The sequence below is a fragment of the Dendrobates tinctorius genome, unplaced genomic scaffold, assembly GCF_039654945.1.
Source record: "Dendrobates tinctorius isolate UK_male_01 unplaced genomic scaffold, ASM3965494v1 ptg000233l, whole genome shotgun sequence".
NCBI lineage: Eukaryota > Metazoa > Chordata > Amphibia > Anura > Dendrobatidae > Dendrobates > Dendrobates tinctorius.
In genome coordinates, this window is record NW_027361900.1 from 4060271 (window position 1) to 4121218 (window position 60948).

Here is a 60948-nt window from a genome sequence, read left to right on the forward strand (position 1 = left end):
CATTGCGTAAAGCCCCTGACTGCCCCTTTCGGAACTTTTTGCTGACCAATGATTGTGGAAACCCCTGACGGTTTTTGCGAATGGTCCCACAAGCCCCTATGCTATGTTCAGCCAGACTTTTAAATAAGGGTATGCTGATGTAGTAGTTGTCAATATACAGATTGTAGCCTTTTTGTAAAAATTGAGTTTTTACCCTTCGCCACGACAGCACCCACTGGAGATATCGGATCCGCCCCATTTGGAACAGGAAACCCTACAGGAAAGATAAAAGGGGCGGTCCGCCTTTCCTCCTCAGTTTTGGTTTCCTGTTCCAAAAGGAGCCTCACGATCCTTCAGGAAAGCATACCTGGGCTATGCATGCCGCCTGTGCGGACTCCACAGGAACGGCAGGGGCTGCGGTTCGGAGGCAGCGTCGGGGGAGACTCCGTTAGACGGCTCCCCCCTCATCTGATGCATGGAGGGTGATGACCGGGTCCGGGGAGGGCCGCCCGGTCTCACCTAGGAGCGCGCCGGGTGGCACCACGACGCGCAGGCTGCCGCTGCTAGGAGTGGTAAGTGCGCCAGTGGCGCGAAGAAAGAGAAGAAAAAAAATTTTTTGAAAGCACAGCAGCGGTGGCGGTGGCGTGGAGAGCGCGGGCCGCAGGCAGAAGCGGAGGCACGGTAGCCGGCCGGCGCAGAGGCACTGACCGCCGGAAGTAATGATTGAGCTTCCGGGGCAGGATGGCTGAGAGTGCGACGGCGCATGCACGGTGATCCCGGGGAGGAGGAGTGACTTCTGGGGGCAGACACAAGGAAGAAAGGAAAAAAAAAAGAGGCAATCTATTTAAACAGCGCCGCAGCTGTGCGGTGGTGAGCCATGTCGTCCCCAACAGAAGTGCATGCTCCAGCAGGAGACTCTGTGGGGGGCAGCTCCTCCAGGGACCGCAACACCAGGACAGACACCGCCTGCAGGAGTGAGGCAGGAGAGTCAAGGCCTAGGACGGGATCTCAGCCATCCGATCTGGTAATATAAGGCTTCACTGGGTGAGTGTGCAATGTATATACTCTGCCTATTAAGCTGACCTCTCCCCCCCCCCCTCCTTTCGCCATGTCTCCCCTCTCCAGGCGAAGAAAAAAGAAAAATCTAAGCATAAGGAATACGCGTTATGCGCTTAACCTCTCCCTGACTCCTACCCCAAAAAGCTCTGTAAGCGGTGCACCAGGGAGACTAGGCAGGGGTCCACAGTGTCATCAAAGGACATTCGAGTCATAATCAGGGAGGAAATACAGGCTATCACCTGCGCCAGTACTCCCTCAGAGTCTGGGAGCAAAAAACAGGTGACCCTCAGCTCAGAGTCAGAGGAAGAACAGGGGTTAATCTCCGACTCCTCACTCACATCCTCGTCATCATCAGACATGGAGGGACGGTCATGTTTTCCTCTGGATAGTGTGGATAACCTGGTCAAATCTGTGAGGAATACTATGGGGTGTGAGGAAGCAAGGGGTGCCCAAACTGCACAAGAAATAATGTTTGCGGGGTTGACGGAAAAGAAAAGGAGAGCGTTCCCAGTAATACTGGCAGTTAAGGCCCTAATAAAAAGAGAGTGGGAAAAACACGATCAAAGAAGTTTTCTCCCATCGGCCTCAAAGAGGAAATATCCATTTAGCAATGGCGAGCTATTAAAATGGACCAAAGTGCCAAAGGTTGATGCCGTTGTAGCCTCTACCTCGAAACAATCTACTATTCCGGTAGAGGACGCAGGCTTGTTGGCAGACCCGCTAGACCGTAAGGCAGAGTCATCTTTGAAAAGATCTTGGGAGTCTACCACGGGGATTTTTAAGCCAGCAGTAGCCAGAACGTGCACCGCTAGATCTATGCTCGTATGGTTGGATCAAGTGGATCAACAAATCGAGCAGAAGGTGTCAAGAGAAAAACTACGGGCCGCTATTCCATTGATCAGAGGGGCAGCAGCCTTTATGGCCGATGCTTCGGCAGACACTCTGCGGCTGGCAGCGAGATCGGCGGCTCTGGTGAACAACGCCAGGCGGGCTCTGTGGATGAAGAGCTGGAAGGGGGACGTGCAATCAAAATCTAAGATTTGTGCAACCCCGTGTGAGGGTGAGTTTCTCTTTGGGAAAGCCCTAGATGACATACTCGCCAAAGCGAAGGAGAGGAAGAAGGCCTTCCCTGATTCTTCTGTCCCTTTCTATAGGAGAACCTTTAAAAGACGACCGTTTGGAAGAAGGAGGCAAACGGATAGATCAAATAGATGGCCCGTAAAGGAAGAAAAACAAAAGGGTAACATGTTCAGGGGTTCAACGTTCCGGAAGGAAAATAAATATTAAAAAATCAGACCCACCAGTAGGGGGTAGATTAAAATTTTTTTATTCAAAATGGGAACAAATAATTTCGAGCCCATGGATCCTAAGTATAATTAAAGAGGGAATGAAAATAGAATTCCTTCAAATCCCTTATGATTTCTTTATCATAACCCGCCTTAACTCTATAGTTCAACAAAAGGCCCTCGAAGAAGAAATTCGGAGCCTACTATCCAAGGGCGTTTTAGTAGAGGTCCCAGAGGGACAGGAAGGTAGAGGATTTTACTCTCCTTTATTTTTAATTTCCAAACCAGATGGTACGTTTAGGACAATTATTAATTTAAGGAAGCTTAATACGTTTATAAAAAATTATAAGTTTAAGATGGAATCAATCAGATCCACCATAAAGCTTCTCTTTCCAAACTGTGTAATGGCGGGGATTGACTTAAAAGATGCTTACTATCATCTTCATATCCATGATAGATACCAAAAATACCTAAGAGTCGCAGTGGTGTTCGAAGGCAAGATCCGTCATTTTCAGTATACAGCCATGCCTTTCGGCCTCTCTACAGCGCCAAGAATCTTCACCAAGGTGATGGCAGAGGTGATGGCCTATCTTCATCAAAAAGACACTCTAGTCGTACCTTACCTAGACGACTTCCTAATAATCGGGAACTCTGTCACCCAATGTACCAAACGTGTGGCTGACGCGATCTCATCTTTGCAGGATCTAGGCTGGATCATCAATGTACAGAAGTCTAGACTCGTTCCGCATTCCCTCCAGATGTTTTTAGGGTTCCAGTTAGACTCCACAACCCAGAGATGTCTACTTCCTCAGGTAAAGATTGCACTCACAAAAGAGAAAGCGGAGGCAGCAATAGGTAGACCACGCATGTCTCTGAGAGGGGCAATGTCGCTATTGGGGTCCCTAAATTCTTGTGCCCCGGCAGTCCGGTGGGCCCATTATCATGTCCGCATCAGATCCTCCAAGAGGACAGGCGACATGGTGGTCACCTCGAGAGCAAGATAACCTTAACACAAGAGGTCTTGACTTCTCTAGAGTGGTGACTAGATGATGACCATCTATCCTCAGGAGTCCCATGGGTTATAGTACCATCTTGTATCCTAACCACCGATGCTAGCCCCCATGGCTGGGGAGCCCATATGGGGAATAGCTTTTGTCAAGGAAGGTGGAATAGAGAGGAATGGGAATACTCGTCTAATTTAAAAGAGCTGACAGCGGTATATTATGCTCTATACCATTTTCTTCCACAGCTCCAACAGAAACATGTCAGGATCTTGTTGGACAACACCACTACAGTGGCCTACATAAACAGACAGGGAGGTACTCGATCAGAGACTCTGATGTCTTCTGCGGGAAGAATCTTAAACTTAGCCGAAAGCTATTTTTTGTCCCTCTCGGCTCTTCATATCAGGGGAGAGAACAACCGAGAAGCAGACTTCTTAAGCCGACACACACTTCGGCAAGGGGAGTGGTGCCTCAATCGCCGAGTCTTCAAGGACATAGTAGCCTTATGGGGGCAACCTCAGGTGGACCTCTTTGCCACGAAAGAGAACAGACAGATAAAGATGTTTGCTTCCCTGTCCCCGTCAGATCACCCAGACATACTGGATGCCCTCCAGACCTCATGGAAGTTCAAACTGGCATACGCCTTCCCTCCGTTGATTCTCCTGCCACTGATTCGGAAGATCAGAGAGGACAAGGCGAGAGTAATCTTGATAGCACCATTCTGGCCCAAGAGACCGTGGTTCTCGTGGCTACGAATTATGTCAGTGACAGATCCTTGGGTCCTTCCTTCGATTCCCAATCTACTCTCCCAAGGCCCTTTTTTCCACCCCCAAGTGGACAGCTTACCCTTGACAGCGTGGAATTTGAAAGGCAGCTACTAAGATCAAGAGGCTATTCTGAAACACTAATTGCTACGCTCCTACAGAGCAGGAAGCAGTCCACGACCCAGATTTATACAAGAATATGGAAGAAATTCCTACAGTTTCATACAGCACCTCATACAACAGAAGTCCCGATAGTTCCTATCCTAGAATTTCTACAGAGAGGGAAGGACTTGGGCCTGGCAGTAAACACACTGAAAGTTCAGGTGTCCGTGTTAGGGGCACTGTACGGCCATAATATAGCAGGAAATAAGTGGATATCACGATTCATTACAGCTTGCGAACGGATAACTCCAGTTCACATACCTGCAATCCCCGCATGGGACTTAAATCTGGTCTTAGATGCCCTGACGGAAGAACCCTTTGAGCCAATAGACACGATATCCCTCAAATACTTGTCACTCAAGACAGTCCTCTCAGTAGCACTGACATCTGCTAGAAGAGTGGGTGATATCCAGGCCCTGTCCATAGATTCATCCTTTTTTCAGTTATACCAGGATAGATTAATATTAAAGCCAGACCCCTCATACCTGCCTAAGGTATCAACAAAATACCATAGATCTCAAGAGATACTTCTTCCAACCTTCTTTGAAGATCCCTCCACTCTAGAGGAGCGGAAATTCCACACTTTGGACGTCAGAAGAACTGTCCTAAAATATATTGCGAGGTCCAGGAGTTGGAGGCAGTGTAGGGCTCTGTTCGTATCTTTTCAGGGCTGTAAAAAAGGGTATGGAGTCACGAAGAGCACCATTTCCCGATGGATCAGGGATGCCATTCGCTTAGCCTACTCCGCAAAAAATGAAGATCCTCTGGAAGGCATCAGAGCTCATTCCACTAGAGCAATGGCGACCTCCTGGGCCGAGAGGGGAGACGTTCCAATTGAAACCATATGTAAGGCGACAATTTGGTCATCTCCTTCTACCTTCTATAATCACTATAGACTTGACCTTTCATCAACTTCTGACCTAAGCTTTGGCAGGACTGTCCTTGGCACGGTGGTCCCACCCAGGTGATGGTCTCTGGAATCTCTCCAGTGGGTGCTGTCATGGCGAAGGGTAAAAAGCCGGATTACTTACCGGTAATGCTCTTTTAATGAGTCCACGACAGCACCCGCTCACTTCCCCCCTGTTAAAGATATCGATAATAAAGTATATCTGCTAAAGATGAATAAAAGACATTGCCTAATCCTTGGCGGTCCTCCTGGTACTCTGAAATGCAAAACTGAGGAGGAAAGGCGGACCGCCCCTTTTATCTTTCCTGTAGGGTTTCCTGTTCCAAATGGTGCGGATCTGATACCTCCAGTGGGTGCTGTCATGGACTCATTAAAAGAGCATTACCGGTAAGTAATCCGGCTTATCAGCTCCCAAACGATTTTTCCCGATGTCCCCAGATAAGTAGGGCATCCTAGTGGGTTTAGTTGGCTATCTTTCCCCTCATAAATGCGAAAAACTAATGTGTATCCGGTTGAAGTCTCGCACATCTTATAGAGCTTTATTCCGAACCTTGCCCTCTTAGTAATAAATTACTTGAGGTGCAGTCCTCCTTTGAATTTTACAAGGGAAATGTTATCTGCTGGGGTGTAAAGCTTTAAGAACTTTTCTGTCAAGTCTTCGATGATGGGTGTGATTTTGAATAGTCTGTCATGTTCAGGGACATTTCTGGGCAAGCATTGACTATTGTTGTTAAAATGCCAAAATCTCATGAGCATTTCATAACGGGTCCTAGGAAGAACAGCAGAAAACATAGGGGTGGCTTGAACAGGGCGGTTGGACCAATAGGACAGAATGCTCGTATTTTTAACAAGCCCCATAGCGAATGTAAATCCTAAAAATGTTTTCCATTCTAGGACATTAGTTGGTGTCCATAAATTTGACCTAGCATAATAGGATCGTGGATTCTGGCTGATGAATTGGGATGATGATTATTATTATTTATTTATATAGCACCATTGGTTCCATGGTGCTGTACATGAAAAGGTGTTACATACAAATTACAGATATCACTTACAGTAAACAAACTTACAATGACAGACTGATACAGAGGCAAGAGGACCCGGCCCTTTTGTGCTTACATACTACGGGATGGTGGGGAAGGAGACAGTAGGTTGGTGGGTTGCAGCAGTTCTGGTGTTGGTTGAGGCGATATCTCCGGTAGTGGTGAGGAGGTAGCGGGGTCATTGCAGGCTGTAAGCTTTATTGAAGAGGGGGTTTTCAGGTTCCGTCTGAAGAATCCGAATGTGGTTGATAGTCGGATATGTTGGGGCAAAGAATTCCAGAGGATGGGGGATATTCAGGAGAAGTCTTGGAGGCGGTTGGGTGAGGAGGAGCGACATAAATATATAAATTTGTAGACTAATATGCTCTAGCAAGCTATCTGTCACAAACAAATTAAAAAAAGAATTGGTCCAAAATTTTCCAACTCCACATTTATACCAGGAATGACCTTAAAATTAGGGATGAATGGATTAGCCAAATCTGAAGCCTCCTATCTAGGAAATGCTACATCAAGAGGCAAAGCCCCTTGGACTTTGGTGTGCGCCAATTCACGAGCACTAGGGACAGCGCTAGTACTGGGCATTGTTCACTGAGTTGGAGACATTTCTCCAGAAGCGCTATTTGTCCTTCTTGTTGTACTGGTCCGTGTGTGTGAGGATGGACCAGAATCACTGCTCATTTCTGAGCTATCACTGTCGCTGCTACTACAGTAAAGCCCTCGAAATCCAAATCGCCATCTGACACTGCACTTTCTTCGCTGTCCGAACATAAAAGTGCATAAGCCTCCTCTGCACTATAATACTGATGGGCCATTTTATTCATTTTTATTTTTATTTTCCGGAAATAGAAAACTCTGACGTGACCAAATTATTGGGGAGACAATTGAGAAAAGCCTAATTCTTTAGCCTAACCCTAACTTTAGAATAAACCCTAACTTTAGCCTTACATTAACCCTAACTTTAGCCTAACAGTAACCCTAACCCTAATTTTAGCCTAACAGTAACCCAACTTTAGCCTAACAGTAACCATTACTTTAGCCCCTAACCGTAACTAGCATTATATGTAACCTGCCCTATTTGTTTTTCTATTGACAGATGATGGACCTGATTGAGGACTTGTTTTTTGTGAGATGAGAATTGGTATTATTTTCACCTACATAACATTGATTGGTTTCTTTATATTTTACATTTGGGAGGCAGAATGAACAAATAGTTGAACACCACACACTACTGGCTCATCCAACAAGGTTTTCTATTAGACTGTGAACTGTCATTGTCTTGGTAAATAATTAAAGTTCTTTACATAGCTTGCCATTTTTATCGTCAGTTTAAGTAGAAATGTTCAAAAATATAAAACTCAAGGTTATTTTATTAAAAAAATTGTTTTTTATCTTAGCAGAGGACTGCACCAGGAGATCAGAGGGACAGCTGACATCTTCAATTTTTAATTCTGATGATCTTGAGATCCTACAAGATACAACGGAAGTGATTGCTATTACTCCAGATATATCATCATCCATTCACAGCAAAGATCTGTCATCCGATCCTATGAAACAGGTCCCATCTTCTGATTCTTTACTTACTACTAAGGAAAATCAAAGTCACAAAAGAGGCATTAAAAAACAAACTGCTCCTAAAGCAAAGAAGTCATTTTCATGTTCAGAATGTGAGAAATGTTTTAACCGGAAATCAGATTTGGTTAATCACCATGCAACTCACACAGGGGAGAAGCTTTTTTCCTGTTCAGAATGTGGGAAATGTTTTAACCAGAAAGGGAATCTTGATAAACACCAGAGAATCCACACAGGAGAGAAGCCTTTTTCCTGTTCAGAATGTGGAAAATGTTTTAACCGGAAAGAGCATCTTACTAGTCACCAGAGAACTCACACAGGAGAGAAGCCTTTTTCCTGTTCAGAATGTGGCAAATGTTTTAACCGGAAAGAGCATCTTATTAGTCACCAGAGAACTCACACTGCAGAGAGGCCATATTCATGTTCAGATTGTGGGAAATGTTTTAAATTGAAAATAAGTCTTAATATCCATAAAAAAACCCACACAGGGGAGAAGCCTTTTCCCTGTTCAGAATGTGGGAAATGTTTTAACCGGAAATCACAATTGGTTTATCACTATAGAACTCACACAGGGGAGAAGCCTTTTCCCTGTTCAGAATGTGGGAAATGTTTTATCCGGAAATCAGATTTGGTTATTCACCATAGAACTCACACAGGGGAGAAGCCTTTTTCATGTTCAGAATGTGGGAAATGTTTTAAAAGGAAAATAAGTCTTGATAGCCATCAAATAACCCACACAGGGGAGAAGCCTTTTTCCTGTTCAGAATGTGGGAAATGTTTTAACAATAAATCAGCTTGTGTTAAGCACCAGGGAATCCACACAGGAGTAAAACCTTTTTCATGTTCAGAATGTGGGAAATGTTTTAACAATAAATCAAATTGTGTTAATCACCAGAGAATCCACACAGGAGTAAAACCTTTTTCATGTTCAGAATGTGGGAAATGTTATAACAATAAATCAGATTGTGTTAAGCACCAGAGAACTCACACAGCAGAGAAGCCATATTCATGTTCGGAATGTGGGAAATGTTTTAAATGGAAAATAAGTCTTGATAGCCATCAAAGAACTCACACAGGGGAGAAGCCTTTTTCCTGTTCAGAATGTGGGAAATGTTTTAACAATAAATCAGATTATGTTACGCACCAGAGAACTCACACAGCAGAGAAGACTTTTTCCTGTTAATGTGGGAAATATTTTAACCAGAAAGCGCTTCTTGATCGTCATCAGAGCAGTCACACAGAGGAGAAACCTTTTTCATGTTCAGAATGTGGGAAATGTTTTAACAATAAATCAGATTGTGTTAAGCACCAGAGAACTCACACAGCAGAGAAGCCATATTCATGTTCAGAATGTGGGAAATGTTTTAAATGGAAAATAAGTCTTGACAGCCATCAAAGAACTCACACAGGGGAGAAGCCTTTTTCCTGTTCAGAATGTGGGAAATGTTTTAACAATAAATCAAATTGTGTTAAGCACTAGAGAACTCACACAGGAGAGAAGCCTTTTTCCTGTTAATGTGGGAAATATTTTAAACAGAAAGCGCTTCTTGTTAGACATCAGAGCAGTCACACAGAGGGGGCCATAACTTTTATGGAGCAGCATATGGGGCATATTATTCTATGGAGCATCTTATGGGACCTTTATTAACCTTTGTGCAGCATTATATGGGGCGTATTTTGTATGGAGCATCTTAAGAGGCCATCATGAACTGTATGGAGCATTATACGGGGCTCCTGATTCAATATGGATATTCAAAAACATTTAACCTACTGATGTCTCAATTAATTTTACTTTTATTGGTATATATTTTTATTTTTGAAATTTACCAGTAGCTGCTGCATTTTCCACCCTAGGCTTATACGCAAGTCAATAAGTTTTCCCAGTTTTTTGTGGCAAAGTTAGGGGGGTCGACTTATACTCGGGTCGGCTTATACCCAAGTATACAGTATATGGTAATTAGCCGTGCAGACAAATTGTTCTAGACTAAACTCAGTTTTCAGATGGCCCTGTATATACTACTCAGGGAAAACTTACCTGCTCCAAAGATCATTAGCAGCTTCTAACTAATGGCCATGCTGCGGTCTGTCAAGGAATGAGTGCAATATCGTTATAAAGACTAGAGATATGTGCAGTCATAATGTCTGGGAGATCTGTGCCATTATTTAGTATGAATATGGAAATTATCTCTGAAAGGTAAGTGTTCCCTGAGCGGTATATACGGGATTATCACATACTATCTATTCCTGACACTGGAGGGGCTTATAAACTTGCAAAGTATATAGTTTGAAGTCTGGGGTCGGCCAATATGGGGCTAGTTTTCTGACTGTTTCGGATAACATGATACATGATTTTAGGGTTTTCTTCATCTAGTCCCACTTGAATATACTTCAGTATTAAATAATCTCCTGATGGATGAATGAATGAATGAATGAATCCAATGAATATTCATTTCTCTTGAGTAGCGGCACAAGTGACCGCCGGCAGCAGCAGGAAGCCGGTGGCTGACACTGCGCGCTACTGAAGAGGAAGGAATACTCGCTGCTCTCTGTGCGCACAGTCCTGGTGAGTACTCCGGCAGCTGTGCTCTGCTTGTGATCAACGCATGACATCCCTGCCAAGCACTGCTTACAAGCATAAAGCAGTTGCTGAAACCGGAGCAGGACGCAGCGAGGGAGCGCCGGGTAGGTAAGTGTAATTTTTTTTATGTTTTCTGATTTGGGCCAGAATACGGATGGGGCCCTGCATACCAGGATAGGTATGAGGGGGCCAAGTGTATCAGGATGGGGGTGAGGATACCATAGATACCAGGATAGGGGTTATTAAGTACAGAGTTGACCACATTTTTTGCTTTAATTTTGTTCCTAATTTCCTGCTCTAAAACCTAGGTGTGTCTTATAGTCCATACGGAATATTTTTTTTTCCTCAGTGAACTCATTCCTCATGTTTGGCCTCATTAAAATAAAAACACTCATACTCCGCTGGCGTGCCGGCTCCACTTCAGCGGTGTTGAGACTCACTGTCCCGGGGCTTATGTGAGGTTCTCACATCACACGAGCCCTGCACCCAATCAGCGGCAGCTTCACTGTTCCTTCGGACGTATTGAACATGAAGCCAGGGCTGCGGCTGCTCTCTGATGGCCAGATGATGCTTGATTTGTCCGAAGGTGGGGACAGTGACGTCAGCGCTGATTGGGCACAGGGCTCACATGACGTAACAACCTCAAAAGAGCCAAGAACACAAGTGCCAACACCGCTGAAACGGTGCCAGCATGGGAGGTTTGTATAAGTGTTTTAATTCTAACAGGACCAAACATGAGGAATGAGAAGGGGTTGTCCAACTAGTTGTCAACCTTTTTATCAAAAATCCCACACAGGGAAAAGTCATTATTATACCGAGAGTGTGAGAAATGAATTACAGGAAAATCGTATTTCATTGACCTTCAAAAATAAATCAGACGAGGAGAACCTATATATATTATTCACAAATTGTACAAAAACATGATGCACGCGGCGTGCGTTCAAGAATGGAATATTATATATGGGAGTTTTATAGGATAAATTCAAGGTGAGAATATTATATGGGAGTTTTATAGGATAAATTCAAGGTGAGAATATTATATGGGAGTTTTATAGGATAAATTCAAGGTGAGAATATTATATGGGAGTTTTATAGGATAAATTCAAGGTGAGAATATTATATGGGAGTTTTATAGGATAAATTCAAGGTGAGAATATTATATGGGAGTTTTATAGGATAAATTCAAGGTGAGAATATTATATGGGAGATTTATAGAATAAATTCAAGGTGAGAATATTATATGGGAGTTTTATAGAATAAATTCAAGGTGAGAATATTATATGGGAGTTTTATAGAATAAATTCAAGGTGAGAATATTATATGGGAGTTTTATAGGATAAATTCAAGGTGAGAATATTATATGGGAGTTTTATAGAATAAATTCAAGGTGAGAATATTATATGGAAGTTTTATAGAATAAATTCAAGGTGAGAATATTATATGGGAGTTTTATAGAATAAATTCAAGGTGAGAATATTATATGGGAGTTTTATAGAATAAATTCAAGGTGAGAATATTATATGGGAGATTTATAGAATAAATTCAAGGTGAGAATATTATATGGGAGTTTTATAGGATAAATTCAAGGTGAGAATATTATATGGGAGTTTTATAGAATAAATTCAAGGTGAGAATATTATATGGGAGTTTTATAGAATAAATTCAAGGTGAGAATATTATATGGGAGATTTATAGAATAAATTCAAGGTGAGAATATTATATGGGAGTTTTATAGAATAAATTCAAGGTGAGAATATTATATGGGAGTTTTATAGAATAAATTCAAGGTGAGAATATTATATGGGAGATTTATAGAATAAATTCAAGGTGAGAATATTATATGGGAGTTTTATAGAATAAATTCAAGGTGAGAATATTATATGGGAGTTTTATAAGATAAATTCAAGGAGAGAATATTATATGGGAGTTTTATAGGATAAATTCAAGGTGAGAATATTATATGGGAGTTTTATAGGATAAATTCAAGGTGAGAATATTATATGGAAGTTTTATAGAATAAATTCAAGGTGAGAATATTATATGGGAGTTTTATAGAATAAATTCAAGGTGAGAATATTATATGGGAGTTTTATAGAATAAATTCAAGGTGAGAATATTATATGGGAGTTTTATAAGATAAATTCAAGGAGAGAATATTATATGGGAGTTTTATAGGATAAATTCAAGGTGAGAATATTATATGGGAGTTTTATAGGATAAATTCAAGGTGAGAATATTATATGGGAGTTTTATAGAATAAATTCAAGGTGAGAATATTATATGGGAGTTTTATAGAATAAATTCAAGGTGAGAATATTATATGGGAGTTTTATAGAATAAATTCAAGGTGAGAATATTATATGGGAGATTTATAGAATAAATTCAAGGAGAGAATATTATATGGGAGTTTTATAGAATAAATTCAAGGTGAGAATATTATATGGGAGTTTTATAGAATAAATTCAAGGTGAGAATATTATATGGGAGTTTTATAGGATAAACCAAATACCAACAGAAAATAAACGACCCAAAACAAACATTTATCAGTAAAAATAACTCCTCTTTATTAGGTAAAGTATAAAAGAATTGCGCCATTTTCCGATACCCGTCATATCTACATTTTTCATGATCTTGGGTTGGGATAAGGATTATTTTTTGTGTGCCGAGCTGACGTTTTTAATGATACCATTTTGAAGCAGATACAATCTTTTGATCACCCATTATTGCATTTTAATGCAATGTTGCGGCGATCATAAAGACGTAATTCTGGCGTTTTGGATTTTTCTCGTTACGCCGTTTAGCGATCGGGTTAATTCTTTTTTTATATTGATAGATCAAGCGATTCTGAATGCGGTGATACCAAATACAAGTATGTGTATGTTTTTTCTTTGTATTGTTTTGTTTTGAATGGGGCGAAAGGGGGGTGATTCGAACTTTTATATATTTTTAATATATTTTTAAAAACATTTTTTTACTTTTGTCATTGTGAAGACATACAGCATTGTATCTTAATTAGCCAGACGACTATTTTTAGCAAATGAAGAATAATAGAATGTTATCTGTATGTTGGCTTTCAAATTTAAGTGTTGATTTCTGGTTGGTCAAGAAAACAGAGTTTTGTTTGTGTAAGCCGGTATTATTGAGTTTTGTTGTGCCCTTATCCTTGATCACTAGTGATGATTGCTGATATGCTAATTATACATTGTGTTATGGAGCCAGTTTCTTGACTTATAAAGCAAAGAGGGAAAAACTATGCAAATATTTTAAATAATCAAGTAATGCTATAATAATCTCATCTCCATTCTTACCCTTTATGTAAATACTGAATGAGGGACACTTCTTAAGTCTAAAAATAGGTTACATGCCTCTGTATAAAGAGTAAAGAGACAGAGAGAAACAGCCAAAGAGATTCTGTCAAGACATCCATGCATCCCAAAAAGACAAGAGACAGGACAGCAGCCATTTAACATCATGGCTCCATTATGAGGGACACGGACCTGTGATTCTACAGGAAACAACCTAGGGGTTTTCAGCCTTGGTTGGAAGAACACAGATCTGCTCCATTGACCATCGCTGAAACATGGATACGTTTGGAGACAGGTTGTGGACCTCAGATCAACTGCCCTTGTACCTTATGTGGACTCAATAACCTGTCATCTTCCTACACTTGTCATTACCTCCTCTTTGTGTGTGTGCCACAGGTGGGGTAGTGACCCTGGAAGATCTGAAGTCACAGCAGCTATTATCCCGACAGGTCAGTGGAAGGGTGAGAGTCTGTAATGTGCCCCATCTTGGGTATTTTGCTGGGACTGTTCTATGTGTTATTTGCCTGTTTTGTGGTACAATAAAGCATTGTCACACTTTTACCCTCCCCTTGTGTTGTCTGAGTAGCGTTTTGCCCACGTTAAAAGGATAGCAGGAATTCGTCAGGACGATCCCTGTGCCATGCGGTTTTGGCTAGTGGTCCAGACCGCCTGCTGACCCCCCCATGTCTCCACAGGCATGCTTCAATAGTGTCCATGGGAGACTAGAAGCTGTCATAACCCAATCGGCTCTGCTACATAGAGGCGATGACCAGATCTCCTGTATGTAGCAGAGTTGCTCACTTGCTATGAGCACCGACCAATGGGCAGCACTCATAGGATCTGGCAGTGACAAAACCATAGAGGTCTGTTGGAGACCTCTGGCTGTCATGCCAACCCAATGGTGACCCGCGATCATGTGACAGGGTCACCGATGGGTGGAATTTCCGGTCCATCATGTGCCGGAAAAAATGTGGGCTCAGTGCCGGGGCCCACATCAAAGGGAGGGAGTCCGACATCAGCGTACATTTACACCCGATGTCAGAAAGGGGTTAAATGGGATTGTTTTTACAGAGACAGAAGTGGTAATCAATCATGTATGCATACAGATAATTACAGAAATACACAGCTTCTAATGGTAAATAGTATAGAGTTACCACAAGAAAATATAATTTGTGTAAACCAGGTGTAGATAAAAAAATTCAGGCAAATGTCAGATGTAGCGCCATCTAGTGGCCATGTGCAGAAGTGCCATCATAGAGTAACATGTATCCTAAGAGAGTGTCACTATCAAGGTGGGGATGAGATAAGTGCTCCGTATTTATTGAGTGTAAGATAAATCCATACATAGATATATGTAACCGGATTGTAGATCTATCACTGGATATCAGTGTATAAGGGGAATAGATCCTGTGCACTTATAGATGAATAGCTTATATAATGAGAGGACACAGAGCAAAGGGTATAAATAGTGAGAGAATAAAGAGCTGACAGCGCATTACATCCCTGGGATACAGAGAGGAGATATAAAGTGCAGCCAGTGCTATATGGGATATCCCAGGAATACAGCACAGCCCATATAGTGTAAAGGAGGAACCATCCTAACAAGAGATGGAGATTACAGATCCTACAGGCGACATGCCGGGAGTGTACAGAGAAAGATGGCAGATTCACCACTATTCCCTTTTACGGGCGTTTCGCCACGTTAGCTTCCTCAGAGGGTACGGAGAAGTGTTTCCAACACACCAAGGTCCTGCACTAATCCAGGCAAGGGGAGTAACTCTGGGGTAAAGTGGGGGTGTTCCTAAAGGAATTGGGGCTGTTCCCCGGTCACATCTATGGACCACATGATTGAGTCGGCCAATGTCAGCCGATCACATTGGTGGTTATTGTTTATACCGGCCCTTTCCTGTCCAGGGTCATGTTATTGGCGTGACACCTAATAGTGGTGGGGACATACCCCTGATGGCTTATTGGTGTAAACCGAACGACCTGGGGCAAATGCCAATCAGAGGTCACAGGGAGCGAGTATACCCCACGTGGGTACATGCATCTGTGACACCCCCGGGTGGTGTGTCACGTGCGGGATCCAGGAAACAACGTCACATGCCATCCCGGGTAACTCCGCCTCTGGGCACCTCTGATTGGATGGTGTCACCGAGGGGAGTGACTGGAATGACGCTGGATGGACTCGTTGCCATGGAGACCGGATGGGCCCACACCACGTGAGCATTCAGCATCCCCAGTGAAGCAGAAGGATCAGGATGAAAACCTGTTGGTAAGACCAAGATGAATAATGCTGCATAGAGCCATCTGGTAGCGATCAATCAGGTGAAGTGATAGTGAGGGGGTCCGGAAACAAAACAATGCAGGTGAAAAGAGCCAAATGTGACCCCACCAAGTGACCAGTGAGAGTGCAACTGTGCAACGGGTAAGAAAAGAGAATAAAAAGTGATATGGTAAAGATATAAAGAGAGAAGCAGCTTAATAACAGTGATGATAATAAAATCTATGGGAAGTGTTTGTGGTGAAGTGTATACACTCCTAGAAATGTTTCCTCTACAATATAGAGATATAAATGATCAGTATTAGGACGTGTAACAAAGAGGAATCTGTTATTTTATGGAGAAAATGTAACGAGCGATAAATGACGGGAATAATGCCGACAAAAGGTGATTGGATCCTCCACCGTATCGTGTTGGGGACAAAGTCTAGCTCTCCTCCAAATTCATCCGGTTGAAACTGCCCTCCTACAAGTTGGGACCACGCTACATCAGTCCGTTTGAAATTCTTGGACGTATCAACGAAGTCGCCTACAAATTGAGGTTGCCTGCTTCGCTCCGGGTCCCGAACACCTTTCACGTCTCCCTCCTGAAACCTGTGGCACTGAATCGTTTCCATTCCTTGCCTGATCCTGGTCCTCAGCCGGTGGGTGCCGATGATGTCTTTGAAGTGCAGGACATTCTCGCTATGAAGAGGGTTAGAGGTAGGACATTCTTTCTTGTTGATTGGAAGGGCTTTGGTCCTGAGGAGAGATCCTGGGAGCCTCGGGAGAATATCAATGCTCCCCGTATCCGCAAGAGATTTCTTGCTAATCTCCGGGAGGGCGGCTTAGGGGAGGGGGTACTGTTACACCGCTCCATCATACCCGGCCTCCGCTCCCATGCCGCAGCCGGCCTCCAATCCCATGCCGCAGCCTCTCTCCTCCCGACGGCCACGGCGGTCACTTCTGACGGGCGCGCGGCCGACACCATCTCTGTATGCAATGCGCATGCGCCATAGGCCACGGCCGCGCCTCCCTTCTGCTTCTTGTGCTCCTGCTGTGCCCTGACCCGGATGCACCTTCGGACCAATGGCAGACCAGACGGGGCCATATAAGGCTGCTTCCTCCTGAGGGAGGCGCCTGATCGTTGTGTTACCTTGCACACTGGGCCCTGCTTCCTCCTGTGCTCTCTGCATCCTCTCAGTTCCGTCCCCGATGTTTCCTGCAGCAGCCTCGCAGCTCTGTCTCTCGTGTTCCCTGCATTATACTCCAGTCCTGCTCCTGTGTTCCAGTTCCATCCTACTCCAGTCCTGCTCCAGCGTTCCTGTTCCATCCCACTCCAGTCCTGTTCCAGCGTTCCTGTTCCTTCCTACTCCAGTCCTGCTCCTGTGTTCCAGTTCCATCCTACTCCAGTCCTGTTCCTGTGTTCCTGTTCCATCCTACTCCAGTCCTGTTCCTGTGTTCCAGTCCCATCCTACTCCAGTCCTGCACCAGCGTTCCTGTAACATCCTACTCCAGTCCTGCCTCCGGTGTTCCTGCTCCATCCAACTATCCATAATCCTACAGTCCTACTTCAGTCCTGTCTCCTGTGTTCCGCTCCAGATATCTCTCCATATTCCAGCCTTATAGCCTACGCTTCAGTCCCGCACTCCTACTCCAGTCCATTCTGAGCCGCCCCTCTCGGTACCGGCTACCGTGGCACTTGAACCCCTGGGCCTGCTCCTAACGGTCCCTGTATAGGGGTCGGTTCAACCTGGCAGCTCGCCTGGGACCCCTCGGTGCCACGGTCCAGAGGGTCCACTCCTGGAGATTCCGGCTCCTGACCATCCACGCTAACATATGTACTGAATATCACTTAGTCATTGTGCGACCAAATATATGTGTGTTAGTAGATCTGAATCACTAACAAGTTTGGTATGTATGTACCTGGTCTTTTGTTAATTTGTGCATTCTAAAATGTTCCATTTCTGTTGTTCTTCAGCTTCCTGTCCACTGGCCTGTCTTATGCCGCCCTCCACCATGACTTTCTCATTGGAAGATCTACCATTTCTGGCATAGTCAGGTCGACATGTAGTCAAATATGGTCAAGACTACATCAACTCGTCATGCCCTAGCCCAGGATGGAAGACTGGTTGAGGATATCAAGGGACTTTGAGGAGGAATGCCAGTTTCCTAATTTTATTGGGGCCCTTGATGGCAAACATATCCGGGTGCGTAAGCCGCCGAACTCTGGCTCCCAATTCTTCAATTATAAACAATACTTTTCTGTTGTATTGTTGGCTCTGGCTGACCCTCAATACAAGTTTATAATTGTCGACATTGGGGCCTATGGAAAGACGGGAGACTCTAGAGTCTTCAATACTTCCATTATGGGTCGGCGGCTACGCACCAACCAGTTGGATCTACCACCAGTATGCCAGCTACCAGGCTCCACTCAAGAATCAGTCCCTTTTGTCCTTGTGGCAGATGAGGCGTTTCAGTTAAGGCGCAATGTCATGAGGCCATATCCCCGGCGCAACCTGGACCACGGCGCAGAATTTTTAACTTGCGCCTATCACGTGCTTGGTGACTGGTGGAGTGTTCCTTTGGGATTCTTTGTGCCAAATGGCGGGTACTCCAGTCTGCCATTCAGCTGAGTGAACAAAATGTTAATGAAGTAGTTAAAGCCTGTGTCATTCTTCATAACTTCACCAGGATACATGATTGTTCCTCCTCTGCTGGGGTTGTGCGTGGGTCGGACAATGTGCGTAGGGCGAGACCACATATCACCCCTCAACGTAGACCGCTCTCTGGGCTCAAAGTGTGTGAAATTTTCACAAATTACTTTATGTCACCTGAGGGGGAATCTTCTTGGCAAGAGCATGCTGTATCTATGTTATAATTTTTTGGTTTATGTCTGTCTAAATATATATATTTAAACCCCTTATGATTCTATGACTGTTTAATTGCATTGGTAAGCGTATGTTAGTATGCTGACACCTTTTTTTAGAATTGAGACAGAGACGTAAAATGTAGTAGACAAATGTTTACTTTTGCCTTTTTTTTTAATTTTTTTAAAGGAAAACATTATTGCCATATGATAAATGTGGCAATGGGCCAAATTGGCCTTTGTGCAGATGTGAAAATTGGGTACAAATAACATTTTCTGACATATAAAACAACCACAAAACCATTAGGCAATACCAAAATGGCAACATTATAAATTTTGGTAGGTTGGGGGAGGAGAAAGCGGAAGACCAGCCTGTGTTTGCTGCTGGCTACTTTGCCCAACTTGGCCATCGCCCTGTGTGGGGGCATACTGTTGCCCATGATGTGGGTAGTGTACTGCCTCCTCGGATTGTGGTTGGTACTGGCCAGAGTGATACTGGAGAGGGGCCTCTTGTTGGGGCTGGTAGGCCCATGTCTCATACCCACCAAAATAGCCATGTCATACCCAACCAGGTTGGGACCAGCCTCCAACACCAGGTGGGAACAAGTGGCCATATTGGTGAGGTTGGCTAGAGCCAGACATATGTGACTGCTGTTGGAAAGGTTGGGTAGGGGGAGGAAGGGGGTGAGGTGTAGGCGCACGTATTTGAGGATCATCAGAGCCTGCTTGAACAAGCATGTGCGTGGAGTGTCAAAGGCGCATCAGATTTCTGGGTGAAAGCTGCCACCTCTCCAGATATTCAAATAACTCATATGGGGTGTGTGCTTGCATCAAGCAGGATCTGAAAACATCCTCAAATACATAGCCTCACCTCACGAAAAAAGGCACGAAGATAAAGGGCCAGGCTGCATGAGTATGCCTCCTCGCCATCATCATTATTGACTCTAGCCAGATAGTTCAGTACCCCTGTGTCAACATTGGTACGGGTATCTTGGGCAGGGATATGGTGCCTTCTTCCTCGCCGGGATGGTCCAGCAGGCTGTGGGGAGCCCCGGATCTGGGCAGTTGGGCTGCTGCTGATGTTGCCCTGCTCCTCCTGTATGGCTGATGGTGCAGCAGCAGACGGTCCTGCTTGTGGATGTGGTCCTGGTGGTGGGGTTTGTGGTGCAGGCACTGGGTTTTCCTGAGAGGAATCTTCACCCATGCTTCTTGGAGGGGGAGAAGATGGGCCAACCACCTCATCCCCTACAGACCGAGGATCTATGATGGGCTTGGTATCTGAGCCAGCTCCTCTCTCCGTAAGGTTGGACTGAGTTCTGTTATGAAATAGAACAGAGCCAAAAATAAATCAATTTTTTTGGCCCTGTAAAGTATCTGTGTAATGTGGTGTGAGGTATCTACTTACGGTCTCAGATCCAGAATAGGGGCGAGGAAGGAGAGGCGGTCATAATAGATGTATTTCCTCTTTATGTGGCCCGCATCACCACTCCTGTACCGCTGCTGACGTTCCCGGCTGTATTGGTCGCGGATACTGCGCCAGCGTCTCATCACATCTTCCACTGCAATGTGACGGGAAATATTCTCAATTTCACATATTTGCTAGGTCAAATTTGCTACCAGTAGCCTAGGCATGTGGCCTTCTAGGGTGTGCTTTCTACCCAGGGTGGCATATATAATTGGGGCATCCAGGCCAGATACACAGGGTCACAATAGTTCAGGTATCAAGTAATTACACTTAATAACTTGGTTGGCTAGGAGGATGAGGAGCTTGTGGTCTGGGCCAAATTATGGCAGTGTAAAACCATGGGTCACATAAAAATTTACCCGCCTCATGAGGCAAAAGTCCAAGCACAGGAGGGGGGGGCCTGATTCTAAATGCCTTTTTTGATGTGAGGTAATTTTAAACAGTTTTTGGGTTGTACTTACTAAGTTGCTGCTGCTCCTCACGTGGCCGATCACCAAAATCGTGGAACATCTGGCGACATATGCGCCTCCATGATGCCTCCTTTCTTGCCCGGTTGGCATAATGGGCATCACATTGGTCCCAGATTTCTGGCTGCTCCTGCACTAATACAATAAGAATCTCCACATTGAGGAAATATGGCGCCATGATGCTGCAGGACTCCGTGGAGGAGTACTTCCTGGATGTCTGGAGTGCTTTTTGAGCTAATTAGCATGTCTAAGCTTCCTGATGATGGATTGGCCCATTTCCTGTCACCTGCCAAAAGACCTGCATATTTCTCGCAAGTCACACGTGTGGTCCGTGTGTAATCCGTATTTTTTGCGCACCCATAGACTTGCATTGGCGTACTACGGGCGAAGTACGCTGACATTCGCAGCATGCTGCGATTGGCACGGACCGTAGAATACGGACGAGAATTATACAGCTGTTGGGAGCTGCCATAGAGAATCATTGGTCCGTGTGTAATGCGCGCTTTTAACGCCTCTCACTCGTCCGTATTCCTCTCTAGTGACCCCGGCCTTACTCACGTCCTCTGCAGGAGCATCATGAGCATGTCAGACAGCTGGAATGGGAAAAACATTACCCAGCAATCCCTTTATGACATTTTGAAGACTTCCATCATTGAACAATGTCCTAGCACCAAGAAACATAAAAGAGAAGGAAGATTTGCTAAAAATCGCCTGTCTACAGAATAAAATCATTACATGTGATCTGAAAACTTGCCTCTGTTGTGACTCGATCTGCCATGGTCTCTCTGAATTCACCCTTATTTCTACTGGTGAAATTTTCCCGATCAAAACTCCCATGTCATGTTCCACCAGTTATGTTACATACATGATTATATGCTCATACCAGAAATTATATGTGGGAAGGACGACCCAACCCCTCCACAAAAGGCTGAACTCACACCGTTCCAATACTCCATAGGGTTTTCTCCAACATGGGCTTTCGCGTCACTGCACCATCAAACACAAGAAAGATTTCACACAACCGAAAATATTCCCCACAGAGGAGATTCCCCCACAGGGTCAGAATCGCATTGGACAACTACATCGGGAAGAAATCTTCTGAATTTATAAACTAAACCCCCTTACTCCAAATGGCCTCAGTGAGATTACAGATGTTACAGAGCCTCCTGCTGCACCAGCCTGGGATAAGTCAGATCATCGCCGGATCACCGAACTCCTCCTGTGACCCGGCTCCACCAGCGCTGCCGATCCCCCCCCCGGGTTTACTGAATTCGGACTGTGGGACAGACCCCCATTTGACGCATTAACTTTTACCCTATTTTCCTTCTGAAAATTTGGGGTGCGTCTTATGGTCCGGTGCGGCTTATAGTCCAAAAGATACAGTATATTTTTATTCTTTCTTTTAGGTGACCTCACTTCATTCATAGGCACTTTATAATATAATTATTGTATGTAAGTGTGTTTTGTTTTTCATGAACTGCAAATTTATCTTTGTGTGACGGACTTTCTCATGAACTTTGACATTTTGTGCTTTGTTGGCGTTTTTTATTCCAAAGACATACTGATAGGGAATTTAGATTGTGAGCCCCATCGGGGACAGCGATGATAATGTGTGCAAACTGTAAAGCGCTGCGGAATATGTTAGCGCTATATAAATAAAAAGATTATTATTATTATTATTATTATTATTATTATAAAGACTGCATATAAAACGTTCCAGGCTTGCCATGTTTATCCGCTCTCAGGTTTTGCCCTGAGGAAGACGTCCTGCGTGACTGTGAAACGCGTTGACTTTGAAAACCTATTGGAATAAACGTGTTTAAGGAAAATCTCCATCTCCGATCGTCTCCATCAGCAGCGCAGGTACAGACACATTATACCCGGATGAGCTCTTCTGCTCGGTCTTTGGCCCTGGGTCCTGCAGCAGCTGATTTATGCATTGAGCATGGTGTAAAGGCGCCACCCCATCAGGTGAGTGTAATACTCCCCTACTCTCATTATATCTGGTTATCAGGTAAGACCCTATTTTTCGCTTGTTTGTTCCTCAGTATCTCGACTACAAGAAATCTCTGTAACACTTTCAGGTTACTTGGTTAAAACCAATGAAGGGACTGCTGGGACCGTAACGGGGTCCATCTGAGACCCCAATGCAGAAGCCAAATGTCCTGAGAACTGGACCTGCTGGACCACAAATTGTCATTTCTCCAGGTTACCAAATAAATAGTTGTCATGTAGAACCTGGAGACCCTGTCTGACATGCTCAGCATGCTCCTCCAGAGGACGGGAGTAACTCACTATATCATCCAGGAAAATTACCACAAATCTACCAATTAGTGAGAAAAAATATAATTACTGACATTGTCACAGACTGCCGGAGCATTGATTACCCGAATGGCGGCATCAGGTTGGGTTTTCTTACAACGAATATCCGATTTATGTTGGGACCCCCTGTCCCTGACAGCCGGTGTCGTTTCCCCTACAGAGGCTAATCCACAAGGGCACTGAGGTGTGAAACTCAGGCGAGTTTCTCCCAAGTGTGACCCCGACCTCAGCCGGACTCTGGAAGGGGGAAATAACCGAGATTTGGGCATTTTAGCTCCTGGTGTGGAGTCGATAGCACAATCATATGCCGCCATATAGTAGACGGCTGGTAACCGGTGATAATTCCCTCCTGTGTGGGGTCTATTTGTCTCCAGAGAAATCACACGTTACATTCCACACATAACACTGTGTAGAGAAGGCGGCGCGGGGTAATTGTGCCAGTAGTGAGGGGAAATAATGGTGGGAATGTCACTGACTGAGGAGAAGACTCCTTGGAGCATCTTCACTCCGGAGATCATGTGACCCCTGACTCCTCCCCTCCTGTGACCTCATCACAGGTCCTGTGCACAGAGCAGCCATATATGTGGAGTGCGGCTCTGCAGGTTAGTGATGGGCAGTCCGGCTCTTCTGGCTCCTTTCCCCACTTTTCTCCGTCCTGTCCCTTCACAATAAAGCCTGGGCCTCATTATACAGCTGTACAGGGGTCTAGTGAAGGCTTTTTAGCCCTTTCCTCAGACTGTAGCTCCTGGGCTCAGGCCCTCACTCCTGTCCCTTCACTATAAAGCCTGGGCCTCATTATACAGCTGTACAGGGGTCTAGTGAAGGCTTTTTAGCCCTTTCCTCAGACTGTAGCTCCTGGGAACAGGCCCTCACTCCTGTCCCTTCACTATAAAGCCTGGGCCTCATTATACAGCTGTACAGGGGTCTAGTGAAGGCTTTTTAGCCCTTTCCTCAAACTGTAGCTCCTGGGCACAAGCCCTCACTCCTGTCCCTTCTCTATAAAGCCTGGGCCTCATTATACAGCTGTACAGGGGTCTAGTGAAGGCTTTTTAGCCCTTTCCTCAGACTGTAGCTCCTGGGAACAGACCCTCACTCCTGTCCCTTCACTATAAAGCCTGGGCCTCATTATACAGCTGTACAGGGGTCTAGTGAAGGCTTTTTAGCCCTTTCCTCAGACTGTAGCTCCTGAGAACAGGCCCTCACTCCTGTCCCTTCACTATAAAGCCTGGGCCTCATTATACAACTGTACAGGGGTCTAGTGAAGGCTTTTTAGCCCTTTCCTCAGACTGTAGCTCCTGGTCACCATGTGATCTCACCATAACCCTAACAAGCTAATTAAGGTGTGAAATCTTGGTCAAAATTATCTCAGTGCACACATCTCCAAGGGAGCCCAAAGTTTTGCATTGCCCCTTTTTCCTTTTTGCAATTATGAAATTGTAAAAAAGTCTATATATATTTTTTTTATTATTATTTTTGCCTAAAATACAAAGGTCGTGTCATCTTCGAGGTTCATCCCGCTGGTGCTCAATATTTAATAGGGTCTTAATATTAAACTTAATGAAAAGTTTGGTGAATTTCTTTGAGCTGTTTTTGTGGCGCCCCCAGGAGTATGGTTGCCACAGTGGCTTTGCCTTCCTCCAGGGGAGGGTAATGCCAGGCTTGGAGGCAATGATGGGTCTCTCTCACAGTCAATCCATACATGCAACACAGTTCCACTCCAGGCCAGCAGGGAGAACTCTGAACTAGGATGAAGGGGAGGGGAGCTCCCTGAGGGCCGAGAAGGAGTAGTCAGTTAGTCTGCGGAGGGTGAAGTGTGCAGACGTGGAGAACGAAGCTGAGAGGTTGAGCTGCAGAAGGCGAGCTCCCTCAGCTTGAGAGCGCACGAACTGGAGCCTGGTCTCCACGGTGGTACGGATACTAACGATCCTGCCACAGATACCAGAGGAGTAGGAGGCTGTAAATGCCCTTCTCCCAGCAAAGTCTTGGGACACAACAGCAATTGAATAGATAGCCAGGACTCAAGAGAGGAGTTCCCGAGAGTGGCTACAGCTGTCTGTCATACAAGTGTAGTTCTAGAAACATCTGAAGAGAGGCATTTCAGACTAACTAAGTACTGGAGTGCTTCACACCACAAAGCGCTAGGGAAGGAGACTGCACAGCCCGTCTGGGAGGGAGAATCCTGAGTTGCATTCCAGGCTATCCTGCTCCAATACCATCTGTAATCAGGACCCTGGACTTCATATACCAAGTAAAGGTACAGAAACTGCAACCGCTGTGTCTTGTCTGTTCCCTACGCTTCCAGCACTGCTACATCCCCGTGCCGGGTACATCTACACTACCTGTGGGGAGCTTTTACATCTTTGCTGCACCCTACCATCAGTCCCAGCGGATCTGTATGCAACGTTGGCCTAACACCATACTTGCCAAACACCACGGGTGGCGTCATGAACTATTCTACCCTAAACTACATCTACCCATTGCTTGGGCGCCCAGGGCCACGGACCGGGTCACCTCTGCTGTGACACATCCCCCTGACACCGGCCCGGTAACGAGTACCCCACAGCCCTGTGAGGGCGACCCAATTTGGCATCACGAACAGGATTATGGAGCCCGGAATCCCCGGGTCCTGTGTGCCATAGACTGTGATTGTGAACTGTGTGAATTTTGGCGCCAGTTGCCGCCATTGCCGCGCTGCTTGGCGCGCGCGGGAAGAAAGAGGGGCGGCCTTCATGGGCGGAGCATGCCGCAGAGTACGAAGAAGAGAAGTGCCACGCGGGAAGAGAGGACAGGGCGCGAGAGGGGGAAGAGCTGAGGCCTACAGCCCGGAGTGTCGGGCCTGTGAAGCGGCCGCCGGTGAGCTCACCCTAATCCCCCGGCCTAGCTAACGTTAACTCTGGGGGAAAGAAGATGTCTGGCGATAACGCCGATGGAGCGGGGGCGCTCCCGCTAACCCCGCAGCGGTCTCCATCATGCCGCTGTCTATGCCCTACATACCGGGAGCGGCCTGGCTACCGCAGTACTCGGGTGAGTCACATACCCTGAGTGAATTTAAAGAAAGGCTGTGCAGCTTGTTTAAAGTTTACCTTCTGTCTGGACAGTTAATGGGTGCAGCACTGAGGGAGGTGAAAGCCTGGCAAGCCACCGATAAAGAGACTGTTGCATTGGTCCTGGCCAAGCTGAGATGCACCTTTGACACCCGCACTGCAGCTGAAATCAAGATGCGGTTCTTTGGCTGTAAACAGAGGGCACAAGACAGTATCCGGGATTATGCTCTCAACCTGCAGGAGGCGCTGCGAGCAGTTAAGCAAGTTGATCCTGACAGTGTAAAAGAAGAAGATAAACTGTTGAAGGAGCAGTTCATTGAAGGACTACTGTCTAGTACCCACAGGGGGCAGCTGCGCATCCTGACCATGCAAACCCCTGATCTGAACTTTGCTGATTTTAAGGATAAAGCTATACGGGTACTGCAGGAACCCACTGACAGCCGTCCAGTGCCCCAGAGGCGCCTAGCGATCACCTACCTTCAGGAAACCACGCCTTTTCCTTACATCCCTGTGGAGGCTGATGCCCAGACTCTGGATAAAGACCCAACAGAGGAGCTGCGTCTACAGGTCCAGGAGCTGACCAAAGGAATGGCTGCACTTACCAGAACCGTACAGTCCCTGCAGGAGTCCTCCAAAGAAAAGGTCCAGCTTGCTTCCAGTCCAGAGGATGTTCCGTGGCTCTGGAAGAGAAGAACCCGGCAACTTTGAGGAAGGAACAATGATCGCTATGACCAGAATGGACGTCCCATCTGTCGTCGCTGTTACAAGGCAGGTCATCTTGCAAGGTACTGTCCTTTAAACGAGCAACCCCTGGGGCAGAGGGCCAACCCCCAGGAGTACATTCAGCAGGCCCAAGGAACTGGAGAGCCAAGTATGTGGGAGGGAGACCAATCCTTCCTGTGGTGATTGACAGCATTCCCATAAACGCTTTGCTGGACACTGGCTCCCAGGTGACCACTATGCCGTACATTTTGTACAAGAGGTACTGGGCTGATTCTGAACTCACCCGTGGCCCAACTGATGAACTAACAGTAGTTGCTAGTAATGGTCATACCTTGCCGCAGATTGGATGAAAGGAAATTACTGTTAAAGTGGGGTGGGTAGAGCTAAAATCACAGGGTCTGATAATTGTTGATATTGATCGACGTGAATGTAATCCCATGATGACTCTTGGTACAAATGTAATTGAAAACTGTCTGTCCGAGGTTATTGTCTTGTTGCAACAGGTGGCTGAGACTGCTGGTCCCAGAGAACGAGTCCTGCAGAAGGAGATCTGAGCCCTGATGCAAAGACAACAGGTAGAACTCTCTGGCGGAGAGATTGGCAGTGTCAGAGTGAGTGATGCTTTCCCCATTGAAATACCCCCCAGGAGTGAAATGTTGATATGGTGTCGGGCAGCTATAGGCCTTAGAGGGAGGGATTACTAGGCATTGGTGGAACCAGTATACTCCGAAAGCAGGCCCACTGTCCTGACAGCCAGGGGGGTGGTTGATGTACAAAAAGGGAGAGTACCTGTACGCCTGTTGAATTGTGGGGAGGAGGAAGTCACAATACCTTGGTATGCTACAGTTGCTAAACTGCTCACTGTCAATAACAACTCATTGCAGGCAGCAGAGCCCTTGGTCTCATCCGACCAGGTGGAGGACAATGGCTCTGGAAAGCAGTTAGAGGAGTGGTGCCAGCAACTGCAGGTGGGAACTGACTCTACCCCTTCATACCAGAGAAATGGGGTCTACAGAGTGACACAAGAGTATGAGCGGGTATTCAGCAAACACCCACTAGATTTTGGGCAGGCAAAAGGGGTGCAACATCATATCCCCACTGGAGACCATCCACCCATAAAGGAGAGGTACAGACCTATACCCCCAACACAGTACCAATGTGCTAAGAGTATGCTGAAAGAGATGAAGGAAGCTGGGGTTATCAGGGACAGTTGTAGCCCTTGGGCAGCTCCCATAGTTTTTGTAAAGAAAAAGGATGGTACCATGGGAATGTGTGTTGATTACAGGAAAATTAACAGCATTACACATAAAGATGCCTACCCATTACCTAGGATTGAGGAATCCTTAGCTGCACTTAAAACTGCTAATTATTTTTCCACCTTGGATCTCACCAGTGGGTATTTGCAGGTTCCCGTGGCAGTGGCAGATAAGGAGAAAACTGCATTTACTACTCCAATGGGTCTCTGTGAGTTCAATTGTATGCCGTTTGGGCTCTGCACTGCTCCGGGAACATTTCAACGGCTGATGGAGTGCTGCCTGGGACAAATGAACTTTGAGAACTTTGAACTTTGAGACGGTCCTGTTGTACCTGGATGATATTTTCTCCAAGACCTATGAAGAGCATCTGGAACACCTGGCTGAAGTATTTGAAGCTTTGTCCAATTTTGGCCTGAAGGTGAAGCCTTCCAAATGCCACCTCCTGAAGCCTAAGGTCCAGTACCTTGGTCACGTGGTCAGTGCAGAAGGTGTGGCACCAGATCCTGACAATGTCACGGTCATCCGGGACTGGAAGAAGCCCAGCAACCTCCATGAGGTACACCAATTCCTGGGACTGGTAGGCTACTACCGGAGATTTATCAAAGGCTTTACTGAAATAGTCACCCCGATGCAAAACCTTCTGTTGGGGCAGTCCAAGAAGGGCAAGCAGAAGAATTCCATGTTTGAATGGACTGAAGAATTGGAGAAGTCCTTCACCAGATTGAAGATGGCCTTCACAGGTGACGAAGTTCTGGCTTACCCAGATTATGACAAACCCTTTGTGCTGTACACGGATGACAGCAGCGTGGGATTAGGAGCAGTACTGGCGCAGGTACAGAATGGAAAAGAGAGAGTGATCTCCTACACCAGCAGGAAGCTGCGCCCCACTGAGATGAACCCTGATTATTACAGTTCTTTCAAGCTGGAGTTCCTTTCCATAGTCTGGGCTGTCACAGAAAGGTTCAAGCATTACCTGGCTTCGGCAAAATTTACAATCTTCACGGACAACAATCCATTGACCCACTTGGACACTGCCAAGGTAGGACCTCTGGAGCAGCGATGGATGGCTCGGTTATCTAATTATGAATTTACTATCAAGTACCGAGCAGGGCACAAGAATGCCAATGTGGATGCGCTATCCAGGATGCCTAATCTGCCAGTTGCCTCCATTCCACCGGCCTTTGGCGGCCCAACGCGCTCAGGGAGTGAGAGACCGGCGGTCTGGCTTGAAGGAAGTCACCCTGAATCCATTGCCCCATCATGACTGGGCAGAAGCGCAAGATAGTGACCCTGCAGTCCGCCTGGTGAAGGAACTACTGTTGCAGGCTGACTCATGCCCAGATTCGAATGCTCCTGAAGAAACCCAGCAGTTGTGGAAAGAGAAAGGTCGGCTGTTCATATATGAAGGGAAGCTGTGTCGGAGAAGTATCAATGCCCGCACTCATGAGCTGGTCTGGCAGGTAGTAGTCCCAAAGAGAGATGCATCAATGGTCCTGGAGGCATACCACAATGGAGCTGGACACTTTGGATGGAAGAAGTTGGAAGTATTGCTCCGAGAGAGGTTCTATTGGACTGGCATGAGGAAAGCCATTGAGAAGTGGTGCTGGGAGTGTGGACAGTGTAACCTGCGCAGGAAGGATCGAGACAGCCAGAGAGCTCCCCTACAGCCAATCATCACCAAACAGCCACTTGAGTTGGTGGCCCTAGACCATGTGAAGCTGGTTCCAGGCCAGTCAGGCTACCTCTGTCGAGGTAGCTATTTTGGGAGGGCTAAATTAACCCTTCACGGTTGATCCAGTGATTTCCAAATTATTCCACAGTGTTGCTAGCAACTCAAATGACCACACGGAGACTGGGGTCTCTGTACAGGAGGATCAAGGCAGATCACTAAGCCCCTTTGTTTTAGTCACTTCTTTTATAATATTTTGCTTAATTATGCAAAGTTCTCAGCAACCAATAACATCATGGTAATGCTTCACTTTGTAAGCCAATAATATTGCAAGAAAACCGGAACTGCATATATGTCCGTACCTAAAAGTAGTATAATGGCATATTCTTCAGAGTTTTACACTCCCGCCTCCCTTATCTTGCACCTGATGGGAACAGTCTGGTTTCATGACAGCCCATGCCAATTACAAAAATTTATCTTACAGTGTTCACACAGGGAATGCAGGGCTTCTGGCTCACAACCTCTTAGTAACACCTCTTAGGGACTGACAAGTGTAAGGAACTTTGACGCAGTTTGTCAGCTTCCGTATTAAGGCCTTAATATCAACCAATACCTTACATATATTGATATGTTTTTTGTGCACTTTTTATATTTCTTTCAGGGTGCAGTTGGGCCCAAATGGTTCTGCAAACTTGTGGCCTCTGTTCACACGGGATGCATTCTAGTTGGCACTGGGCAGCCCCCCTTTATGGTGTTACTAAGAGGTTGTGAGCCAGAAGCCCTGCATTCCCTGTGTGAACACTGCCACATGCAGATTATTTTTTCTGCACTTGTGTACCACACGGCCAATCCCTGATTGTAGGCTGGCTGTTTCATTTGGTATTTATGCACCTGTGCAGCTGCCATTTTACTTGGGTCCGCTGCACCCTGGATTAGTGCAGATGCAGAATAACATATTGAACAGCACGGTCAGTTTCTTCTGATAACTGCTGAGGCTAGAAATTTACAACTGGGGGCCTAGCACCAAACAATATCTCATATGGGGACAGGCCATATTTTGCAATAGGGCTAGTACGAATATGGTATAACACAATGGGTATGAGCTCTGGCCATGGAGCCGTAGTCTCCTGCATCATTTTGGTCAATTGTCCCTTCAGTGTGCCGTTCAGCCTCTCAACTTTCCCACTGGATTGTGGGTGGTATGGAGTATGCAGGGCTACAGTGGATCCAAGCATTGTCAGAACTTCTTAGTACACATGGGAAGAAAAGGCCGGGCCTTGATCACTTTCAACAACTTCTGGAACCCCATATCTGCATATAACTTCCATCACCAGTTTCTTCGCTGTGGTCTTTGCAGTCATGTTGGTAACGGAATGCTTCCGGCCAACTGGAGAACCAGGGCCCAGTAGAATTTTTGCACCAGTGCGAGGGCCTGATTCTTTCCTCGATGTGTAGGCCCATGTGCCTATGTGGCAATAGCAGGGTACATCCGCTTAGGGAGACACACGAGTTGGTCCTTTTTCCAGAGACCATTATCCATTCTTGCCCCATCAGTCTTCCATTGCTTCACCTCTTCCTTTGGAGACATTCTCTGCGTTGTCATTAAGCGGTCTCGCAGGGTTCGACAGAAAACTTCAGTCTGTTGTAGATCATCAGGTTCTTGTAGGGTCAATGCTTCTTGTAACTGTTTACGCTGAGAGCGTGTGGTCACCATAGTTGGTATAGTTGGTTCAACGGGTAAGAGAGCGGCGGCTTTTGCTTGCATATCTGCAAATGTGTTGCCAACAGTCTATGGACTGGTCCTAGGACCGTGCGCCTTAACTTTGATAATAGCCACCTGAGTAGGTAATTTGATCGAGTCCAAGAGGGTTTTAACAGCTTCAGCATTTTTCACTGGGGTTCCGGCAGTAGTAATAAACCCTCGATTGGCCCATAGAGCCCCAAAATCGTGAGCAATACCAAGTGCATACCGTGAGTCTGTGTATAACACCAGATCAGGATTTGGGAGTGGATTCTCACTGACATTTGGTGGAGTAGCTGTTTCTCCAGTCAGAAGTTGGGAACAGTCATATTGGAGGTAATCCTCATCACTGCCATCTTTCCTTATAGTTCATTATGCCGTCTTTCAAGGCGTTGTAAAGGGGTTACATTATGCGGGATGCATCCGGTATCCACTGACAACAATAAGTGCATAGTCCAAGAAAACGCTGGAGTTCAGTTTCATCTTTTGGGAAAGGAAGGGAGTTGACAGCTATTTTTCTTTCTTCTGCGAGGTGTCTGGCACCCTGAAGGAGACAGTGACCCAAGAATATCACTTGACCAAGGCAGAACTGAAGTCAAGAGGCCGAAACCAGACAGTTCAGTGCTGCCAGATACTTAAGGAGGCTAACAATGGCAGCAATGGCAAAAGACACCTGCTCATATTTTTTTGCAAACTGGTTGGGACTGTTTTGGGCCCCTTGTGGCATAACTGTCCATATTAACTGTCGCCCTGCTAAGTGAATGCAAATAGAAACTGGCAGTCTGGGTGTAACGGAATGCTAAAGAAGGCATTGGTAAGATCAATACCTGTAAACCAAGCAGCATCCTGGGGTATTTGGGACAAAAGAGTATGAGGATTAGGCACCAGGTTTGAGAAACACTTTTACTGGTTCTACAGTCATTTTCCCTATATCATTGGCCCTTTTGACCAGAGTTTAGATAGTATCTCTGAGAGGTATGGGGTGAGTCATTGATCCTCAGGCAATATTGGGGGTGGATCTGAGCCTATCAGGGCCATCATAACAGTAGGAAGGGCATGCAAAATACAGATTTCCTCACTGTCTTCATCTACATTGGGATTATATAACGTAAGAGCCATCTGACCATCATCTTGGAATTGTATTCCGGAGCGGAACTGTGATAATAAATGTGCCCCTAGTAAATTTACAGGACATGTGGGAGAGATTACAAACTGAATAGTAACCTCGGGGAAGGGTTTTATGGGGTTTATAAAAGTATATTAATTGGGTCTGCCATCTACCCCGATTAAAACAGCCGGAGTATAACAAGTTCTCTGAAAGTGTCCGAGTTTGGCACAGCGCCAGCATTAGCAGGGAGGGGCTGAGGAACAGGGATCCCAGTAGCTGAAGTCTGAGGGGGGCCAGAGTTTGCTGTGTGGGCTGAAGGGCACACTGATACTGATAAGGGACTGTGTACTCGCAGCTGTGCTGGGCACAATGGTGGGGGCTGGAGCAGCTGCTGGCTGCTAGCTTGCTTTTTTTCTTTTTTTCTCTCTCTCTGCTGAACAGAGCGGGTTAAAGTCTTCTCAAAACTTTTTTTTTCTCCTCTGGATCTGGTAAATGGAAGGGGTGGATACTCATAACCAATAGCAATAACGGGGACTAAGGCTGGTTGCGGATGATAATAGGTGCCGTCAGCAGAGGTGGGGGCTGCGACTCTCGGTCTCCTTGTACAATTGTCATCTAGCAGGGAGACCTCTTCTTTCAAATCATTACTTTAAACTATTCGTCTGCCTGACACATTGTCTCATTAATCTCAGTTCCTTCTTTAATCAATCACTTTCTCACACCACAGTCACTTTCTTGAACGACAATACATCCCGTCTTTGCCATAATAATAGACAATTTTCCTTCTTCAACATAGCAGTAACAGAAACAATCAGAATTCACTTGCTGTTCAATGTCCACATAACCTTCATTATACAATTCATGTGCCAAGCCACGGAATTCCTCAGCGCCTTCAAGTAATCCATCATCAGTCAACGTTCCTTTATTCTTTTTAACTCCTTCATTCCATAGCGTAGGCTGCAACCTCCCGCCTTTAGGAAATCCCAGAATCGAAAATATTTTTCCTGCATTCCTGACAGATTTCTTTCCTCGTCTTTGAATCATAAGACTAACCGTATCTGATCCTTCACACAATTCCAAACTTTTCTTTTTCTTCCACAGAAACATAATTCTCTTCTTTAGAGCTAAATACCCTGACTTAAATTATGCACAGATCTGGAGCGGCCGTATCATTCTGTTCCACAGGGTCAATAATCCCCCTCTGGGATTGCCCAAAATTTGCGGTACTCAGTGAAAGGAGGAGGGCGTCTCAGACTATCCCTCCGGACACCTCTGGTTATATATATCTTTCTGTATATACCTGAGTTACATATCCTACCCATCTTCGATCACATCACCACGCCCAATACTACTAATGATCGGGAATTTCAGGATATTTTGACTATAAAGAGAGCCACAATCACTGGTCAATCTGGGGTGTCCGTCCCTTATGAGGTACGGTTCGAGCACTGGGCCCCCAATGGGACTACACCTCTATATGATTCCACCCATGAATCACCCCACCAGGGGACAAACCTCAGATCCTCTTTGCAGCAACAAGCACAGGAAAACCACACCAACGGTCAATCTGAACTGTATAACTGCCAACTTACCGTGGTTGTTGTGGGGGATGATCGGTCCCAATTTTCCAGCACCTGTGTCCGCTCCGAGGGTCCTTTGTCTTGTTGTCCTCCGGGGGCAGAGGCGTCCCTGTTCGGGGGCCCCACGTTGGGCACCACTGTCGAGGTAGCTATTTTGGGAGGGATAAATTAACCCTTCACGGTTGATCCAGTGATTTCCAAATTATTCCACAGTGTTGCTAGCAACTCAAATGACCACACGGAGACTGAGGTCTCTGTACAGGAGGATCAAGGCAGATCACTAAGCCCCTTTGTTTTAGTCACTTCTTTTATAATATTTTGCTTAATTATGCAAGGTTCTCAACTACCAATAACATCATGGTAATGCTTCACTTTGTAAGCCAATAATATTGCAAGAAAACCGCAACTGCATATATGTCCATACCTAAATAGCGTAGAAAGTAGTATAATGGCATATTCTTCAGAGTTTTACACTCCCGCCTCCCTTATCTTGCACCTGATGGAAACAGTCTGGTTTCATGACAGCCCATGCCAAGTACAAAAATTTATCTTACAGCAACAAAAATGAAGAAACGAAACCTTCAGAGAATGGATAAAACGAAACTTCAGCTTTGATTTTAGTATTAACCCTTCACACCTCTGTGCCCTTACCATTGTGGACCATTATTCAAGATTCCTGGTGGTTGTGCCTGTCAAAGATCAAACTGCTAGAACGGCAGCCAGAGCATTCCAACTACACTTCTGTAGACCACATGGGTACCCTGAGAGAGTGCTTACTGATCAAGGTCCAGCTTTCGAGGCAGAAGTGTTTCATGAATTCTGTAACCTGTATGGTTGTAAGAAGATCCGGACAACACTGTATCACCCACAGACCAATGGCATGTGTGAGAAGATGAACCAGGTAGTGATTGACCTACTGAAGACATTGCCCTTGGAGGAGAGGAATCTGTGGCCCAAAAAGTAGCCAGACCTGGTAGACCTCTACAGCCATATTCCAGTGAACTCTACCAACTGAACTCCAGCATACCTGATGAGATCAAGACCGGGTAGGCTGCCTGTGGATTTGGACATGGGAGTCCTGACGCCTGAAGTAGCATTGCCAGAAGCTGACTGGGACAAGGAGAGGCAGCAGCAGTACAGAAGAGAACAGGAAGGTGAGGAGAAGAGTCTGGCCCAGGCAAGACAGAAGCAGGAGATGCTTTAAAACCAAAATGCACCTGCTGCTCCCTTTTCGCCGGGAGAACAAGTCTTGAAAAGGAAGAGGAGACTACATAAGCTGGATAATCAATGGGAGGCTGAGCCTTATACCATTCTGCCCTAGAACTTTGATAATACCAAAATCTGTCTTATTAGCAAAGATGGAGGAGAAACCTCAGCAGCCATTTCCAGAGATCACCTGAAGCTGTGTCCTGACTTGTTAAAAGAAAGAATAGAGGAACCAGATAACATCCATTCAGTAGCGAAAGAAGAGAAGGTCAGCACAGTGCTTGGAGAGTTCCCTGCGAATTGGTCTAGAGTTAATGATGCAGTAGTGGTACCAGTGTTGTTATTTCCCCAAGTAGTAGCACAGGAAGATGGGATGCGAGAAAACCCTGAAGATCAGGAAAATCAGGTAGCAGTTGCCACACCAGCAGTGGAGCCAGAGAACCCTCGCCCTGCCAGTGGTGAACAAGTAGTACCTATGGTGAGTTCAAGAGTTCCTAGACACTCACGAGTCCCTGCGCCATGTAGAGTTACTAGGAGCGTATCTAGAGCAGTACACACAACATCGGTAGTTAGAACCAGACAAACAGTAAGGCCCACTACAGTACCAGTGTTACGCAGATCAACTCGTACCACACAGGGTGTACTACCAGTTAGATTCCGCATCTAAAAACTTTATTTATAAATAGTTCACCATTTGCCAGGAATGGACCATGGACATTGATGCTGGACTTATCATCATAGGACCATTTTTGAACACTTGGTTTTTGTATATTTTTAACTATTTTCAAATATTGTACAAATATTTTTGTTCAAATGTTTATATGTTATCTATGTTTTCTTTTGTTAAGCCCAGGAGTGCTGACTTGCACTAGGGGGGAATGTGGCGCCCCCAGGAGTATGGTCGCCACAGTGGCTTGCCTTCCTCCAGGGGAGGGTAATGCCAGGCTTGGAGGCAATGATGGGTCTCTCTCAGAGTCAATCCATACATGCAACACAGTTCTACTCCAGGCCAGCAGGGGGGAACTCTGAACCAGGATGAAGGGGAGGGGAGCTCCCTGAGGGCCGAGATGAAGGAGTAGTCAGTTAGTCTGTGGAGAGTGAAGTGTGCAGACGTGGAGAACGAAGCTGAGAGGTTGAGCTGCAGAAGGCGAGCTCCCTCAGCTTGAGAGCGCACGAACTGGAGCCTGGTCTCCACGGTGGTACGGATACTAACGATCCTGCCACAGATACCAGAGGAGTAGGAGGCTGTAAATGCCCTGCTCCCAGCAAAGACTTGGGACACAACAGCAATTGAATAGAGAGCCAGGACTCAAGAGAAGAGTCCCCGAGAGAGGCTACAGCTGTCTGTCATACAAGTCTAGTTCTAGGAACATCTGAAGAGAGGCATTTCAGAGTAACTAAGTACTGGAGTGCTTCACACCACAAAGCGCTAGGGAAGGAGACTGCACAGCCCGTCTGTGAGAGAGAATCCTGAGTTGCTTCCAGGCTATCCTGCTCCAATACCATCTGTAATCAGGACCCTGGACTGCATATACCAAGTAAAGGTACAGAAACTGCAACCGCTGTGTCTTGTCTGTTCCCTACGCTTCCAGCACTGCTACATCCACGTGCCGGGTACATCTACGCTGCCCTGGGACTACAGCTCCACCTGTGGGGAGCTTTTACATCTTTGCTGCACCCTACCATCAGTCCCAGTGGATCTGTATGCAGCGATGGCCTAACACCATACTTGCCAAACACCACGGGTGGCGTCACAAACTATTCTACCCTTAACTACATCTACCCATTGCTTGGGCGCCCAGGGCCACGGACCGGGTCACCGCTGCTGTGACACATCCCCCTGACACCGGCCCGGTACCGAGTACTCCACAGCCCTGGGAGGGTGACCCATTTTTACTAGAGATGAGGGAATATTGTCAGAGAAGTTGTTATTGGCTAATATCGCTTACCGAATAGCTGCATCGGGACCCCGGATCCCTGGAGCGCTCCTGATAATCAGCTGCATGTGTCGCTCTCCATGCAGGTGCTGTGACTATCACACAGCGCGACACATGCAGCTGATTATCGGGAGCGCTCCAGCACACTGAGTCCTGCACACACTGAGGCCCCTAATCATGTGACCCCTGACTCCTCCCCTCCTGTGACCTTATCACAGGTCCTGTGCACTGCACAGAGCAGTCATATATTTGGCGGACACTCCTGGATCTTCAGCTTTCTGGGCCGGTTCCTCCTGTGAGTCCTATTAACCCTTTCGCTCCCTGTATTCTCCTTTCTAACCACGACAATATCTGAATTCGGATAGTGTGACAGGAATTTAAGCAACGTGGAAGGAAAAATGACAATTTTACTTTTTTTCTCACAAAAATGTGACTTTAGCCCCAAAATTGGCAGCGTAACAAATACTTATTTTCCCCACTGTAGTTTGCAGACTCCATATACAGATCCCTTAAGTGCGAAAAGAGCTGAATTCCCCACTTAAGTTATTGCATTTTGGAAATTGCACCCCACTGGGAATTTATCTACAGGTAAAGGCACAATTGTGTCTCCATGGGGGTTGTGCTCACAGCCCAACATAGTGAGGCCCTCCAAAGAAATGCCACCCCGCACCATTACTGACCCACTGCCAAACCGGTCATGTTGTAGGATGTTGCAGGCAGCAAATCGCTCTCCACGGCGTCTCCAGGCTCTGTCACGTCTGTCACATGTGCTCAGTGTGAACCTGCTTTCATCTGTGAAGAGCACAGGGCGCCTGTGGCAAATTTGCCAATCCTGGTGTTCTGTGGGAAATGCCAAGTGCCCTGTACGGTGTTGGGCTGTGAGCACAACCCCCATCTGTGGACGTCAGCACTCAGACCATCCTCATGGAGTCAGTTTCTAACCGTTTGTGCAGACACATATACATTTGTGGCCTGATGAAGATTATTTTGCAGGGCTCTGGCAGTGCTCATCCTGTTCCTCTTTGCACAAAGGTGGAGGTAGCGGTCCTGCTGCTGGTATATTGCCCTCATACGGCCCCCTCCACATTTCCTGGTGTACTGACCTGTCTCCTAGTAGCGCCTCCAGCCTGTGGACACCATGCTGACAGACACAGCAAACCTTCTTGCCACATCACGCATTGATGTGCCATCCTGGATGAGCTGCACTACCTGAGCCACTTGTGTCGGTTGTAGAGTACGTCTCATGCTACCACGAGTGTGAAAGCACAACCAACATTCAAAAGTGACCAAAACATCAGTCAGAAAGCATTGGTACTGAGATGTGGTCTGTGGTCCCCACCTGCAGAACCACTCCTTTATTGAGGGTGTCTTGATAATTGCCAATAATTTCCATCTGTTGTCTATTCCATTTGCACAACAGCATGTGAAATTGATTGTCAATCAGTGTTGCTTCCTAAGTGGACAGTTTGATTTCACAGAAGTTTGATTTACTTGGAGTTAGATTCTGTTGTTTAAGTGTTCCATTTATTTTTTTGAACAAAAGACCAGAAAAAGCCATACACCTGACAAATGCTATTGAGAACTCTGCTATTAGAAGTGGAAAGGAAGAACAAAGACAAAAGAATCTAATTAATAAAAATATTGGAGAAAGAGAAGCCAATCACAAACTAAAATGTTTCTATACTAATGCACAAAGCATGGGCAACAAACAAGGAGGATTGGAACTACTAAACACAGGAAAAGAAATATGATGTCATTGGAATCACTGAAACTTGGTGGGACAATACACATGATTGGAATACAAGACTAGAAGGATACAACTTATTTGCAAGAAACAGACTTGATAAACGAGGAGGAGGTGTCGCATTGTATGTTAGAAACACGTATATCTGCACAGAGATTGAAGCTTCAGAGACTGGGAGTTCTGTGGAAACCGTTTGGGTAAGAATACATGGAAAGAACAATGGAAAGGACACCATTGTAGGCATTTACTACAGGCCGCCTGTGCAAGCTGAAGATATGGATGAACTCTTTATGCATCAAATGGCCAAGTTCTCCAAAAAATATGACATAGTTGTCATGGGAGATTTCAACTATCCAGACATTTGTTGGGAATCTCTCTTAGGCAAAACTAACAGGTCAAGGAAATTCTTATCCTCTCTTGCAGACAACTTTATCTTCCAAAACCTAGGGGAGAAAACAAGGGGAACTGCTACCTTGGATCTAATCCTTATAAACAGGGAGGAAATGGTTGAGGAGGTAAAAGTGGCTGGGACCCTAGGAGGTAGCGACCATGCTATTTTAGAATTTTGGATAACTAGAGGCGGAAGACCTGTGAAGACTCAGACGTCAAGGTTAGATTTCAGAAAGGCAGATTTTAAGGGATTCAGAAAGAGAATTGGAGGGATCCAATGGCTGGATATCCTTAAAGACAAAAATGTCCAGGAAGGATGGGAAATCTTGAAAAATGACATTCTCAAAGCACAGTTGTTAACAATTCCGAAAAGAGGGAAGAATAGGGAGCGTTTAAGGAAACCAGGATGGATGAACACAGAACTTAAGGACATGCTAAAAAGGAAGAAAAAAATGTTTATAAAATGGAAAGAGGGAGGCATATCTAAAGAAGAATATAATGCTGTTTGCAGAACCTGCAGGGCACAAATCAGATTAGCTAAAGCTGAAAATGAATTGAGGCTTGCAAGAGATGTCAAAAGCAATAATAAAGGATTTTGGGGATATGTCAAAAGTAAAAGAAAAGTCAAAGATGCTATAGGATTTTTACAGGATGAAAATGATGAAATGGTAAGACAGGATGTTGAGAAGGCTGAACTTTTAAATTCCTATTTTGCATCTGTTTTCTCTCAGAAAGGAAATGTAACATCAACTGTTATTCACTGTCCTTTTAAGGGAATAGAAGAATCCAGGATATCTATAAACAGAAAGATAGTGAGGAAACACTTAACTAACCTAAATGAATTCAAGTTTCCAGGTCCAGATGAATTACACCCCAGAGTACTGAAGGAGATAGCAGAAGAAATTTTTGAACCCCTCTCCATAATCTTTGAAAATTCTTGGAGAACAGGAGAAGTCCCAGAAGACTGGAGAAGAGCAAATGTTGTTCCTATCTTCAAAAAGGGGAAGAAGGTGGACCCAGGCAACTATAGGCCGGTGAGTCTGACGTCTATACCAGGAAAGATCTTTGAACAAATTATTAAACAACATGTATGTCAGTACCTGGATAAGAATGAAGTGATTAAACAGAGTCAGCATGGGTTTGTAACTAATAAGTCATGTCAGACTAACTTAATTTCTTTCTATGACAGTATCACTGATTGGGTGAATCAAGGAAATGCTGTAGATATAGTATATCTTGACTTCAGCAAAGCATTTGACAAAGTCTCTCATACAATCCTTATTGAGAAAATGACTAAGTATGGAATGGACAAGGCAACTGTTAGGTGGATTCATAACTGGCTTAGTGATCGGACCCAAAGAGTGGTCGTAAATGGCTGCACATTCAGTTGGAAGAATGTCTCAAGTGGGGTACCACAGGGCTCTGTCCTGGGTCCTGTATTGTTCAACATCTTTATCAACGATTTAGATGAAGGAATTGAGGGTAAACTGATTAAATTTGCTGATGACACAAAGCTAGGAGGGATAGCTAATACTAGAGAAGAGAGAGGGAGGATTCAAAAAGATTTAACTAAACTGGAGAAGTGGGCAGCAACTAACAGAATGGTTTTTAACAGGGAGAAATGCAAAGTACTACATCTGGGCAATAAAAATGAAAAAAGCATATACAGAATGGGAGGAATAGGGCTAAGTGACAGCACATGTGAAAAAGACTTGGGTATACTAATAGATCACAGACTGAATATGAGTCAACAGTGTGATGCAGCAGCAAAAAAGGCAAATGCAATTCTAGGATGTATTAACAGAAGCATACAGTCTAGATCACGTGAAGTCATTATTTCCCTCTACTCCTCTTTGGTCAGACCTCATCTGGAATATTGTGTCCAGTTTTGGGCACCACATTTTAAAAAAGACATCAACAAAGCAATTTCAGAAAAGAGCGACCAGAATGGTGACTGGTCTGCAAACCCTGTCTTATGAGGAAAGGTTGCAGGATTTGGGAATGTTTAGTTTGCAAAAGAGAACTACTGTAGTGCCGTGTATCATCACTGCCTGTCAGTGTAATACTAACGGCCCCATACACATGAGATAAGAGTTGGCTGAATGGTCATTTGGCAGACAGCTATCTCTCCCGACTCCCCATACACACAAATATTCCAGCTTTCCTGTGGTCTGCATGAGAAAGTCATCTCCAGACTCCTCTAGAGGAGGATTATCTACAGGAAGAACAAATGGATTATCCTCTGAAATTCAGGATGCCAGATCCTTCTCTGCCCTGACATCATCTGTCGGGAGGCTCCCAAATACATTATATGGTCGGCCAAACCCCCCGAAATCAGTGCTTTCATGGAACTTTAGTGTAATGTGTATGGGGGCGTTATAAGGTAACTTATTGGACGCTGCCTCTGGCCCGGCCTAATAGACCTTCATACATTGCAGCCCAGACACCATTATTAGGCATGTAAGTATCGGAGTAACTAGGCCGCCCCATACTATCGAGTACTTGGAGGCGGGGGGCATTCAGCCAAACTCTGTCACACCTTCTTAGATGCCATGTTTGCTTTTCACAGCAGCAAGTGGTTAAACTCTCAGGGTTTTCGTTGAAGCCTCATCTGTGCCGTCCCTGCGGTGTACATCTATGTTCTGGGGCACAAAAAGATTCATTTCTTTTTAATAAATGTTTAACATGTTAAAAATTATAAAATGTGTCTTCTGCTTTTTGCATATAAGAATTGTTGGAGCCAATTTTCTTTAGAAACATTTTAATATTGGCTTTTTCTGGAATTTTCCTGTAATATAGGAAAGTCTACGGCTAGAAATAAACCCTATAAATCACTGTACATGGAGACTTTGGGATCAGATCATTTCTGTCCATTGTGTTTGTGGAAACAAAAAATCTTTTCTAAAAGCCTCAAACTTCTGTGTATGACTCAGAGCTGAGATCTAACATGATAGAAGATTCCAGTGCGGGGAAGACGGGAAACCTTCATATAGACGGCCGGTGGGGATGGAGGCAGTGACCGACTCTGACCAAATCTGTCTCTAGAGCTGTAGTAGAAGATGAAGATGTCGTCCTCATCATGAAGGAGTTATTTCTCCTGTCACGTGTAATGAATATCTCCTGCAGTATTGCTAATGCCGATTCCAGTGTCGGTAATGAGACGAGAATTAGCGTTATGGAAGATGAGTCTATGAGGAACGTGTTCAACTGCTGACTCCGAGGAGGAAACTGCTTGTTGTCTGTGGCCTAAATATATAGGTTTTATTAGTAGATGTCAGGGAAGAAAACTAAACCCTGTAAGATAATAAATCTCCTCATATGTTTCCCTTATTATCTCCAGTAATTGTATTATTACACAGGATTCTTATGATGTTACATCGGATCATCTTCTTCTCATTCAGGTCTCTACAATATCGAATCCTCTCAGTGAAGATCTTCTACAAAAGAGAATTTTCCTGATTTACCCATCAAGGATGGATATGGACAGAGACAAGATGGCAGAGAGGATATTACACCTCACCCTAGAGATCCTCTTCCGTCTCACTGGAGAGGTGAGAGATTCTGATGACGTCACATTGCATCATTCTTATCTATGGGAATAACGGATGGACAGAACTGGAGAGGTGAGGACTCTTTAAATGTCTGTAGTGAGATTTATTAATGTGTCTCTCCATAACCAGGATTACACAGTGGTGAAGAAGACCTCTAGTGATCGCTGTCATCACCCTATGTCTGAGGGATGGGGAAGGCCCCTGAGCCCAATCACGGGGCCTCCACCTCACCCCGTGATCCATGAGGACATCACTGACCAGAAGATCCTAGAACTCATCTACAAGATGATTGAGCTGCTGACTGGAGAGGTGACACTGCTGGGAATGCTGGGACATTATACAGTAACGCTATGAAGGGATCGGGGGATGACGGTATCATTGTATGTGTCAGGTTTCTATAAGGTGTCAGGATGTCGCTGTCTATTTCTCCTTGGGGGAGTGGGAGTATTTAGAAGGACACAAAGATCTGTACAATGATGTCATAATGGAGGTTCCCCAGCCCCTCACATCACCAGGTAATAGACAGGACTAAATACACACGGCCTATAATTATCTGTATGTAGAGAATGAATTTAGTCCCTGTATGCGTTTCCTCCAGATCTATCCAGTAAGAGGACAACACCAGAGAGATGTCCCCGTCCTCTTCTTCCACAAGACTGTAACCAAGAAGATCCCAGTGCTCCTCAGGATCATCAGGTAGATGGAGAGAAGGTGTCAGGAGATCTCCCCTATGATGTGTAGATGGCTGTGAAGGTCTTGTGCTCAGTCTTGTTTTATCCACCAGTTTTTTATGTTTTATACTTGTGTAATGAGAGCGGTGGAGATGGCAGGATTAGAGCTGATCATAGATGGGACTTCTCCATCTGTCGGTGACTTTTACAATATTTGTTTCAGGGTGAAGATCTGACCCATATTAATACTACAGAGACATATGTGAGGGGTGATGAGCGGTGTAAAGAGGAGATTCCCACATATGACTACCCAGGTGAGTAGTAATCACTGAATGCAGAGAAGTCAGATTCCTCTCAGTCACCGGCTGTGGCTGCTTTATCGGTGGTGTAGTCCGGCCGTATTACCATGATCACCATTTTGCCTCTAGACCACAACATTCTCTTCCACCCAAAACTGTTCAAATGACTTTGGGCATTGAAAGCCCTTTTCTATAGAACTTACAACCTGGAGGATCCACCTACCCCATGGGATTAGTGTGAGGGTGATCCCTTAAAGCAAGATCTATATGATTGCTTGTACCTGACCCACTATAGGCCAAGTGCTCACTTACAGAGTCACACTGAACACAGAGTTAGATGTCTACTCCTTTCTCAGCAAAGGCTTGCACAGAACTGAAGTTTATTCTCAAGACAAAGAGACAGGCGATGGGTGTCACACAATCTCCTGAGTAGCCAGTGTCAGTCTATGATAGGTCCATTTCAACTTCACTTCCATATATGGTATCCAGTATATCAGCTTCTGCATTCCTTCCAGGGTGTTATCTGAAGACACAGACGCCATCTTGGTACACCATATGTAATAATAATAATAATCTTTATTTATATAGCGCCAACATATTCCGCAGCACTTTACAGTTTAACACTTTCAAAACACAAGTCATAAGTAACAACGTTAACCATAATACAATAATTAAAGTAAAATAATCCGCCCCTGCTCGTGAGAGCTTACAATCTACAATGAGGTGGGGGAGAAATAAAGTACAGGTGTGTATTTACAATGGTGTATTTACAATGAAGGTCCCGCCATCTTGAGGGAGGGGAGGGATGGATGGAGATAGTGAATGGGCTACACAGGCACATTTACACATAGAATGACTTTGATTAATGAACGTGATAGGCCGCTCTGAATAAATGTGTTTTAAGGGAACTCCTGAAACAATGGAAATTTTGGATAGTCCTGATTTCTTGGGGTAGAGCATTCCAGAGGATGGGAGCAGCGCGGGAGAAGTCTTGGAGTCGGGAGTGGGAGGTACGGATTAGTGTAGAGGTTAATCGAAGGTCGTTTGCAGAGCGCAGCGGTTGGTTAGGCCAATGGACAGAAATGAGGGAGGAGATGTAAGGGGGTGCCGCACCGTGGATAGCTTTGTGGGTGAGAACAAGTACTTTGAAATGAATCCTATAATGAATGGGCAGCCAATGTAAGGACTGGTGAAGAACGAACGCGTCCGAGTACCGATGAGTCAGATAGATGACCCTGGCTGCTGCATTAAGTATGGACTGGAGAGGGGATAGTCGAGTGACAGGGAGGCCAAGTAATAGAGCGTTGCAGTAATCCAGGCGGGAGTGGATCAATGCTACAGTGAGGGTTTTTGTTGTTTCCATGGTGAGAAAAGGGCAGATTCTAGAGATGTTCTTTAGGTGTAAGCGGCAAGAGCGGGCAAGAGATTGTATATGGGATGTGAAGGAGAGGTTGGTGTCAAACATAACACCCAGACAGTGTGCCTGCTGCCGGGGTGTTATTATGGTGCCACCCACGGAGAGGGAAATGTCAGATTTAGGGAGGTTAGTAGATGGCAGGAGCAGAAGAAGGTCAGTTTTGGAGAGGTTGCGTTTCAGATAGAGAGCGGACATGACATTGGAGACTGCGGACAATCACTGGCGTTCTGTAGTACAGAGGGGGTAAGGTCGGGGAATGACGTGTATAGTTGTGTGTCATCAGCATAAAGATGGTACTGAAAGCCAAATCTGCTGATGGTCTGTCCAATTGGGGCTGTGTAGAGAGAGAAGAGAAGGGGGCCAAGGACTGAGCCCTGAGGTACCCCGACAGCGAGAGGAAGAGGAGATGACATGGAGCCAGAGAACAAAACACTGAAGGAGCGGTCAGAGAGATAGGAAGAAAACCAGGAGAGAGCAGTGTCCTTAATGCCTAGTGACTGGAGCCTAGAGAGTAGGAGATGGTGGTCAACAGTATCGAAAGCTGCAGATAGGTCAAGAAGAATGAGCAGAGAGTGGTCACCCTTACGTTATGCTGTCTGAAGGTCATTGGTCACTTTGATGAGTGCAGTTTCAGTCGAATGTAGGGGGTGGAAGCCGGACTGTGAAGGGTCTAGAAGGGAGTGAGTGGGGAGGTAACGGGTAAGGCGTGAGTATATCAGGCGCTCCAAGAGTTTAGAGATGAAGGGGAGATTGGAGACTGGTCTCTAGCTGTTTGTGCAGGATGGGTCGAGAGCGGGTTTCTTTAGTAATGGAGTAACGATGGCGTGTTTGAAGGAGGATGGGAAAATGCCCGAGGAGAGGGAGAGATTAAAGATTGTAGTTAGGTGGGTTGTGACGACTGGAGCTGTGAACTGTGAACTGACTTGTATAAGGGTTAATAATTGATTTCATTAGCCATTCTCTCCTTCACATTAGGAGACGCTGACCGTTCCCTGCCCAGATCTGTAAACTATAAAGCCAAATGACAGCGTACGTAGAATGTGCTGACAAGATAGAAAATCACTTGAAGAAAAATCTTATGCTGGGCCTGTAAGAGAAAGCGGAGGGTAATGATGCTGTTGGCTTCCTAGATCCCTGAGATCTTATCGGATGAATCTTCTCTCCCTTCTGTGCTGCTGAATGTCTCATGGTCCCTACAAGACCAGGTCCAGTCTTTCTGGCCAAACTTCCCTTTTATGAGCGACAACAGTAAATGTGCAGTGAGGCCAAGTGTGAATTTCTGTCCAATAACAGCAGAGTTTCCCTTTATCCTGACTTTTCAATTTGTATTAAAATCAACTAACTTCAAGGAGGATTGTGATAATCTCCAGGACAAACATTCCACCTGTGCCCTGATAGATCTCTAAGCTGTGCGTGGCTGAGGGCTGTAATATACATTTATTCCCGCCTGCAGGAGATGTGTTGGCTCCAGCTGTCATGGATTCACTCCACGTCATACATTACATTGTTTCTGATCCTAAGGAATTCAGATTACTGCACAATCTCTCCTGAAATGGGGAGCAATATTATTTTCTCTAATCTTCTGCTCAGGATCCATAGTAGCTCCAATGGTCCACCATAAATGAGGGCAACTCTGGTTTACTGTTGTGTAATCTGTATTTGTAGTTTTCAGTTAATGAGATTCTCGTGCTCTGGGGCGGGGCTGTGGGTGGGGCTGTGGGCGGGGCTTTATGTGGTGCTCTGATTACATATTCATCTGTATTGGCTTATGACAGGTCGCTGACCCCTCACTGACCTGCCCCCATTATTACATAATGCATATAATAGCATTGATATTATTGTTGATAATGCCTATAATATTGTGGCTATTGTGAGGCTTAGAAAAAAAATTACATACAGCAAAATGACACCAGCGGCCTCTGTCCAGTAGCCTCTGTCTCTTACTTATAGATGCTACTGCGCAGTTGCCGCCATCGAAGGTGACATTTTGCTGGATGTAATTTTTTTTCTAAGCCTCACAATAACATATTGTGCCCATTTTGTGTCTCTGGAGACCTCCCCCCACCTACCCCCCGGAAATTGTTAAGTCAGCTCTACTCAAATGTGTCTGTCACTAAATAAACCAAATGCTTGAATGTCAAAACAGTTCAAAAACGTGGTTCTGTGTGGAAGATTGTAAAGCCGTCATGGAGGCATAAGGCTGGCAGTGATGGGCATTGTGGGTAATAATAGCGGGGATCATGCCTCATTCCTCTCTAGGAACATACACGACATCTTCTCTGGGGGTTCTTTATTGTTTCAGTTACTGGGATGAGTGCAATAAAATGTCGCTCAGTGAGTCTTCTGACATCTTCACATTCTAAAGGATTGGTGGGGACAAAATTTTCAAAAACAAGATTTTCAGTGACCTTTTCCTGATAATGAAGGAAAGTATCTGCATTTCCGGCTTTTTTGTATAACACAAAAGAATTATATGTGGCCACCTGAAACAAATACATGACTAACTTTTTATACCAGATATATGATTTTATTGATACCTGGTATGGCTGTAGAACCTGATTTGCAAGGTCCACACCCCATATATTTGTTGTAGGCAATGACAGACACAGGTTTTGGAGTAGTGGATCCCTGTTGGTCTGCAGTGGCCCTTGTGGCATCTGTGTGGATCGAGCTCAGGATAAATATATCATTTTTATCCTTATACTTAAGGACAAGCAGCTCTCCATTGTGTAAAGCCCCTGACTGCCCCTTTCAGAACTCTTTGCTGACAAATGATTGTGGAAACCCCTGATGGTTTTAGCGAATGGTCCCACAAGCCCCTATGTTATGTTCAGCCAGACTTTTAAATAGAGGTATGCTGGTGTAGTAGTTGTCAACATACAGATTGTAGCATTTTTGTAAAAATGGAGTTATCAGCTCCCAAACGATTTTTCCAGGTGTCCCCAAAAAAGTAGGGCGTGGCTTGAACAGGGCGGTTGGACCAATAGGACTGAATGCTCATTTCTTTAACAAGCCCCATAGTGAATGTAAGTCCTAAAAATGTTTTCATTTCTAGGACATTAGTTGGTTCCATAAATTTGACTGAGCATAATAGGATTGTGGATTCTGGCTGATGAATTGGGACGCATATAAATTTGTAGGACAATATGCTCTAGCAAGCTATCTGTCATAATAAACAAATTAAAAAAATAATTGGTCCAAAATTTTCCACCTCCACATTTATACCAAGAATGGCATTAAAATTAGGGATAAATGGAGTAGCCGAATCCGAAGCCTCCCATCTGGGAAATGCTACATCAAGAGGCAAAGCCCCTTGGACATTGGTGTGCGCCAATTCACGAGCACTAGGGACAGCGCTAGTACTGGGCATTGTTCCCTGAGTTGGAGACATTTCTCCAGAAGCGCTATTTGTCCTTCTTGTTGTACTGATCCTTGTGTGTGAGGATGGACCAGAATCACTGCTCATTTCTGAGCTATCACTGTCGCTGCTACTAAAGCCCTCATAATCCACATCGCAATCTGACACTGCACTTTCTTCGCTGTCAGAACATAAAAGTGCATAAGCCTCCTCTGTACTATAATACTGACCGGCCATTTTATTTGTTTTTAATTTTTTTTACTGGAAATAAAAAACTCTGATATGATCAAATTATTGGGGAGACGATTGAGAAAAGGCTAATTCTTCAGCCTAACTCTAACTTTAGCCTAAAAGTAACCCTAACTTTACCCCAACACTAACCACTAACCCTAACTATAGCAATAACTGTAACCTGACTTATCTGTTTTTCTATTGACAAATGATGGACCTGAGTGGGGACTTGTTTTTGTGAAATGAGAATTGGTATTACTTTCGCCTACATAACATTGATTGGCTTCTTTATATTCGATATTTGGGAGGCAGAATGAACAAACAGTTGAACACCACACACTACTGGCTCTTCCAACAAGGTTTTCTATTAGACTGTGAACAGTCATTGTCTTGGTAAATAATTAAAGTTTTTTACATAGCTTGTCATTTTTATGTACAGTTTAAGTAGAAGTGTTCAAAAATATAAAACTCAAGGATATTTTATTTAACAAAAATGTTTTTTTATCTTAGCAGATAACTGTACCAGGAGATCAGAGGGACAGCTGACATCTTCAATTTTTAAATCTGATGATCTTGAGATCCTACAACATACAACTGAAGTGATTGCTATTACTCCAGATATATCATCAAACATTCACAGCAAAGATCTGTCATCTGATCCTATGAAACAGGTCCCATCTTCTGATTCATTACCGACTACTAAGGAAAATCAAAGTCACAAAACAGGCATTAAAAAACAAACTGCTCCTTTAGCAAAGAAGTCATTTTCATGTTCAGAATGTGGGAAATGTTTTGCACATAAATCACTGCTTGTTGCTCACCATAGAACTCACACAGGAGAGAAGCCTTTTTCATGTTCAGAATGTGGGAAATGTTTTAAACAGAAAGTGAGTCTTGATGAACACCATAGAGTTCACACAGGAGAGAAGCCTTTTTCCTGTTCAAAATGTGGGAAATGTTTTGCACGTAAATCACTGCTTGTTACTCACCATAGAACTCACACAGGGGAGAAGCCTTTTTCATGTTCAGAATGTGGGAAATGTTTTAATGAGAAATCTCATTTTGTTACACACCACAGAACGCACACAGGGGAGAAGCCTTTTTCCTGTTCAGAATGTGGGAAAAGTTTTAATGAGAAATCACAATTGGTTAATCACCATAGAACTCACACAGGGGAGAAGCCTTTTTCCTGTTCAGAATGTGGGAAATGTTTTAGCCGGAAAGTGATTCTTGTTACTCACCATAGAACTCACACAGGGGAGAAGCTTTTTTCCTGTTCAGAATGTGGGAAATGTTTTAAAGAGAAATCACATTTGGTTGCTCACCATAGAACTCACACAGGGCAGAAGCCTTTTTCATGTTCAGAATGTGGGAAATGTTTTATCTGGAAAACAGATTTGGTTAATCACCGTAGAACTCACACAGGGGAGAAGCCTTTTAAATGTTCAGAATGTGGGAAATGTTTTAACTGGAAGCAAAATTTGGTTGATCACCATAGAACTCACACAGGAGAGAAGCCTTTTTCATGTTCAGAATGTGGGAAATGTTTTAACCGGAAAGGGAATCTTGAAGAACACCAAAGAACCCACACAGGAGAGAAGCCTTTTTCCTGTTCAGAATGTGGGAAATATTTTAACCGGAAAGCGCTTCTTGTTAGACATCAGAGCAGTCACACAGAGGAGAAACCTTTTTAATTTTCTTAATGTGGGAAATATTTTACTTGGAAATCAACTGTTAATAAACATCAGAGACGTCACATAGGGGAGAAGCCTTTTTTATGTTCATAATGTTGGAATAGTTTTAACCAAAACTGAATCTTCTTAAATGGGTTGTCTCTTGTCAGTCCTCATGTTTGCTGACAAAAGGATAAAACTAAGCTTTATTAATTTCATATGTAAAACTATACCCTTATTTCACCCCCTGAAGGGTAGTCAGTAGGTGACCAATAGAAAAAGCATATACCCCACATCTCAGTATATAGAGTGAGGTGATGTATACACACTCACTCTCCAAGCCTCTCATTTCAACGGGTTTCATCATCCTCACCAAAGACGACTCATCAGGAGACTTTATTTAATATTGACCTATATTCAAGTGAGACTAGACAAAAAAAAACCCAAAAATCATGTATCATGTTATCCAAAACAGTCAGAAAACTAGCCCCATATTGGCAGATCCCAGACCTCAGACTATATACTGTGTAAGTTTATAAGCCCCTCCAGTGTCAGGAATAGATAGTATGTGACAATACAGTATAATTCTTGTGTTTTTCTCCTATAGGGACTGCCCTAGTTTGGTAATGTAACAGCTGTTAATTAGTAGTGCAGACAAATTGTCCTAGACTAAACTCAGTCTTCAGTCGGCCCAATATGTACCACTCAGGGAAAACTTACCTGCTCCAAAGATCATTAGCAGCTTCTAACTAATGGCCATGCTGCGGTCTGGCAGGGAATGAGTGCAATATCGGTATAAAGACTAGGGATAAGTGCAGTCATAATGTCTGGGAGATCTGTGCCATTATTTAGTATGAATATGGAAATTATCTCTGAAAGGTAAGTGTTCCCTGAGCGGTGTATACTGTATTTTCACATACTATCTATTCCTGATACTGGAGTGACTTATAAACTTACACAGTATATGCACTGCTCAGAAAAATAAAGGGAACACTTAAACAACAGAATATAACTGTTGGCACTCCTTCAAAACACACTTGTTCAGAGCGGCCTATCACGTTCACTAATCAAAGTCATTCTATGTGTAAGTGTGCGTGTGTAGCCCATTCGCTATCTCCATCCATCCTTCACTCCCTCAAGATGGCTGGACCTTCATTGTAAATATACAATTGTAAATACACACCTGTACTCTGTATCTCCCTCACCTCATTGTAGATTGTAAGCTCTCACCAGCAGGGTCATCTTATTTCGTCTTATTTTGCTTTAATTATTGTATTGTTAACGTTGTTACTTATGACTTGTGTTTTGAAACTGTTAAACTGTAAAGCGCTGCGGAATATGTTGGCGCTATATAAATAAAGATTATTATTATTAACTCCAAGTAAATCAAACTTCTGTGAAATCAAACTGTCCATTTAGGAAGAAACACTGATTGACAATCAATTTCACATGCTTTGTGCAAATGGAATAGACAACAGATGGAAATTATTGGCAATTATCAAGACACCCTCAATAAAGGAGTGGTTCTGCAGGTGGGGACCACAGACCACATCTCAGTACCAATGCTTTCTGGCTGATGTTTTGGTCACTTTTGAATGTTGGTTGTGCTTTCACACTTGTGGTAACATGAGATGGACTCTACATCCCACACAAGTGACTCAAGTAGTGCAGCTCATCCAGGATGGCACATCAATGCGAGCTGTGGCAAGAAGGTTTGCTGTGTCTGTCAGTATAGTGTCCAGAAGCTGAAGGCGCTACCAGAAGACAGGCCAGTACACCAGGAGATGTGGAGGGTGCCGTAGGAGGGCAACAACCCAGCTGCAGGACTGTTACCTCAGCCTTTGTGCAAGGAGGAACAGGAGGAGCACTGCCAGAGCCCTGCAAAATGACCTCCAGCAGGCCACAAATGTGCATGTGTCTGTACAAACGGTTAAAAACCAACTCCATGAGGATGGTCTGAGTGCCCGACATCCACAGATGGGGGTTGTGCTTACAGCCCAACACCATGCAGGACGCTTGGAATTTGCCACAGAACACCAGGATTGGCAAATCCACCACTGGTGCCCTGTGCTCTTCACAGATGAAAGCATGTTCACAATGAGCACATGTGACAGACGAGGCAGAGTCTGGAGACGCCGTGGAGAGCGATCTGCTGCCTGCAACATCCTTCAGCATGACCGGTTTGGCAGTGGGTCAGTAATGGTGTGGGGTGGCATTTCTTTGGAGGGCCGCACAGTGTTGCAGACATTATGGTTCCACATATCTCTAGTCTTTATAATGATGTTGCACTCATTCCTTGACAGACCGCAGCATGGCCATTAGTTAGAAGCTGCTAATGATCTTTGGAGCAGGTAAGTTTTCCCTGAGTGGTACTTATTGGGCCGTCTGAAGACTGAGTTTAGTCTAGGACAATTTGTCTGCACTACTAATTAACAGCAGTTACAATACCAAACTAGGGCAGTCCCTATAGGAGAAAAACACAAGAATTATACTGTATTTTCACATACTATCTATTCCTGACACTGGAGTGGCTTATAAACTTACAAAGTATATAGTTTGAGGTCTGGGATCTGCCAATATGTGGCTAGTTCACTGACTGTTTTGGATAACATGATACATGGTTTTAGGGTTTTCTTCGTCTAGTCTCGCTTGGATATAGTTCAATATTAAATAGTCTCCTGATGAATGAATGAATCCATTGAATATTCATTTCTCTTAAGTAGCGGCACACGTGACCACCGGCAGCAGCAGGAAGCAGGTGGCTGACACTGCGCGCTACTGAAGAGTAAATTCATTTTCAATTGTTCAAATGAGGTTTGTTGTTCATCACCCCAGGGACCAAAGTAATCGCTGTTTTCACCTTTTAAAAGATCATATAAAGGTCTGGCCTTGTCTGCAAAATTTTCAATGAAATCCCTTGAATAGTTCATAAGACTGTGAGAATCATGTGGGAATAGTGGATGAGGGCAGGTATATCTCGCCCAGATTCCTTTCCTACAGTATGTGGCCTAGTCTGGTTAGTATCGCACCTGCTTACTAATGGATAATGGGAGGTGGATATAAAAGGATGCAAGGTGGTTGTGTGAGTGTCTCAGCCTGGGAACACAGAGAGCCTGTTTGTGTGAGAGACACACGTGAGTGGAAGCAGTGCCCACTGCAACTGTGGTTTGGCTGGACGGGAGAAGCCCGCCAGTTGGTAGTTAGGTTGTCCATTGTTTAGTTAGTGCCGGACAGGCAAGGATTTGTTTTATGTTTTATTTCCTTTTGCATTGCTTTCACCGTTAATAAACCTGACTCAGGGTCAGTTACACCCGAATCCCAGCTCTGCGCCTGAGTTTCATGCTGAACGCACGTGACCTTTGACCCCAGCAAAGGCGATCCCGGAGTGTTTTATCACATTGTGGTGGAGAACGCGGGCATCACGTTGCAAGCATGAGCATGGAGGACGTGGTGAAAGCGCTGGTACAGTCCACCGCCGTCCAGCAAGAAGCTAATCGGGTGATGATGGCCCAGCTGAAGGAGTTGGTGGACATGACAGTTACCGATCGTTCGCTTCTCCAGCAGGTGGCGCAGCGCTTGGCAAGCTTACCTGAGCTTAACCTGGAAGCCGAGTCGAGAGTGATTCACGTGAGTCGGTACTGGCAGAAAATGACGCCTGATGATGACGTCGAGGCATACCTGACCACGTTTGAACGGACGGCGGTGCGAGAAAAATGGCCGAAGGCACGATGGGCCGGCCTGATTGCCCCGTTTCTTTCCAGTGAGGCCCAAAAGGCGTATTATGACTTGGAACCTGAAGCTGCGCAGGACTTTGACAAATTGAAAGCCCAGATCTTGGCCCGGCTGGGAGTGACGACCGCTGTGCATCAATGGACTTATCAGCCGGATAAACCACCGCGGTCACAGATGTTCGACCTGATCCACGTGACGAAGAAGTGGCTACAACCCGAGGTGTTGACAGCGCCAGAGATAATCCAGAGAGTCGTCCTGGACAAGTACCTGAGAGCTCTACCGCCAGCCCTGAGGAAGTGGGTAAGCCATGGAAATCCTACGACGGCAGATCAACTGGTGGATCTGGTTGAACGTTACTCCGTGGCGGAAGGACTCCGAGACGACGCTACCCCACCTCGTTCTTCATCATCTCCACGTGGAACCGGTAAGACTGTTCCAGGGAGTAGGGGAGATGGAAAAATCCCTAAGACAGTGGGGGAGGAAAACGGGACTGCCCGCACTGCGAGGCCGAGAGTAATGAACTATGGTCTAAGCAAGGGGCCCGTTAGGTGTTTCCGCTGCTAAGAGATGGGACATATTGCTGCGAACTGTCCAGTCACTACTGAACCCATGCAGTGCGACATCACAGACTCTAAAAACCGCATGTCTATGGTTGCACGGGTAGTGAGTGTGAATGCCGGTCAAAAGGATGTGGAAAAACACTTGTGTGATTTAACTGTTGATGGCAAAAATGTGGTGGCATTGTTAGACTCGGGAAGTGTGGTGACTCTGGTGAAGGCCAGTCTGGTGCCAGCCCCGACTGGACCATCAGACAAATTTTCTGTAACGTGTGTGCATGGAGACACCTGTTCGTAACTCACCACGGTCATATGCATTACTACTTCCTATGGGTCTGTGCAACATAAAGTGGGACTCGTCCCGGCGTTATTGCATGATGTTATCCTGGGCCGGGATTTTTCCCACTTCTGGCAATTGTGGGAGAATCAGTTGATGCCTTCGGGTAGTAGTGTACATGATTCTTCTCCCAGGGCGCGTGTGGGTCCCGAACCCCGGGAAGAGGTCTCCCCGGAAGACTCGGGGGGAAGAGTCTGTGGGAAATTACCTGCAGTTCCCGTTTTCAGTCATGGCGGGTGATACGGAGGAGACCGGGGAAGAGGAGGAGGCCGACAGCCGTCCACCTCCCCGTTTGCCGGATTTAGAAGTTCAGAAAGATGACTTCCAAAGCGAGCAAATAAAGGATCCTACCCTTTCTCAGGCTAGGACAATTGTAAAAGTGATAAATGGGGTACCCATAGAACCTGGCTCTAGGCTGGCATATCCTTACATGGTTCTGGAGAATGATTTACTCTATCAGATAGAGAAAAAGGGGGAAGATACGGTGCAACTATTAGTCGTGCCAAAACCCTACCGGCGGCAGGTGCTGGACCTGGCCCACGGACATGTGATGGGAGGTCACCTGGGAGTCCAGAAAACCACCGAAAGGATATTACACTGTTTTGTTTGGCCAGGCATGCATCACGATATTCGTGTATATTGTGAGTCTTGTCCTGACTGCCAAGCCTCTGCACCTAAGCCCCGGTTCTGTAGCCCTTTGGTACCCCTACCTATTATTGAAGTCCCGTTTGAGATGATTGGGATGGATTTAGTTGGGCCCCTTCCACGGTCTGCACGTGGACACCAACATATCCTGGTCATCTTGGATTATGCCACTCGTTACCCGGAGGCCATCCCTTTGCGTAACACGGCCACCAAGACGATTGCCAAGGAACTGGTGCATGTGTTTAGTCGGGTCGGTATACCAAAACAGATACTCACCGACCAGGGGACCCCCTTTATGTCCAGGGTAATGAAGGAGCTCTGCCGATTGTTACAAATCGAACCGTTACGCACATCCGTGTATCACCCTCAAACAGACGGGTTGGTCGAACGGTTCAATAAAACTCTGAAGCAGATGCTGAGAAAGGTGATAGACAAGGATGGGAAGAACTGGGACTATTTACTTCCGTATTTGCTTTTTGCCATCAGGGAAGTACCCCAGTCTTCCACGGGATTCTCGCCTTTCGAGTTATTGTACGCCCGACGTCTTCGCGGACTGTTAGACGTTGCAAAAGAAACCTGGGAGGGTCAGGTCACTCCATTTAAAACAGTGATAGATCACGTCACACAAATGCAGGACCGTATTGCGGCTGTGATGCCTATCGTCAAAGAACACATGATACAGGCTCAAGGAGCCCAAAAAAGAATCTATGATAGGGGCGCCAAGATCCGTACGTTTGCACCCGGAGATAGGGTGTTGATCCTGGTCCCCACGGTGGACAGTAAGTTCCTGGCAAAGTGGCAGGGCCCCTTTGAGATCAAGGAAAGAGTTGGTGAAGTAAACTACAAAGTATACCAGGCAGGTAAACGGAAACCTGAACAGATTTATCATGTAAATCTGATAAAGCCATGGAAGGATCGGTCTGCCTTGTCAGCGGAGCTGGCCCGTCCTGTCTGTTCGCATACCGTACCGGAGGTACGGGTTGCAGAGACTCTCTCGGAGCGGCAAAAGACTGAGGTCAGGCAGTTTCTACTTCACAACCAAAAGTTTTTCTCAGAAAAACCCGGGCAGACTACGCTAATGAAACATGACATCGTAACGGAACCTGGTGTCACAGTTCACGTAAAGCCCTACCGAATCCCGGAAGCGCGCCGTGAAGCCGTTTCCCGAGAAGTGAAGGCAATGTTAGAGTTAGGTGTCATTGAGGAATCGCACAGTGCTTGGTCCAGCCCGATTGTGCTAATTCCTAAACCGGACGGCACCATCCGGTTCTGCAATGACTTCAGGAAACTGAATGCGGTCTCAAAATTTGATGCCTACCCTATGCCCCGGGTCGACGAGTTAATAGATCGGTTAGGAAAAGCCCGGTATATTACGACCCTAGACCTAACAAAGGGGTATTGGCAGATCCCTCTGGCGGAGGCTGCCAGAGAAAAGACGGCATTTGCTACGCCGGAAGGTTTATTTCAGTATGTGTATATGCCGTTTGGACTGCACGGAGCACCGGCGACCTTCCAGAGACTGATGGATCGAGTCCTGAGGCCACATAGGCAGTACGCTTTGGCCTATTTGGATGACATTGTCATTTACAGCTTGGACTGGGAGACTCATCTCCAGAAAGTACAAGCTGTGATTGACGACCTGTGGGAGGCAGGTCTAACCGCGAACCCCAAGAAATGTCACATCGGGCTAGAAGAAGCCCGGTATTTGGGGTATGTAATTGGGAGGGGTGTTGTTAAACCCCAGGTTGATAAGATTCAGGCAGTTCAGGACTGGCCGCAACCTGTCAACAAGAAGCAGGTACAAGCCTTCCTGGGGATCGCCGGCTATTATCGCCAGTTCATACCCAATTTTGCAGCCATCGCTACCCCCTGACGGATCTTACAAAAGGGAAAGACTCCGTCATGATTAAATGGAGTTTAGCGGCTGAAGAAGCCTTCCATAGCCTAAAACGGGCACATTGCTCTCAGCCCGTACTGGTGACTCCGGACTTCCGCAGCGAGTTTGTGGTACAAACAGATGCCTCTGATACCGGTATCAGGGCCATACTCTCACAAGTGAGGGACGGAGTGGAACACCCAGTCCTCTATCTCAGCAGGAAGCTGAATAAACACGAGCAAAGGTATGCAGTCGTAGAAAAAGAGTGCCTCGCCAATAAGTGGGCTCTAGAGGCCCTCAAATATTACCTGGTGGGCCAAAAGTTCAGGCTGATCACTGACCATGCCCCTCTCAAGTGGATGCACTTGAACAAGGAACGGAATAGCCGGGTGACCCGGTGGTTCCTTGCCCTGCAGGCCTACACTTTTACGGTGGAGCACCGCCCAGGCGTACAGATGGGAAATGCAGATGCCCTGTCCCGAGTGCACTGTTTGGCGGGTGTCGTTGCTCGACCGGAGTGGTCTGAGCAGAGGGGGGGGATATGTGAGAATCATGTGGGAATAGTGGATGAGGGCAGGTATATCTCGCCCAGATTCCTTTCCTATGTGGCCTAGTCTGGTCAGTATCGCACCTGCTTACTAATGGATAATGGGAGGTGGATATAAAAGGATGCAAGGTGGTTGTGTGAGTGTCTCAGCCTGGGAACACAGAGAGCCTGTCTGTGTGAGAGACACACGTGAGTGGAAGCAGTGCCCACTGCAACTGTGGTTTGGCTGGACGGGAGAAGCCCGCCAGTTGGTAGTTAGGTTGTCCATTGTTTAGTTAGTGCCGGACAGGCAAGGATTTGTTTTATGTTTTATTTCCTTTTGCATTGCTTTCACCATTAATAAACCTGACTCAGGGTCAGTTACACCCGAATCCCAGCTCTGCGCCTGAGTTTCATGCTGAATGCACGTGACCTTTGACCCCAGCAAAGGCGATCCCGGAGTGTTTTATCACAAGACCTAAGAAATGTCTCAATGCCTTGTGTGATGTCGGAATTGGTAGGGAAGCAATTGCCTCAATCCTTTCCTGCAGTGGCTGCCTTTTCCTGGACTCAACAACACTCCTAAAAATCTGACCTCAGTCTTCATCAATTTGACCTTTTTGGTGTTCAATTTCAACCCTGCATCATGTAACAACTCAAATAATTCTGTCAGAAGAGAAACATGTGTCTCTTTATCCTCTGTAGACAATAAAATATCATCCACATACTGCAAAATGCAATCAGGCCTCGAAAATCTGGATAATACCTTCGCCAATGCCTGATGAAAACACTAGGTGACAAATGTGCTCCTTGAGGTAACCTGCAAAACAGATATTGCTCGTCCAAGAAGGTAAATGCAAACTTATACTGACAACTCTTTTCAAGAGGTATACTGAAAAAACCATTACTGATGTCCAGTGCAGAAAAGTATTTTGCCTTTGCATTTAACCTTGCCATCATGTCATGAGTATCTGCAGCAATTGGTGCCACATTGGGTGTATGCTTATTAAACATCCGCAAATCCAATATCATTCGATAAGAACCATCAGATTTCAAGACACACCACAAAGGATTGTTACTTACAGAATTAGCCTTTCGGATAACACCTTGATCTAACAATTCCTGTATGATCTTTGACATAGAATCAATTGATTCTGGAGGCAATTTATACTGACGCTGTGGCGGAAGATCTCGCCCTTCCACATTCACAACCATGTCCTTCATTGTGCCAACCTCATTCCTGAACTGAGCCCAAAGAGAAGGAAAAAGCTGTACAATTTCTGTCAATACCTCGTCATCATTAGTGTCAGGCCACAAATGGTCAGATGATACCACATCATTTAAGCAAATACTTCCGACATGGCTATAATCATTAGGGTCAATGACTACCGGTTTACAGCCATTGGAATCTTTCCAGATCACTTGATTTCTTAGATCAACTACCCATCCGAATTTCTGCATAAAATCTGTGCCAAGTATATTTTCAGAATCACGACAATGCCAGATGTCAATTTCTGTTTTGAAAGAACTAGGTATTTCCAACGTCACGTTGGGAACTAAGGTCGCTTTAGTTCCACCTTTTCCACTAATACCGACGATTGTACAAACTGGTGAATCTGGGCTTAGCTTCAAATCAAGATTAGTAACACTTAACTGAGCTCCTGTGTCAATGAGGAATACAGCATTCTGGCCTGCTAAACTTCCTTTGATAAATGGTCTTCCACAGTCATCCAATGTAACGCGAGTCACAAATTCCAATGGATGTGGTACAGGAATAGTCTGTGATTGTCAGAAAGATGAAGGAGATGGGAGGAGACCAGTGTCCCTCTTAAAAGACTTTGGAATTCTATCCCTTGACTCTGTCTCCTTCACTGTCATCTCTCTGATCTGTCTGATTAATGGTGCATATGGTGACTGTGTTTGTCTGTTGTCAGTATGATTGGGTGCAGGAGATTGTAATGGAGGTGCGGAAGGTTTGGTGGATGATTTTGGCATGAGTCCGTTTTCCCTTCCAAGCTACCTGTTCCTTGTGTACCTATCTCTGATTCTGTTCTCAAAAATTTCCTACACTGCCACTTTAAGTGTCCAGGTATACCACAAAAATAACAATGGATATTGTTCCTTTGTGTAGTACCTCTTTTTACCTCTTTGATCAATGTGATCCCTGTTCTTGGAGATTACTGTGGATCTAGGTTTCAGCTGACTTCTTTCTCATGAACTACAGCTATTTTAACCTTGACCTGATTTTGTTTCATGGATCTCCTTACTTTGTCTATAAAAACTGCTGCTTCTTGCAATGATGGCTGAGTGTTAGCCAATTGCACTGAGGCAGGATCCAAGTACTTGAACTTTTTTACAAAAAATCTTATCATGTATGCTGGCTCTTCGTGAGGTCTAAGGTCCATTACCATCCTATAGGCCTGTTCAAATTTTACCAAAAAAGAGAATGGGTCTTCAGAAATATTTGTTTGTAAACTCCCTAAAATATCAACTGTAGGCATGTCTTCTCCGGTTGTAAACAATACCAATTGTCTAAGTCTGTCTTCTTTTGTACTATGTGTTTCATTCTCATCATTTAATCTGGGTGTGATCTGTAATCTTTTTCCCATATGTGAAGGTAGCCATACTTTGAATATCT

The 60948-nt window shown here is 45.2% G+C and overlaps 1 protein-coding gene across 1 annotated transcript; it reads left to right on the plus strand.

Annotated features, from left to right (window-relative positions):
- The first annotated feature begins 7543 nt into the window (after nucleotides 1-7543).
- LOC141060277 (uncharacterized) lies at nucleotides 7544-51182 on the plus strand. Its single transcript, XM_073556495.1, is given in 2 exon segments — nucleotides 7544-9232; nucleotides 49492-51182. Coding segments are annotated over 2 exon segments (2649 nt in total). The 5' UTR covers nucleotides 7544-7750; the 3' UTR covers nucleotides 50659-51182.
- The last annotated feature ends 9766 nt before the right edge of the window (nucleotides 51183-60948 follow it).